The 71,389-nt window shown below is 46.3% G+C and overlaps 2 protein-coding genes across 2 annotated transcripts in view; one reads left to right on the top strand and one right to left on the bottom strand.

The window, feature by feature from the left end:
• Positions 1 to 20,184: 20,184 nt before the first annotated feature.
• TMEM209 (transmembrane protein 209) lies at positions 20,185 to 59,752 on the bottom strand. Its single transcript, XM_062199933.1, has 15 exons — positions 59,672 to 59,752; positions 58,823 to 58,959; positions 58,645 to 58,703; positions 58,044 to 58,175; positions 57,386 to 57,624; positions 48,438 to 48,639; positions 38,410 to 38,585; positions 37,757 to 37,828; positions 35,758 to 35,854; positions 32,258 to 32,383; positions 30,456 to 30,553; positions 29,276 to 29,390; positions 29,085 to 29,182; positions 25,548 to 25,621; positions 20,185 to 21,309 (listed from the first exon to the last, which is right to left on the bottom strand). Exons 1-15 carry the CDS (start codon positions 59,672 to 59,674, stop codon positions 21,255 to 21,257), a joined length of 1,683 nt encoding a protein of 560 aa, XP_062055917.1. The 5' UTR covers positions 59,675 to 59,752; the 3' UTR covers positions 20,185 to 21,254.
• A 4,117-nt stretch (positions 59,753 to 63,869) lies between these two features.
• The window catches only part of SSMEM1 (serine rich single-pass membrane protein 1), an 11,050-nt gene continuing 3,530 nt past the window's right edge, over positions 63,870 to 71,389 (top strand). The window contains exon 1 of the mRNA XM_062198235.1: positions 63,870 to 64,052. Coding sequence (XP_062054219.1) covers positions 63,870 to 64,052 — 183 coding nt within the window. The remainder of the gene's footprint in view (positions 64,053 to 71,389) is intronic.

Here is a 71,389-nt window from a genome sequence, read left to right as displayed (position 1 = left end):
ACCAGGAGAGGCACCTGGCTCCTGGCTTCGGATCAGCACGATGCGCCGGCCGCGGCGGCCATTGGAGGGTGAACCAACGGCAAAAAGGAAGACCTTTCTCTCTCTCTCTCTCTCTCTCTCTCTCTCACTATCCACTCTGCCTGTCAAAAAAAAAAAAAAGTTACAGGAGAGATAGCTTCCATTAACTGGTTCTCTCCTCAAATGGCCACAACAGCCAGAGTTGGGCCAGACTACAGCCAGGAGCTTCTTCTGGGTCTTCCATGTGGGTACAGGGACCCAAGCACTTGGACCATCTTCCACTGCTCTCCCAGGTGTATTAGCAGAGAGCTGGATCAGAAATGGAGCAGGGGCCGGCGCTGTGGCGTGATGGGTTGACGCCCTGGCCTGAAGCGCCAGCATCCCTTGTGGGTGCTGGTTTGAGGCCTGGCTGCTCCACTTCTGTTGTGGCTCTCTGCTGTGGCCTGGGAGAGCAGTGGAGGATGGCCCAAGTCCTTGGGCCCCTGCACCCGCGTGGGAGACCTGGAGGAAGCTCCTGGCTCCTGGCTTCAGATAGGCACAGTTCTGGTTGTTGTGGCCAATTGGGGAGTGAACCAGCAGATGGAAGACACACTCTCTCTCTCTCTCTCTCTCTCCCCTCCTCCTCTCTCTCCCTCTCCTTCTCTCTCTCTGTAGCTCTGATGTTCGAATAAATAAATAAATCTTAAAAAAAAAAAAAAAAAACGAACAAAACAAGGAAGTGGAGCAACTGGGACTTGAACCAGTGCCCGTATGGGATGCCAGTGCGGCATATGGCATCTTAACCCACTGTACCACAGAGTGACCCTAGATAAGATTTTTTTGTTTTGTTTTAAAGACTCTCTAATGTCATAGTACAACAGCCCTACTTTCCTTTTCCTTGAGGTGGGGCCAGTAATAGTCACCCGTCTCTTTCTGCCTTTGATTGTGTGCTTAGAACGCTGTCTGGCAGGAATAGACTGTAGATTGTTGCTGCCCTCCGTAGTTGATGGAACAGGAAACAAAGTGTTCACTCAGTAGTGCAGAGGTAGCCCCTGAAGGAACTGAGCCTGAGGGGGTGTGGGAGGTACACACACAACGTGCACGGGCTGACCCCTGCTCACTGGCAGGAAGGCAGTGCCCAGGGTCTTGGCGTTCATGGGAAATGTGTATTATGAGAGCATAAGGATGGACTTCCAATGTTTATTTTTTTGCACCAAAATAGACTTATCTTCTAATTGCATTTTTCTCGAACTTTTTGAATACCTCATCTATAAAACGCTTCAAAATGAAACAATAGCCAGGTAAGCATATTAATTAGAGATGTGAAGGTAAGCTTCCCTTCCTCCCCATAAAATAAAACAGCTAAAAAGAGTATTTTAAAAAGGCATTGTTGCTATTATGGGATTTTTTCCTAGAGAGGCAGTGCGATTGTGTGTGCATGTTCCCATCCTCTGCTGGTTCACTCCTCAAATGCCTGCAGAGGCAGAAGCCAGGAACTCAATCCAGGCCTCCCGGGGGGGATGACCAGGACCCAGCTACCTTGGCAACCACCTGCCGCCTCCCAGCTCGGGCCCTCCAGTGTGGGATGCAGGCTTCGTTCGCAACCGGAGTCGGCCACCGCTCCAAACAGCTGCGCCCAGCCAAAAGACACTTAGGACTGGGTGGGAAGTGAGAGGACACAGCACGAACTGCTGGTTTCAAGTGTGTTCCTGTTGCGCTGCTTCTCCTGTCTAGAGCAGAATCTTCACCCCTCTGTTTAGTTTAGCTCTTCTTCTTAGATTAAACCAGGCTGTGCCGGTTGGCTGGAGAACTAATATTTTAAGTTCCTCACTGCTCCAGAGGCAGGCCGACGTGTCGGGGAGCCTTTGGTTTAAAAGCCAGTCGTGGCGGCAGGTGTTGGCACGGTAGCTAACCCGCCACTTCACTTAGGATGCACCACATCACGGTTCGCTGGGGTTTGAGTCTGGACTCCACGGGTTCCAGCTCCCTGCTGATGCACACCCTGGGTAGCAGCAAGTGACGGCTCCAGTACTTGGGTCCCTGCCACCCATATGGGAGACCCAGATGGAGTTCTAGCCTCCTGGCTTTGGCCTGGCCCAGCCTCAGCTGTTGTAGTATTTGGGGAGTGAACCAGCAGATGGGGAGATTTTTCTCTCTGCCTCTCTAATTAATTAATTAATTAAAAAATAAAACCCAGCCCCGGATGCTAGTGGGAGGAGAACCTTTTGAAGAGCTTTTTAAAATAAAACCCAGTCTGTCAAGTTTTAAGTGTGGTTTTTATCCTGTTCCTCACCAACCTGTCCATTCATAAAATCAAGCAAGAACATTACTGCAGGGCAGAGGCGTCTGCCATATTTCACAGACAGCTGGGGGGGGTGGGGTGGGGTGGGGTTCCTGAATGACATCTACAGCAGACCCAGCAAATCTACGCATGGGCCTAGCATCTGACCCCACAGTCCTCAATGCAGAAATGAGCCCCTGTGCTCAGGTGCCCCAGCAGCCGGCTCAGCAGAAGGGCCTTGGAGCCCAGGTAGGAAGGAGACGGCCACTCCGGGGCTAGGAAGAGACAGGGCACCTGCAGCTGGGACCCCACACCAGTGCCCAGGGGCTTTAGAGCAGTATGGCAGGTGGCGTCTGTGAGAAGAGAAGGCAGCTGTCCGTCCCTGTCACCCCAGTGGGGAGGCTGTCACCGTGAGTGCTGTACAATGTGCTCTAACTCTGCCCCACCTCATGGGAGGCAGCAGATTTCTTTAGTCTCCCACCCCCAGAGACATAACACCCTGGCCGACAGGCACCTGCTGCTCCCCGGTGCTTAGCTGCTGAACCTCAGCCGGAGCAGGCCAAGGTCAGGTCATGGTTCACATCAACATCTGCTCCTTGGGAACCCTGCGCTGTCCTCAGACATGTGACCAGGAACATGAGGGAGGCCGAAGCTGCCGGGGCACTCCGGGGTCCAGGACCCCAGCCACAGCTTTGTGCCTGATCTAAGCCACCTGCCCTGAGAGCCCGCCTCTGCCCAGCGTGTGCCCGGCTCCCTGGATGGTCCAGACCTGTCCTGGAACAGAAGCCGAGCCGTCTTCCGCCCATGTCACAGAACGGTGGGTCAAGGCAAGCTGAGGTAAGTGCTGGCCAATCACGTTACCCAGACCCTCGAAGCCGGGAAGAGGGGGCTTCCCTAAGGACATTCGGGCTCCCGGCCTTCTGCCCAGAGCCGCCCAGGCGGCCTCTCTGCCTCCCCGTGGCGGGGAGCGCGAGGGGCGCGGGCGAGGGCGCCCGACCCTGGCAGTGGTTCTCGCCCTGGGCGCCCAGCGCGGCGGGGGTGCACCTGCCTTCAGGAAGCTTCCATGGGGGCAGCCGAGGAGCTGAGGGAGAGGAGCCAGGGGCAGGGGACACAGGAGTCGGGGGCGGCCTCGCCAGGGGCCTGCCCATGTGCGCGGGGGCTGGGGTTGGGTCCGTGTCCAGGCCAGATCTCGGCTGCTGGGGTCTTTGGGAAGGGGAGGAGGCCACGTGGCAGGAGCGCGGGAGGCGAGGCCGCGGGAGTGGTCGCCCCAATGTCCCGGGGTCAGAGCAACGCCAGGGGGCTCCTCTGGCTGCTGCAGGGCGCGTGCCCAGGCCCCCTCCACCCCGCACCATCCACGTGCGGGACCCAGGGCAGAGGCCACGGGGCGGCGGGGAGGGGGCCCGGCCAGGTCAGCCTCAGACTCCGCTCAGTCGGCCCCCGGGGCCCACGGCCTCCGCCTGCAGCCCCCACGCCCTCTAGGAGAGGGGAGCCGCTCTCAACCGGAATGATCTGGTTCCGAGCGGGCCGGCTCCCCGCCCCGCGCTCCCTCTCGCTCTGCGACAGGCGGGCTTTTGCCGCAGTCCCCGACCAAGGTAAACAGAGCGAGGAGGGGGCGAGAGGGAGCTCTGTTTCCATGGCAACCCCCAGGGCGGTCGAGGTGGCCATGGGGATGGGGGGCTGAAAGCCCACCCTCCCGGAAAAGCACCAGGGAGGGGGCACCCCGGCCCGGGCGCACGGTGCACCTCGGGGTGGGGGTGGGGGTGGTCGATGACCAGGGGCGGGGGGACACAGGGGCCGCCGTCAACCCCGGGAGCCCAGGCCTGGCGGGCAGCAACAGGGACCCAGGCCAGAGAGGACCCAGCTGGGAGACCCGGCGCTGACACCGCCCTGTGTCCGCGGGTCTGCCTGCCAGTGGACGTGGGGCGCCCGGAGGGCCGTGCCTGGGCTCCCGGGGGACGGTGCCGGCAACGCCCTACTGCAGCCAGGGGCAGAGGGGCCGGGAACCTGCTGCTAAGATTAGGTAGTAGAGCCTCAGAAACGCAGGCCGCTCCTGGGCAGGGGGTGGTCTTCTGTCCCCTGTATACCCAGGACTGGGCGGTGTGGTGTGCTTGTAGGAAGCAGGATGGAGATGCCCTCCAGCCTCAGTTTCCCCACGTGGAATGGTGAGTCCTCTAGGCTCCCTGGCCCCGACCTCACCTCTTTTTTTATTTTTATTTTTTAAGATTTATTTATTTATTTGAAAGGCAGCGGCAAAGAGAGAGAGAAGTCAGTCTTCCATCTGCTGGTTCATCCCCAATTAACTGCAAGGACCGGAGCTGAGCCAATCAGAAGCCAGGAGCCAGGAGCTTCTTCTGGGTCTCCCATGCAGGTGCAGGGCCCAAGGACTTGGGCCATCTTCCACTGCTTTCCCGGGCCATAGCAGAGAGCTGGGACTGGAACCAGCGCCCATATGGGATGCTGGCACCGCAGGGGGTGGGTTTACCTGCTACACCATGGCACCAGCCCTCAGCTTTGCCTCTTAACGTGGGCCCAGGAGCCACGTCCACGACAGAACCGCGTGTTGGCAGAGAAGCCAGAAGAGGACAGGAGCAAGGAGGCCCTGTTTCCCTGGGCCGCACCTGGAAGCGCCCCATTTTCTCGGCCCCTGTGCTCGCTCTGCTCCCTCCCTGAGCCCTCACCTCCATCAGCACCTCTCCCGACCTCTGGATTGCCAGCTGCACACCTCCCTTTCTGGTGCTCCCTCCTCTTCCCGCCACCCGACTTGGGATCCACGTGTTTACTGTCTGATTCCGAGAATGGCGGTGCCAGTGCCGGGAGGACAGGGCTGTCTCCGCCTGACCTTGTCCTGTCCATCCCAAGCTTGGTACGTGACAGGTGCTCAGTAGCTTATGGTCCTCACCTGTGCTCCCCCAAGCAAGCAAGAAGGGGGCTGCTGCCTTGGCAGAGATCACCAAGTAATGTCACACACAGGGATGTCAGGGGTCACTGTGCAAAACTAGCTTTGAACAAAGAACCAAGGCGGCGGCGGCTGCTGCTGCTAACACCAAGCCTGGTAGCACCAGCCCAGCTTTGAGTCCTTCCATGGCATGATGGGAAACCCGGGTCCTGGCCCACTGGGTACAGCAGGGTGGAAGGCAATGACTATGGCCTCCCTGCCCCTACTCCATGCCGAGGGCTCAGGGGGATTGTGCAGGGTGGGTGGGGGCGGGGCAGCTCTCTGTGCTCTGAGCCCATGGTGCCGGGAGCCTGCGGTATCAACAGGGGGTACAGGAATAGGGAGAGGGGAGAAAGAAGAAGGGCTCACTGTCAGCTCTGCTCTTGGCAGGGGGGCCTTGCCGTCCACAACCAGGGCGCCTGCACGCCCGTTGCGTGAGGCTGCTGGATGTAGCCCTGGGCAGCAGGTTCTCACAGCCGAAACCCCTGCTTGCGGAGTGAGTCACCTTCAATTTCCTGCCTGCCTGATGGACCTGATAAATTCCGGACACCTTTTATTGCTTTTGGCAAAAAGAAAAGGGGAAAATAAAAATACCTGCGGTTAAGATTCACGGAGCCAAAAGCTGGTACAATGCAGTCTTCAGAGTAATTTACACACTGAGTTTCCAAAGATGAAAAGTTAGCATTTCAGAGGTAATTTCATAAAAAGATCATCAGATTCATCACTATGCCAATTTAATAGTAGTGTCTGAAATAATTAATTAGCTTCCTTGGAGTCAGCAATGCAAAAAGGGGCTGGAAAAGGAATATACATGGCGAGGTTGGACAGTGAGTGTACGTGTGGGGCAACAGATCTTGAGAGAAGCCTTGCTGGAGACAGCCGGGTGGGATGTCTGGCCTGGGCTCATTGGCAGAGACAAAATCAGAGCGTGCAAAGCTCTTGGGAGAGCGGCGGGAGAGCGGCGGTGGCTTGTCTGGCTTGTCCGTGCCTGCCTGCCGAGCCGAGGCTGGCCTGCCACCTGTTGGATTATTTTGCAGCACCTGGGAAATGTGTCCCGCGGGTGTTGACAGGTGGCTGTGATGGGACCTGCAGGTGTGAGTTGCAGCCTGCGTATGAAATGGCCTGGGAGTGCTCCAACTCGGACTATGAGCAAAGCCACCTGGGCTAGTTACGAACAGTCTTCACAGCTCCACACAACACGGTGCTGCGCCAGCTGCCTGGCGGGGCAAGGCTGACGTGAGTGGGCCTGGTGGATGGAGTGGGTCCCTCTCAGAAGCAGTCCTGACCTGCGGCCCCCCAGGATGTGACTGTTTGGAAGCTGGGTGTCTACAGAGGTCATCTAGTTTAACTGACGCCATTAGGATGGACCCCAAAGCAACATGACTGGTGTCCTTATTAAAAGGGGGATGGGGCTGGTGCTGTTGCATCGCCGGTTAACCTGTGGCACACGGTTTGAGTCCCGGCTGCTCCACTTCCCATCCAGCTCCCTGCTATGGCCTGGGAAAGCAGAAGATGACCCAGGTGCTTGGGCCCCTGCACCCACATAGGAGACCTGGAGGAAGCTCCTGGCTTCAGATCGGTCCAGCTCTGGCCGTTGTTGCCGTTTGGGGAGTGAACCAGTAGATGGAGGATCTCTCTTTCACTTCCTCTCTTTCTAACTCTGCCTCTCAAATAAATACATGCTTTTAAAAGTAGGGGAGTGCATTTGGAGGGAGTCAGTGTTCTGGTGTGGCGGATAGAGCCACCACCTGCCATGCCAGCATGTCTTATGGGTGCCAGTTCACGTACTGACTGCTCCACTTCTGGTCCAGCTCCCTCCTAATGTGCCTGGGAAAGCAGCAGAAGGTGGCTCAACTGCTTGGGCCCCTGCACCCATGTGAGGGGACCTGGATGAAGCTCCTGGCTCCCCGCTCTAACCATGGCAGCCATTTGGGGAGTGAACCAGCAGATGGAAGACTCTCTCTCTTTCTGCCTCTCCTTCTCTGTAACTTTTGAATAAATAGATAAATCTGGTTTTTTGTTTTTTTGGGTTTTTTTTTGGCAGGCAGTTAGAGAGAGAGACAGAGAGAAAGGTTTTCCTTTTTCCGTTGGTTCACCCCCCAAGTAGCCGCTATGGCCGGCATTTTGCGGCCAGTGTGCTGCGCCGATCCAAACCCAGGAGCCAGGTGCTTCCTCCTGGTCTCCCATGGGGTGCAGGGCCCAAGGACCTGGGCCATCCTCCACTGCACTCCCGGGCCACAGCAGAGAGCTGGCCTGGAAGAGGGGCAACCGGGACAGAATCCGGTGCCCCGACCGGGACTAGAACCTGGTGTGCTGTTGCCGCAGGTGGAGGATTAGCCTAGTGAGCCGCGGCGCCAGCCTAAATAAATAAGTCTTTAAAAAATAAATAAATGAAAGGGAAACTTTGGGCACGCACCATGCTCAGGTGCAGTCAGAGACTGGGGGTTGGGTCTGTAAGCCAAGAGCGGCACAGATGGCCCAGTCACCAGAACCTGGTGGGGGGCTGGGACGGGACATGTTTCTCTTCCGTCTCAGATGGAACCAACCCTGCTCACACCTGGGTCTCGGACTGCAGCCTCCAGATCCGTGAATGAATAAATTTCTGTTTACGCTGTCTTTAGCTGTGCTGCTTCGTTGTGATAGCCTTGGGTTTCATCATTCTTAGTGTTCCTGGGTGTCTTCTTCTTTTCTTTTAAAATGCAGGCATTTGGCACAGCCAGAGGTCCCGCCTCCACTGCTATTTCCCGCCTCCTGCTAATGACACTGGCAGGCAGCAGGTGATGGCCCAAGTACTTGAGTCCCTGCCACCGTTTGGGGAGTGAACCAGCAGGTGAAAGATCTCTCTGTCTCTCTCTCTCTCTCTCCCTCTCCCTCTCTCCCTCTCTCTCTCTCTCTCCCTCTCTCCCCTTCTCCCTCTTAGTGTCACTCTGCCATTCAAATGTTTTTTAAAAAATGAAATGAAATGAAAAATGTGCTCTCAAAATATTGTTTCAAGCGCAAGGATAAAAATGAGGAGCTGGCAGTGTGGCCCAGTGAGTTAAGCTGCTGCTTGAGACCCAATAGTGGAGTGCTGGTTCGAGTCCTAGCTGCTCCACTTTTTTTTTTAATTAATTTTTTTTTTTTTTTTTTTTTGGACAGGCAGAGTGGACAGTGAGAGAGAGCGAGACAGAGAGAAAGGTCTTCCTTTGCTGTTGGTTCACCCCCCCCCCCCAGTGGCCACTGCGGCCAGCGCACTGTGCTGATCCGAAGCCAGGAGCCAGGTGCTTCCTCTTGGTCTCCCATGTGGGTGCAGGCCCCAAGCACTTGGGCCATCCTCCACTGCCTTCCTGGGCCACAGCAGAGAGCTGGACAGGAAGAAGAGCAGCCAGGACAGAATCTGGCACCCCTACCGGGACTAGAACCTGGTGTGCCAGCGCCGCAGGTGGAGGATTAGCCTAGTGAGCCGCGGCGCTGGCCACTTTTTTTTTTTTTTTTAAGATTTATTTATTTATTTGAAAATCAGAGTTACACAGAGAGAGGAGAGTCAGAGAGAGAGAAAGAGGTCTTCCATCTGCTGGTTCACTCCCCAATTGGCCGCGATGGCCCAGAGCTCCACCTGGGTCTCCCCCACGGGTAGCAGGGACCCAAGTGCCCGGGCTGTGGTCAGTGGCCGAACCCTGGGTCCTGCTTTCTGGCTGCGTGGACAGAAATGAATGACCCTGTGGGTGGTACCCCCAGCCCCTGTGCTGAACCCTGTGCTGCTCTACTTCGTAGGGCTCTCCTGCCTTCCATGCGGGCCTAGAACCTCTGACCGTAAACTGTAAGTCATGTCCGGTGTTAGAGGACGAGAGAGTGGCTCAGGCCCAGTGACAATGGAAGAAGCTGACCAGGGTGAGATGGAGAAGCGGCAGCAGGGCTGCGATCGCACTCGGGGTTGATTTGGTGTTGCCAGTTTAACCACAGTATTCCCTGCAGGTTCGAGTCCCGGCTGCTCCACTTCTGATCCAGCTCTCTGCTATGGCCTGGGATAGCAGTAGAGGATGGCCCAAGCACTTGGGCCCCTGCACCCACATGGGAGACCTGGAGGAAGCACCTGGCTCCTGGCTTCAGATTGGTGCAGCTCCAGCCATTGTGGCTAATTGGGGAGTGAGCCAGCAGATGGAAGACCTCTCTCTCTCTCTCTCTCTCTGTGCCTCTCCTTTTCTCTCTATGTAACTCTGACTTCCCAATAAATAAATAAAAAATCTTTAAAAAAATCATTTATTGGACGGCGCTGTGGCTCACTAGGCTAATCCTCTGCCTGCAGCACCGGCATCCCAAATGGGCGCCAGGTTCTAGTCCCGATTGCTCCTCTTCCAGTCCAGCTCTCTGCTGTGGCCTGGGAGGGCAGTGGAGGATGGCCCAAGTGCTTGGGCCCCTGCACCCGTGTGGGAGACCAGGAGGAAGCACCTGGCTCCTGGCTTTGGATCGGCATAGTGCACTGGCCATGGCAACCATTTGGGGGGTGAACCAACAGAAGGAAGACCTTTCTCTCTGTCTCTCTCACTGTCTAACTCTGCCTGTCAGAAAAAAAAAAATCATTTATTTGAAATGTCTTGAACAGCCAGGACTGGGCCAGGGCAAAGCTGGAAGCTGGGAACTCCCCTGTGGGTGGCAGAGACACAAGTACTTGAGCCATCACCTTCTGCCTCCAGGCTGTGAATCAGCAGAAAGCTGGAATCGGGCCTGGAGCTAGCCCTGTACGTGGGGATGTGGGCAAGCCCGGCCACGTTCACCATGGGCTGCGTGCTCACCCGGGGCTGTCTGTGATGTTCAGTCCTTTGAGCAGGACGCTGAGACTGGTACACGGTAGTGGAGCGAGCAGGTGAGCACAACGAGGAAAAGCTGAACAGGGTGGGCTGAGGCTGGGGGGCGGGGGTGTCACTTCTGGGTGGCACGAGGTGACATTTGATCAGGGGAGGGCGTTCCAAGTTCATGGTGTTCTGAACATGGGGGTCTCTTCCTCGAGGGTCAGACCTGCGTGCCCAGCCACCTGAGGTCATCTCCCCACAGGTGGGCCAAAGTGATGCCCCTGCTCTCCCAGCCAGCCCTTCCTCCTCCCTCCCTCCCATCCCTCCCCCTCCGTGTCCCACTTCTGTTCCTTGCACCATTCTCTTCCCGGTCCCCTAGATGGACGTCTTGGTGCTGTGACCGTTTTTCTCTCACAAACGCTGGCCTTTTCCGGCGACTCGGGAGCCAGGCTCTGGATCCCCGCAGGAGCCTCCTCCTGGGTCTCCCGGCCTCCAGCTGCCCCACCCCCTGCCACGCCCATCCTCCTGGATCACTCACGTGAAGGTACTCTGTGCTCAGGAAGCTTCCGAAAGCAGCCCGGCATCCAAGGGCACCTGCCCTCCAGCTCGTGCCGGCCCCGTTTCACACTGCGCAGTGGGGTTCTTTGCGGTTTTCCGGAGACCCCATCTTCCTCTCCTGTCTTCGTGCCTGCTTCCTGCCGTCTCCCCTTCCCCCTGAACTTCACAGCCACTTCCTCCCACCACCGGGGTCTCTTCCGTTGTGCCGCACACAACACTGAACTGTACGTCCCCTCCCAACGCCCCGGACCTTTTCAATGATAAAAGCAATCTGACGTGGGAAAGTGCTTCCAGAAAGAGAGAACAGAAAAACAATACCCACAGGCCCACTTGAACAAGCGAGCTCCCATTAGGGTATGCTCATCTGGCCCTGGGCGATACACAGGCATAGTCTACATCATTGTAGACGTACACATCTGATTTGTCTTTCCTTCTACCCAACACTTCCCCCACCCACCTATTCACAGTCTTTTCAAAGTGGGAGGAGTTTTTAAAAGAAATCAAAAAAGTCTGGTAGCATTCCATTGTAGCGTCCCTAGGTGTTATCTCCCTGAATTGATGTACTATACTTTTTTTTTTTTTGACAGGCAGAGTGGATAGTGAGAGAGAGAGACAGAGAGAAAGGTCTTCCTTTTTGCCGTTGGTTCACCCTCCAATGGCCGCTGCAGACGGCGCATCGCGCTGATCCGAAGCCAGGAGCCAGGTGCTTCTCCTGGTCTCCCATGCGGGTGCAGGGCCCAAGCACTTGGGCCATCCTCCACTGCACTCCCGGGCCATAGCAGAGAGCTGGCCTGGAAGAGGGGCAACCGGGACAGAATCCGGCACCCCAACCGGGACTAGAACCCGGTGTGCCGGCGCCGCAAGGCGGAGGATTACCCTGTTAAGCCACGGCGCCGGCCGATGTACTATACTTTATTAAACCATTTTATTATTGGACAGTTATGATTAGGATGTGTTTGTTATTGTTTTAATTCCATGAACATTTTTTTAAAATCAAGTTTATTTATTCATTGTTGCTTATTTGAAACACAGAGCGACAGGGAGAATGTTTTTTTTAATCCCCTGGTTCACTTTCCAAATGCCACAACAGCCGTCATCCTAGTCCTATAGACCAGAAACTGTTTGAAGGAAAGAAAGATGTCTTAGGTGTTTCCTGTATTCCCAGCACCCGGCAAAGTTCTTCAGTCAATAATTATTGGATGGGTGGATGCATGGATAACTGAACAAATGCATACCAGGAACAACTTTACTCAAAGCTTCTTTCTGTTGAATATTTCCCTAAGATAAATGTTCCTAGAATCAATGAGCCAAGGGGTGTTAGGATTTCCTGGCACTGCACCTGACAGATTGTGTTTTCCACCAATGAACATCCCAATATGCGTCCTGTCCCGCCTCCGTGCTGCTGTATGGGCCTCCCTCCACTGAGCGGTGGGGTCAGTGTTCCCTCCCCTTGAAACAGGATGCTTCTTTGTAGCTGCCTTGATTGACAGCGTGCAGGGAAAGAACCGGGTCTCAGGCTGGGATCTTACTACAAGGCGCACTTGCCCTGGGAACTCGGCGGTAAGGAAGCCAAGGTGCAGGTGTTCTCCTGGTACCCCCAGCTGGGTCCCAAGGCAGTGTCATCAGCTGCCAGAGCCGTGTGTGTGCGCAGGCTTTCGGATGCATCGGCCTTCAAGGCACAGCCGCTGTGGAGCAGAGGAGCCATCCCCGCTGCACCTGTCCCAGCTCCTGGCCCGTGCACATCATCACCGCAGGCGGCCCCAGCGGAGTGGGCACTGCACCGCTCACGAGGGCAGGCATTTGTGGGACCGGCCTGCCTGGCTGGACAGGATTAGGCTGAGGCTGTCTTGGTGCCCTCGCCTGAGAAGGCAAACGCAGCGAAGCTCGGAAAACGCGTCCCCTGGTCGGGAGTCTGGTGCAGTGGTTAGGAGAAGGAGCGCCTGGGTTCACGTCTTGGCTCTGCTTCTCATGCAGCTTCCTGCTGATGTGCGCTCTGGGAGGCAGCTGGTGATGGCTCAAATGTGTGGGCCCCTGCCGCCCACCTGTGAGGCCTGGATTGAGTTCCGGGCACCTTGCTGTGGCACAGCCCAGCCCTGGCTGTGCAGTCATTTGGGAAGTAAACCAGCAGATGGAAAAATCTCTGTTTCTCTTTCAAATACATTTTTAAAAGAGATCTGTTTATTTATTTGAAAGGCAGAATTACAGAGGGAGGGAGAGCGAGCGAGCTTCCATCTGCTGGCTTATTCCCCAAATGACTGCAATAGCTGAGGCGTAGCCAGACCAAAGTCTGGAAGCTGGGAGCTTCATCCGGGTCTTCCACATGGGTGGCAGTGGCCCAAGCACTTGGGTCATCTTCTGCTGCTTTCCCAGGCACATTAACAAGGAGCTGGATTGGAAATGGAGTAGCTGGGACTTGAACCAGGTTTTTTTTTTTTTGGTTTTTTTTGTTTTTTTTTTTTTTTTTTAAGATTATTTGAGGGACTGGCACTGTGACATAGTGGGTTAAGCTGCTGCCTGCAATGCCAACATCCTATATGGGTGCCTGTTCGAGACTCCGCTGCTCCATTTCTGATCCAGCTCTCTGCTGTGGCCTGGGAAAGCAGAAGATGGCTCAAATGCTTGGGCCCCTGCACTCACGTGGGAGACCCAGAAGAAGCTCCTGGCTCCTGGCTTTGGATCAGCACAGCTCCAGCCGTTGCGGCCAATTGGGGAGTGAACCAGCAGATGGAAGACCTCTCTCTTGCTCTCCCTATGCCTTTCCTTCTCTCTGTGTGTAACTCTATCCAATAAATAAATCTTAAAAAAAAAAAACTAAAAAAAATGTTATTTGAGAGGCAGTTACAGACAGAAGGAGACAGAGAGTGGTCCTCCATCCATCGGGTCACACCTCACATGGCCACAACAACTGGAGAAGGCTCGATCCAAAGCCAGGAGCCAGGAGCTTCTTCTAGGTCTACCATGTGGGTGCAGGGGCCCAAGCACTTGGGCCATCTTCCAACTACTTTCCCAGGCCATTAGCAGGGAGCTGGATTGGAGCTGGAACAGCCAGAACTTGAACCAGTGCCCATATGGAATGCTCATACCACAGGCAGAGGCGTAACCTACTATGCCATGGCACCGGCCACTGGAACCAGTGTTCTGGTATAGAATGCTGGCATTGCAGGTGGTACTGCTTACCCCACCGTGCCACAATGCCGGCCCCTCCTTGCTCCTTTCCTTCTCTGCCACACTCCCACTCTCCAGCCAGAGAGCTCGCCATAGTCTCCAGCATGAGGCAAACTCACTGGAAACTCCAGTCCAGAGGAGGAAATGATTGCCTACTTGACCCTGTTATTAATGCAACAAATGTTTACTGAGCACTAATACACGCCTGCCCTGAAGACCCCAGGAGCCCCGCCGCCCAGCAGGAGCCCTATCCCTTACAGGAGCTCCATCCACCCAGGGACCTGCAGTTTTCCGTGGGTGTTTGTTCTAGCAGAGCCCCACCACTGCACCTGCCAAGACACGGCAGGAAGGGCAAGGCCATGGCGGCTGCACCTCCCTCACCGACAGACATCCTGGGAGAGGGTGAGTGGGAGGGGTACACGTGGAGAAACACGAGGGCACTTCCAGAAGTCTGTGGAGGGACAGGCCCTGCGCAGTGGGTTGAGCCGCCCCTTGGGACACCTGCACCCCGTATCAGAGGGCCTGGGGCTCAGTCCCACCTCTGCTTCCAACCCGGCTTCCTGCTAACGCGCACACCGGGAGGCAGCAGGTGACGGCTCAGGTACGGAGACTTGGGTGGAGTCCTGGGTTCGGCTTGGTCTAGGCCTGGCTTTTGCAGGCATTTGGGAGAGAGAACCAATGAAGATTCTTTCTCTGCCTCTCTCTCTCTCTCTCTCTTTGTACCTCTGTGTTGCTCTGCCTTTCAAATAAATAAAAATGGATAAATAAACTTAAAGAAAAAAGTTTTAATGGAAAATAAATTAAAAGGTAAGTTTACTTTGGGGCAACATTTTTTGAAATCCATGCATAACTTTTTCTAATATGCATTTTTCATAAACTTAGAGACAGAGATCTCTCACCCACTGGTTCACTCACCAAATGTCTGCAACAGCCAGGGCTGGGCCAGGCCAAAGCCAGGGGTTTGGAACTCAAACTAGGTCTCCGACATGGGTGGCAAGGCCTCAGGTCCTTGCGCCGTCACTTGCTGCCTCCCATGTATGCGTTAGCAGGAAGCTGGATCAGAAGCAGAGGAGCCAGGGCTCACACCAGGCACTCCACTCCGGGATTTTGGTGTCTCCAGCAGTGTGTTAGCTGCTGTTAAAAGCCCACCCCTTTCAGTAACTTTTTGAGGAACTCCTGTCTGTAGGCGTATGGGAAAAAGTAGCAGCTTGCTCAGAAAGATGCAACAGTTAAATGAAAGACAAGCTCTCTGGCATCTTTTTTTTTTTTTTTTTTTTTTTTTGGACAGAGTTACAGACAGTGGGAGGGAGAGACAGAGAGAAAGGTCTTCCATCCAATGGTTCACTCCCCAAACAGCGGGGATGGCCGGAGCTGTGCTGATCCAAAGCCAGGAGCCAGGAGCTTCTTCCTGGTCTCCCACATGGGTGCAGGGGCCCAAGGACTTGGGCCATCTTCTACTGCTTTCCCAGGCCATAGCAGAGAGTTGGATCGGAAGAGGAGTAGCCGGGACTAGAACCGGCGCCCATATGGGATGCTGGCGCTGCAGGGGGAGGATTAACCAAGTGAGCCGTGGCGCCGGACCCCTGGCATCTTCTTAAGAGACATTTTATTGTAGGATGTGGATCTGCTTCCCAGTTTGGTCGTAGTACTTGGCCTAAGTGGAAGTTAACCACTACTTTAAGGCAGCTTATTCCAGGAATTTCCAAGACAGCATTAAAAAAAAAAAAAAAAGGGTTCAAGAACTTGTGCAGAGTTTTTAACTGAAAGCAAGTTTCTTTTTAAGGGTGGTTAAGTAACTAGAGTTGGAACCCACATAGCACCTTCGCGAACCACCAGGGCTGGGGCTGAGCTCAGTTCAGACTTGGGTCTACCACGTGTTTCCCGAGTGAGCTGGGCTCGCGACCCCTGCGCTGTCCAGTGGATGAGCCCCCTCCTCCCCAGAAACACAAGGGGCCTTTCTCTGGATCTCAGCTCAGTAGGCTGGTGCCTGTGTTCTGCGCCAGAAGTATCAGAGCGCTGGCTGGTCCCAGTCTCCACGCAGGAATCCAGCCTGGCTGGGCCCCTGCGAAAACAAGCTTTGCCCCCAGCAGAGCCGATCGCCCCCCTCCGCCTTCCCCCTGCGGGGTGCAGTTCATGAAAGCAGAGCCTGATTCAGGGTTGTTAGTTTTTCCTTCTGGTTTGGGAGTGGGAAGGGAAGGAGACAGTGCTTTCTTAGTATACCAGAGAGCGCAGCCTTCGGGACACAAGGCCAGCACTGTGTCTGACTGGGGGAAGGCCAGGTCTGGGGGGGTGCGGGAGCAGAGAGGGGGCTCCAGGGGGCGAGGCAGCTGGGCCCCGCGGTTGGAGCGGGTGGGTGGGAGTTAAGGCTGCTACGGTCTCCATCTCAGTACAGGCCAAGGATGAGATAGTTGATTTTAAATGCCAGAGAGGCCATTTTCGAATTTTACACTATTTGTTATTCTGAAAGACTTACAAACATTTAAAAAAATTTATTTATTGGGGCCGGTGCTGTGGCATAGCAGGTAAAGGTGCTGCCTGCAGTTCCAGCATCCCATATGGGCACTGGTTTGAGTCCTGGCTTCTCCACTTCTGATCCAGCTTTCTGCTATAGCCTGGGAAAGCAGTAGCAGATGGTCCAAGTCCTTGGGCCCCTGCACCCGCATGGGAGACCCGGAAGCAGCTCCTGGCTTTGGATCAGTGCAGCTCCAGCCATTGTGGCCATCTGAGGAGTGGACCAGTGGATGGAAGACCTCTCTCTCCCTCTGCCTCTGACTTTCAAATAAATAATCTTTTAAACAAATGTATTTATCTGATAGGCAGAGAGGACAGGAAGAGAAAAAAACATTTTTTTTTTTTTTGACAGGCAGAGTGGACAGTGAGAGAGAGAGACAGAGAGAAAGGTCTTCCTTTGCCGTTGGTTCACCCTCCAATGGCCGCTGCGGCCGGCGCACCACGCTGATCCGATGGCAGGAGCCAGGTGCTTCTCCTGGTCTCCCATGGGGTGCAGGGCCCAAGGACTTGGGCCATCCTCCACTGCACTCCCTGGCCACAGCAGAGAGCTGGACTGGAAGAGGAGCAACCGGAACAGAATCAGGCACCCCGACCGGGACTAGAACCCGGTGTGCTGGCACCGCAGGCGGAGGATTAGCCTAGTGAGCCATGGCGCCGGCCCAACATTTTCTAAAAATGTATATCTGATAGGTAGAGAGACAGGGAGGGAAAGAGACAGAGAAACACCCATCTGCTGGTTTACTCCCCAAATGCCTACAATGGCTGCGACTGAGCCAGGGCAAAGCTGGGAGCTGGGAACTCCATCCAGGTCTCCCACATGGGTGGCGAGGACCCAACCACTTAGGCCATCACTGCTGCCTCCCAGGGTGCCCCTCAGCAGGTCCCTGTGGCAAGGAGCTGGAGCAGGACTTGAACTTGGGCACTCTGAGATGGGGCTCAGGCGCCCTCACCTGCAGGGTGAATGCCCATCATGAAAGACTTTGCAGGGACATTCCCGCTTCACTTCCAAGCACCGCCATTCATCATGTTCGCTTTTAGCTTCTCGACTGCCGCTGAGGTGTGAAGAGGCCCTGTGTCTTGGAAGAAGAGCTCACCCGTGAAAGATGAATTACCCCGCCTCCGTTAGAGAGCACCAAGCCCCAGTGCTCTCATGGCCAGAATGGCTTCGCAATTCACTTTGGTTTGGGGGCAGGAAATTTGATTTTTTTTTTTTTTAAAGATTTGTTTTATTTATTTGAAAGAGTTACAGAGAGAGGTAGAGGCAGAGAGAGAGAGGTCTTCCATTCTTTGGTTCACTCCCTGGAAGGCCATGACAGCTAGAGCTGGGCCGATCTGAAGTTAGGAGCCAGGAGCTTCTTCCGGGTCTCCCACGTGGGCGCAGGGGCCCAAGGATCCAGGCCATCTTCTACTGCTTTCCCAGGCCATAGCAGTGAGCTGGATTGGAAGTGGAGCAGAACCAGTGCCCATATGGGATGCCGGCGCTCCAATCCAGGGCTCTAACCCGCTGAGCCACAGCGCCGGCCCCTGACTTTGATCTTAAAGCTTTACCCACAGTGTGCTGGGGACCGTTTGTGGAGAAGTCTCCTGGGGTCACTGCTGTCCTTGGTGGTGCACCAAGGACACATCGACCTGATGTGCTGGGACTCTTCCTTAATCCCTGGTTGAGGGATGCAGATCCCTCCCATGCAGATGATGGTCCAAGGGAACAATAAGAGACGTGGCTCAAGGACAAAGCCTACCGATCTGGTGGGTCCAGCAGAGAGCCCCTGACAGGCTAAGCATCCTGCCTAGTGGTGCAATCCCCTACACCAGGCGGGCACAGCAGGTACCACACCGGTCCCCCCAGAAGCCTTCTGCCAGAGGGGCTGCTTATCCTCAAAGACTTCTGCCCCTACCCACAGTCCAGGGGCAGCTGCGACCGAGGGCACCCTGACCCTGGGGGCGAGTGGGGGCCAGCCAAGCGGCTCCTGCTCCTCACCACAGCCCCCGTATCCTCGGGGACAACGTGTGACTGCGGTGTGGCGGCTTCAGCTCCAGTTCTCTAAGGAAGACTCCCAAGAGCACATGAAATTAGCCCTGTTGTTCTCCTATTCCAGGTCCTTTTTAAGCAGTCTCCTGCCCCAGGCCCAGCCACAACAGGAAATTCAGGGTGTGCATCTGGCTTAAAAGGCGTCTTTCAGAGGGGAGAATGCAAGTTGCTCCCAAAAGGTGGCTTCTGCCAATGACCAGTGTTCCTGCTCAACCCAGTACAAAACTCAGTCCTTGTGTGAGGACGAGACAGGCCGTGACGACGCAGTTGGAGAGGCTGAGAGTCACTTCTGACTCCTTCCTACGGCTGCTGATCGCTAAAGAGGGGCTCAGATTAATCACCGCGGGGGCGCCTGGGCTGCCAGCTGGGGTGGTCAGGCCCAGCTCCAAATAGCAGCTTCCATTACACCAGAGTCCCAGGTGGGAGGGGGTGCAGTGGCCCGGGAAGGGCGTCCCCAGGGTGTGATCAGGGGGAGCGGGAGTGAGCAGGCTGAGAACCCAGCGAGCCGTGAGCAGCCTGCATCAGCTGGAGCCGAGGGTCTGGGTGCACAGGGCCAGGTTAAGGCCAGATTGTGGAGGGCTTTCAATGTCAGGCCAAGGAATTTATCAGGGGAATGAACTGATCAAACAGGTGTTTCAGGGAGATAAATTGGGACAGAATGTGCAGGATGAATCGGAAAATCTGGAAGTGTGGCAGTCAGGAGGCTGTGAGGCTCAGTAGACGCTGCAGTACTGGGTGAGTCGGCAAGGGCGTGAATGAGCACCGTGGTGGCAGCTACGAGACTTTGTTAGGAAAGAACGGATGAGGTTTGCTGCCTGATTGGACTGGGGACCCAGGGAGCCAAAGATGACAGCAGCTTTGGGCGCGGCTGGCTGGTGCAGGGAACGGAGGCCTGGAGAGCAGGGAGCTGGTCTGAGAAGATGGGACCTCAGCTGCGGGCACGGAGCATGTGAGATGGCACTGTGCGTGGCCGCTGGGTCTCACTGTGCTTAGACATCTCTCGGTTTGAGAAATCAAGCAACGTAGCCTTCTTGTGTGTCATGGAAACCAATCCGGCTTAAGCAAAGGCCGAGACTGACCGAGGAGAAAAGGTGGACCTAACCGAGCAATTAGTGGACTCCACGAAGACTCAATCAAGCGCTGGAAAGAAACACGTGTGACGCGCAGCCAAGCACTGACATCCGATTGGCTGTTTACTCATCCTCTCACAAGGGCTCCCTCCCCACCCTCTGTTCTGTTTGCAGTGCACTGTCTTAACTGTTTCTGAAAATGATAATGTAGGGGCCAGCATTGTGGTGCAGGGGGTTAAGCTGCCCCCTGAAATGACGGCCTCCCAAATGGGTGCCAGTTCGAGTCCCGGCTGCTCCACTGCTAATGTCCTGGGAAAGCGGAGGGAGACGGCCCAAGTGCTTGGGCTGCTTCACCTACGTGGGAGGCCTGGATGGAGTTCTAGGCTTCCGGCTTTGGCCTGGCCCAGCCCTGGCCATTGCGGCCATCTGGGGAGTGAACCAGCAGATGGAAGATCTCTGTCTTTTTCTAACTCTGCTTTTCAAATAAATAACACCCAAAAGGTTTTCTTCTATTAAGAAAATGATTATTTAAGTACAGACTGGCTCAAACATCTGTAAAGAAAAGTTAACAAACAAAAAAGCTACCCGGGGTGCAGGAACCCACACTTCACTTTGTATGTAAACGAAAACTTTTCCTTTTTAGTGTGTATGCCAAGTCCTTTCGTACTTCCAGATAGTCAGCTGAAACATTACAGCTTTGCATTTTTGAGCTAAAAGCTACCTTCAGTCCCTTAAAGAAAAAAAGACCTTTTTTACTTGTGTATTTTCTTCTTAATGCTTAATAAAGTACACAGCGTACAGCTTAACAGCACCTCAGCTGCTACTGCAGGACATCTTCCTTAACTCCTGAAATTACAGACTGCGATTTCAACACGTTCTCACACCTAACGTGTTTAATAAATGTTTTTAACATATATCAAAAGCAGTTAAAATACAGGAAGTTACTTTTATTTGGAGATCAGCTTTCAAAATACGGGAGTAACTTATGAAAAAACAATTGACAAATTACACAAAGCGGTACGCGTAGCAATCCTGACGGGTGGTCATTCACGAAGGCCTGGTGTTGGCTGCTTTCAAGTTTCCACGAAACAGTGGAAGCCGTCAGTGCCAATCAGGAACACGCACCTTCTGCCTACTGCAAGTATTTACAGAAAACCCAGACAGGGCAAGGCAACCTTACAAGCCTGGTAACCTCTCCTCTCCAAATAGTCTGAGCACTCTCTCCAGTAAAGTTACGCAGCAGGGGCCTCAGTGTGATCTCACCGAAGGCCGTTCTAGAATAACGCAATGTTACAGAACAACAGAACTGAGCTTCTAAAACCAAACGGGGAGTAGTTTTCCTGACGTCTCAAACTTTTCATTAAAACCCAAGTAGTTTAATTCTACCAGTGACATTTTATCCAAGAGGTGATTTTTAAAAACACAGTACGTCAAACCTCTTTTAGCTGCATTTAAAAAATATCCATGGGCTAATACATTACTTCTAAGTCAATCTCCTTTCTTTGAAGATGGGACTTGGGGGCTGACTTACAACAAAGGAGAGACACAGAGATTCAAAAAGCTGAATTCCTACTTTTCTTTCGAAAACTTGCCCTAACAAACTTTTTGTGGTGTCCTGAAGAGTCAAGTGGATGATTTCATGTGTGGGTAATAATGAAAAAGGGGCTCTATTTAATTAAAGGGGAACTGCATTATTTAGCATCAACAAAAATCCAAAGGGTTGTAGTTTTATAGTCGACTAAACTTCTGAAATGTAATAGAAAGGCAAAGGCAGGGTGTCCGGCTACGGGGTGGACGACACATGGGAGCTGCACAGTGGTGGCAAGTCCGCGACGTGTGTGTGGTATCTTATTTCAGGACAGCGACGCATACAGGCTTAGATTCAGCGTATTCTGTTTCAGTGAAATGAAAGTCCAAATGTTTGGAATTAAACGACTCGCTACTCTCCAAAGATCCACAAAATATTCACACCGGATAGGCCAAGATTAACTCTCCTATAAAGAGAAAGAAAAAGTTTTAGCAGAATTGCTTGCCAAGCATTTAAGGCCTTTTTCTAATAATGAAAACAAGTCTTTATAAGGAAAACGTGTTTAATTGATGACATTTAAGTGATTCTGCAATGAATTATGGTACATAGGGTTTATCAGGTGAATTCTAGTAACAGTAATTATGTTCTGAACTGTGCTTAAAACCCAACTTTAGAATAGATTTATGGAGTGTTGGAAATTAATTTTTCAGTGGACTTCAAGAACTATTACCCCAGATAATAGAAAGTGCTAACAGAATAATTCTAGAAGTGAGATGAAAGTAAAAGTGTCAACTTTACAAAATGGAGCATACAGGCCTCATGAGATTACCTATTTGACCTGAATGATGAATCACTAATTAGGGTTGCTAGAGTGAGTCTGCATCTGTATTTTGTTAACATATCTTAAACTAAACCATATTGCATATAATAAAAAGACAAACCACTCCAGAGGGTGGTATAACCACTCCAAGTACGAAGGGAGAAGAGGGATAAATTCTCATCTAGAGAAATAAGAAGTTAACGGACAGAGCTGCACACCTGTATTACTGGAACTATGAGAGGGACACCAGGAGAAAAAGCTCAAGTTTCGAGTGATTGCCTTAGCCCTGTCACTTCTTACATTATGAGAACACAATAATTCTGATAAAAATTTAAAACATGGCAATGCTGCCAAAAAGTCCTTTCAAAACTGGAAATTTCTGCTAACAATGTTTTCTCATTTTTTCCAACACTCTCATCAACACTGGGAAGGATTAATCTCAATAGAGAAAATGTGTTTCAGCTTTGGCTTGTCCACATCCAGTGTTTTATTAGAGATCTGCAGAGCGCTTTGCTGTGAAAAAGTCTTTTGTGTCTTTCTCATTTGTCTGTATTTTCTTTTCTAGTTGATGCAATTATGTGTTCTTTATATATGACAAATACTAACTTGGGTTTGCTGTATGTATTATAGTATGTTTGGGCTCAGTCTATCAGTCGGCATTAAAGTTTATTTTATGCCTTTTGCTGAATATAACATTTGAATTACTGTGGAGTCTAGATTTTTTTTTTTCTTTTGGAAGTAAGACATTCATCTAAACTCAGTGACTACAAATACCTGGCACTAAACTGGTAATAATCTACAGCTGTATGGTTACGATTCCCAATGGACTATATCTGAGCCACTCAATGCTTTTGTTACGGGACAGGGGTTTTTAACAAAACATTTGTTTTAGAATATGTTAATCAGTCATATTAAGAGGTTAATATTTTCTAAGTTTTTCCCCTGGTTAAAAAAAAAAACAAATAAATAAAACATTAATTTCAGTCTAAAATGTTTCATTTTCCTTGCTAGTTGCTCATTGAGAGAGGAAGAGGGGCGGACCTTCGGCCTGCTGGTTAACATGCCCAGAGTACACTGGAGTGTAGGGTTCGAGTTCCGGCTCTGCTTCTGATTCCAGTTCCCTGCCATCATGCACTCAGGGAGACAGCAGAAGATGATGGCTCCAGGGGCTGGGCCTCTGCCACCCAAGGGGAGATCTAGACTAAGCTCCTGTTGGGTCTGCCACTGCCTCTCAAATAAATGAAAATTAAATTAAGGGAGAGAGAGAGGGGGGGGGGGGAGAGAGAGAGAAAGAGAGGGAGGGAGGGAGGGAGAGAGAGAGAATTCCAAAATTATATAAATTCCTTCTGGCCTCTGATTAAATTACTGCCCCACTAACCACTTTCCAAGTTTTCATTTCAATGTAAATTACAAATTATATATGGCACTCAACATAAACTTCTATCGTGACCAATCATTTCTGCATCAAAATATCAATTTGGACCTATAAAGAAAATATAAAATTTCAAATAAAACTATAAGTTATTTATTTGAAATGTTTCTAAGTTAATTCTTTGCTTCAAAATAGCTGAACACTATAAAGAATAATTACAAACATAATTCCAACACATTCCACCTAATAAATATATATACACATATTCATAATACTCAAAAGTTTTAGAAAAATAACTTCTTTTTGACACAGGAAAATGTCCAACATGTAAAACATTTGGCACAGCAGGTGAGCCCACTGCCTGCAATGCTGGCATCCAGTACTAGTGCTGGTTCAAGTCCCAGTGGTCCCACTTCGATCCAGCTCTCTGCTAACGCACCTGGGAAAGCAGTGAAGAGAACCCAAGCTTGGGCCCCGCCTCACATGTGGGAGATGTGGATAGAGTTCAGGGCTCCTGCTTTGGCCTGGCCCAGCCCCAGCAGTTATGGCTGTTTGAGAAGTGAACTAGTCCTAGTAGATGGAAGATCGCTTTCTCTCCCTGTCACTCTGCCTTTCATGTAAATAAAATCTTTTTTAAATTATTTATTTGAAAGGCAGAGTGACAGAGAGAGAGAGAGGGGGGGGGGGGAGGGAGGGGTCTTCCATCTATTGGTTCCCTCCCCAAATGGCCACAACAACCAGGGCTGGGCCAGGCTGGAGCCAGGAGCCAGGAGCCACTTCCAAGTCACTCACTTGGGTTCAGGGGCCCAAGCACTGTGTCATTTCTGCTGCTTTCCCAGGCACATTAGTAGGGAGCTGGATTGGAAGTGGAGCAGCCAGGATTCGAACTGGTGCCCAAATGGAATGCCAGTGCTGCAGGCAATGGCTTAACCTGCTATACCATATTGCCAACCCCAAATTATCTTAAAAAAAAAAAAAAGAAGAAGAAGATTAAAAATCGGGTCACGGGATGGACAGTGTGGTGCATCGGGTTAAGCCACCACCTGAAATGCCCACACCCGTATCAGAGCACTTGGGATCAAGTCCTGCCTCTGCTTCCAATCCAGCTTCCTGCCAATGCTATGGGAAAGAAGAGATGATGGCCCAGGTACTTAGGTTCCTGCCGTCCACATGGAACACCCACATGCAGTTCTGGTTCCTGGCTTTGGCCTGGCCCAGCCCTGGCTGTTGTAGCCATTTGGAAAGCCAACCGATTGATGGAAGACCTCTCTCTCTTTCACTCTGCCTTTCAAACAAATAAATGAATCTTTAAAAAAATAAGAGGTCAGAAGTAATCAGTAAAGCAAAGTGAAAATCAAAAGAAAGAAGAAAGCAGCCTGGAGACACGAGCCTGAAGCTGTTAACATCGGGTACTACGGGGGAACTGGGAACTAGGCCGACGAAAAGAGAGTTTCCAGTTCACAGCTGATAGACTGCTGTACTACTCAAACATCTTTCTTCCAAGCATGCCTCACTTTTGTAATGAAAAAATAAAAGAGCTATATTAGTTTAAATGTCTTACAAAACTGAGTTTCCTATTTAAAATTTCTTTACATCAAAAAATATGCAATTAAAGACGCTGATAAATGCTTGTGATTCTTTATAAACTTCTGCTCATGTCTCTTTTAACCTTTACATCTAATAAAGGACAGGAGCTTTGCTTGCTCCAGAGCAGTGCTAGACAGAAGATCATCTGAGCTTCCAATGTGAGCCACGTAAGTCATTTCAAATTTCCTGGGGTGGGTACTGGCCTAGCAGGTAAGATGTTAATACACTGGTTACCCATCTTGGAGCACCTGGGTCTGATGCCCACCTCCAGACCCCAACTCTGGCTTCCTTCTAATGCAGACCTAAGGAAGCAGCAATGGTGGCCTAAGTACCTGTATTTCTGACACCCGTACGGGAAACCCGGATTGAGTCCTGGGCTCCCTGCTCTGGCCCAACCCTGGAAGTTGGGAGATGGGAGCACTCTGTTTGCATCACAAAAAAAAAAAAAAAAAAAAAAAAAAGAAAGAAAAAGAAAAAAAAAAGTGGAAAACTCCTTATAGATCCCTTGAAAAGTAAAAATAAATGGGTAAAACTAATTTTAACAATATATTTAGCCCACGGTAACCAAAATGGTATTTCAGTCAAATATATAGCCAGGAGCCAGGTGCTTCTCCTGGTCTCCCATGCGGGCGCAGGGCCCAAGGACTTGGGCCATGCCCCACTGCCTTCCCGGGCCACAGCAGAGAGCTGGCCTGGAAGAGGGGCAACTGGGACAGAATCCGGCGCCCCAACTGGGACTAGAAGTCGGAGTGCCAGCGCCGCAGGCGGAGGATTAGTGAGCCGCGGCGCCGGCCTATACTTACTATTGATCATTCCACGAGTGTTTTCAGTTATAGGATGCTGCCTTCTGCAGAATCTTAACATTGGAAGAGAAAGAGTTAATAAACCAAGAACTTGCGTTGTTAAACATAGCATAAATACCTACCCAAGCATTCCTGACTCTTTGGTCTTTATGATGTAGAGGAACATTAACAACGTGTGAAACATATTATTTCTGCCCTGGAACAAAGACAAGAAAGAAAACAATACTTAAACCAAACCAAAAAGATTCAATCTAGTAGGTAATTACAGATCTTATCAAATCACATCCTACTAACTCAGAATTCCTTCCAATTCAGAATTTCATTAACCAAAGGACCTCAACCTTGTGTAGAAGTGGGAACACTGGTGAATGACAAAGGATCCATGTAATAAAGGAGCTCAGAGCTGGCAGGAAAGGCAGGCAGTCCACCAGGGATTGCAATAGCCTGTGACGAACCTGCTGCGAGGTGTAGGACGCCACGGGAACAGATAAAGCCATCTGGTTTTAAAAAAACATTTACTTGAGAGAGAGAGAGAGAGAGAGACTGAGATTGAGATCTTCCGTCTGCTGGTTCACTCCCCAAATGACTGTAATAGTGGGGGCTGGGCCAGTCCTAAACCAGGAGCCTCTGGGTCTCCCATAGGGCTGCAGGGACCCAGGTACTTGGGCCATCTTCCACTGCTTTCCCAGGCTCACTGGCAAGGAGCTTGATCAGACAGCAGGGACCTGAATGGCACTCCAGCTGGGATGCTGTTGTCACACAGGGTTTTAGTTCACTCTGCCATGATCCTTAAAGCCAACTAATTGTTGTTCTGCCAAAGCAGCTAATTCATATTTTCAATTTGCTGAACGTCTACTGGCTTACTCTGAATAGTGCTATTTCATTTATTTCAGAGGCAGAGGCAGAGAGCTGCGATCCACTGGTTCACTCCCTATGTGCCCCCAACAGCCAGGGCTGGATCAGGACAAAGCGGCAGTTGGGAACTCAACCCAGGTCTCTAAGTGGGTGGCAAGGAAAAAATTACACAAACCATTATCACCTGCTACCCCCCACGGTACACATCAGCAGGATGATAGAATCAGGAGTGGATCACTTCTCGGCCTTTTGGCTAAGATCAAGACTAAGAGCGGAGGCAGGACTCAAAACCCAGGCACTCTGATATGGGACATAGGCATCCTAGCCTCTAGGCCAAACGCCTGCCCCTTGACTTACGGTGTTTTTACTCAAGAATCTAAGGGTTTGTGATTTTTACAAGATAGTATTATTATTTATTTTATTTATTTGAAAGATTTACAGAGAAAGGTAGAGACAGACAGAGTGAGGGGTTCCATCCACTGGTTCACTCCCCAAATGGCCACAAAGGGCGGAGCTGAGCCCATCAGAAGCCAGGAGCCTCTTCCGGGTCTCCCACATGGGTGCAAGAGGCCCAAGGACTTGGGCCATCGTCCACTGCTTTCTCAGGTGCATTAGTAGGAAGCTGAATTAGAAGTGGAGTAGCCAGGACTTGAACTGGTGCCCATATTGGATGCCAGCACTACTAGCTGGGGCTTTAACCTGTTGCACCATAGTGCTGGCCCTGATAGTGTTACTTTAAAAAAAAAGAAAAAAAGAAAGAGTCCCAGCTGCTCCACTTCTGATCCAGCTGTGGTCCTTGGGTCCCTGCATCTTCTTGGTAGACCCAGAAGAAGCTCATGGCTCTTAGCTTTGAATTGGCCCAGCTCCAGCCACTGTGGCCTTTTGGGGGAGTGAACCAATGGATGGAAGACTTCTCTCTCTACTTCTGCCTCTGTGTAACTCTGCCTTTCAAATAAATAAATCTTTAAAATAAAGTACAAGGGGGTGGGCATTATGGTGCCACCACATCAGAGTCCCAGTTCAAGTCCCAGCTACTCTATTTTGGATCTAGATCCCTGCTAACGTACCTGAGGAGCAGCGGATGATGGCTCAAGAACTCGAGTCTCTGCCATCCATGTGGGAGACCCAGATGGGAGTTCCTGGCTCCAGGCTTTAGCCTGGGCTGGGCCATTGGGGGCAGTGAACCAAATGATGAAATCTGTCTCGGTCTTTGTTTCTCCCACGTGGGAGCTTCTTCCAGGTCTCCCACGTTAGTGCAGGGGCCCAGGGACTGGCTTTCCTAGGTGCATCAGCAGGGAGCTGGATTGGAAGTGGAACAGTTGAGACTCGAATGAGCACACATATAGGAAGCCAGCACTGCAGGCTGTGGCTTAACCTGCTGTACCACAGCACCGGCTCCACAGTAAAAATAATATATAGGGGGCTGGCATTGTGGTGTAGTAGGCTATGCCTCTGCCTATGGTGCTGGCATCCCATACGGGCAGCTGGTTCGTGTCCCAGCTGGTCCTCTTCCCATCCAGCTCTCTGCGTATGGCCTGGGAAGACAACGGAAGATGGCCCAAGTGCTTGGGCCCCTGCAACTACATGGGACACCTGGAAGAAGCTCCCAGATCCTGGCTTTGGATAGGTTGGGCTCTGGCCATTGTGGCCATTTAGGGAATCAACCAGTGGATGGAAGACCTTTCTGTCTCTCCCTCTGTCTGTAACTCTACCTCTCAAATAAATAAATACAATAATAAAATAATATATAGGAAACATTTCTCCCAACTTTTTTAAAAAAGATTTTTTTTTTTAATTTGATAGGCAGAATTACAGAGAGAGAGGGATTGAGAGAGAGCAAGCTTTGCTGGTTCACTCCCTAAATGGGCACAACAGCCAGGGCTGGACCAGGATAAAGCCAGGAGCATCCCCTGGGCCCCCAACACGTGGCCCATCCTCTGCTGCTTTCCCAGGCATATTAGCAAGGAGCTCCAGCAGTCAGGACTTGAACTGGAGCCCATTTGGGATGCCAGTGCTGCAGGCAGTGGCTTTATCCACTGTGTCAACATGCTCCCCCCCACCCCAGCAAATCTTAAAAATGATTCATTTATTTGAAAGGCGATCTAACAGAATGAGAGAGTTAGAGAGATATCTTCCATCTGTTCACTCCCCAAATGCCTACAATAGCCAGGGCTGGGCCAGACCAAAGACAGGTGCCAGGAACTCCACCAGGGTCTCCCGTGTGTGTGGCAGGACAGCAGATATGTGGGTACTGCTGCCTCCCAGGTACAGAAGCAGGAAGCTGGATTGGAAGCAGATGTGGGACTCAATCCCCGGCACTCCAATACGAGATGCAGGTGTACAAAGTGGTGGCTTTACCTGCTGTATCAACACTCCTCCTAATTTCCCCTAATTTTAAAAAAATTTACTACCTACTCTACACACAAGAAAGATTCTGATTTTTTTTTTCTTCTAACCTGTGAAGCCGAGAGACATACAAAGAGAGATGAAAGAGAGCAAGCGAACTCCCATCCTCTGGTTTACTACCTAAATTCCTGTAAGAGTCAGGGTTGGGGCTGGCCTTGTGTTGGAGCTGGGAGTCAGACACACAATCCAGGCTCCCCACAAAGCTGCCAGGAACCAACTATTTGAGCCATCACCACTGCCTCCATGGTCTGCTCTGGACCAGGAGCTGCGGCTGGACATCAAACCCAGGGACTCTGATGTGGGATGTGGGCGTCTTGGCTAAGTGCAGGCTCTAAAACCTTCACCAAGGAAAGATATCTGTGAGATTCCCCAAGAGCAACTTGGATAAACAGAAATACCTTTGGAAGATTGTAGACATGGCGCTGGTAGATAAGCTCGTAATGGGGAGGGTTGATAGTACTCTGATAAATGCAAAACACATTCTCATTTGTAACATCTGTAAAGGAAACATGTTACATTAAAAACTAACCCACTAGAGCTGTTTCATGTGAAGATCTCATCCCATTCTTTTAGGAGAGAGCCTTAATACCTGGTTTGTTTGGGGTCTGGACGAAGTGCTGAGAAGTGAATGTTTTCCCATCAGGGTACTTCGGATGTGGAGGCAATCTGGAGTCCAGGTAGGTGCAGAAGACATGCACGATGATCTGAAGATGAGAAACAACTGCTCAAAGTCAGCACAAAAACCCAGCACAAAGTCTTTTCACAAAAGTCTGTATCAAAATGATTCTAACAAAAAAACTTTCTCTAAAAAAGAGAATTAGCAAAAATGCTTTCAAGTGGTCTATTTATAAAATGAAATCTACAAAATAAAAAAGATAAAACATAATTCAGACAACATACCGATTTTAATAAAAAATGTTATATTAACAAATGGAATTCAATAGCAGAATCTCTTTAATCATAAAGGAATTTAGTATGTTTAAGAGGTGAGGCCAGGCTTAATTCAGATAATCCACTGAAAATTATAACAGAATACATTCACTATCAAATCAGTCTGTATTTTGATGAGGTTTTCTTTTCAAATTGAAAAAGTTAAAATACTCCAGCTTACAGAGTTGCCATTATCTGTGTGTGTGTGTGTGTGTGCGTGCGCATGGGTGGCGGGTTAGTTTAAATGCCAGGCTTCTATTCTCTAAATATTTATCCTTCGTTTTTTGTTTCTCATAGCAACCCTAGAAAAACTGTTCATCTGTTAAGTGGATCATTCATACTCATAGAATTAATTAACAGCAAAACCAAGAATACATAAGCATTTAATTCTCAATTTGAGTATCAATATTTAAAACTTTATTTTCACACAATAGTTACTACAAAAAATAAAGAGTATGCTTTTGTAAATAAAAAAATCCCTTCCCTACTATAAATTTAAAACTTTTTAGGCCCAATATAGGAAAATGGTTAAATGACAGTGTATGATAACAATAAAAAAGCCACTTAAATATTGAAAAGTTGAAGATAAAGTAGGATTTTACATGGAGGATAATTACAACTATGATTAAAAAAAAAAAAAAAAACACTGAAAATGACAGCACCTAAATAAAGGAGACAAAAGAAAGTACACAAAAATATTAACAGTGTTTGGGTTAAGTGCTGGTATTATAAACTATCTGTCTTAATGTCTAAATTCTTTTGGTAGTTATTTTTAAAATAGAAAAATAAAAAAATATAAATCAGTAACAAAGCTTGAAGAAAAACGAACACAGACTCACAGCAGAGTCAGTGGGCAGGTCTGTGTCCCACTTGCGTCCTTTGAAGTCTCCACCTCTGTTCCATCGGAACGAGCTCATACAGCCTCCCTGAGAGAGTTCTTGACAACGAAGGTGAAACAGAAACAGCTACGATTACGCCAGGGGGCAGGGGAAGCAGGGGAAGCACGTCATCTAACACCACATCCAAGCACCCAACACAACGAAATACGTGATGGAAAAGCTCACGTTAGACGTCACAATGAAGAATCATTCAAATCCAAAACGTGGGACAAGACTGCAACTACGGATTCTTCAGAGTGATTAGACAAAAGGAAAATCTGAATATGGACTGTATACTGGATGGCATCATCGAACTGCTGTCAGGTGTTAAGGTGTGGATCATTTTCTAGTGCTTACGTGGGAGAATGTTCTTATTTTCTGCAAATGCATACTGAAAAGCAATGCGCCTGCCTGCCACGTGGGAGTACTTCCAAATGGAACAGCAAAAAAGAAAATGTGTGTTTGTGAATACAGGTAGAAAGAGAAACTCAAATTTGGCAACATAATGCTAATTCTTCAATCTCGAATAGTATAGTGTTCACTGTGTTCTTTTAAACATTTTGGTATATTTGATACATAGTCTATACATCTGACATACACATGCTTTTTCTGGATGTACAAATATCCTGCTATCTACGAGGAAATCTTGCCAAAAAAACTGAACTTGAATTTAGACAAAATACCGAGTTGAGTGAAATGACACCATGGGGAAGTGCGGAGTGAAACCCAGACTCTGGGGAACTCTACAGGACAAACAAGTTGTTCAACAAATAAACTGCAAAGAAAAAAAAACGATGTGCAGGATATCTATAGTTTCAAAGAAATTAAATATTCCAAGCAATCACAACAAATGATATTTGAATCCTAATTCAAACAAATAACAAAAATATTTCTAAATTTTATGAGACAAGTTGACATTTGAACACTGGGAATTTTCACAATATAAAGAAAATGCTAAAATGACTAGATATGACTACATACAGTTCTATCAGTTTCATGAAATGCCTTATGTCTTAGAGATACACAGGGAAATACTTACAGATGAACTGACACGGACATGGACACAGGATATGCTTTAAATGAATCAGAAGACATTAAGCAGATGGGGGTACAGATCAGATAGGGCAGGCGCTGCCCAGGGAGTGAGGGATGTCAGGGCTGGGCGATGTGCACAACAGGGCTGTGAGGATTATCTTGCCTAGTTTTATGTGTGTTTGAAAGGTTTTAGAAAGTCATGGAAAACGCTTATTCCTGAACCCCAATCCAAACCTAGGGTCAGGAGGAGGCAGCACCATAGCGCTTGCAATGAAGATCACATCTCCTCCCAAATATTAAGAACCTAACAAATGGAAGGAAGGAACACACTCAATAAGAATTTTAAAAGTTAAAAGGAATAAGGATCATGAAAGCATGCTGAATTATAAAGAATGTCAAAGTGGTACCCATTTTTGGTGTTGTAAGAGGAGAAAAAGAGTGAAATACTCACACGAGCCTGTTTAGCTCATATTTAGGATTCCTATACAAAATATAATTATTAACATATTCAAGGATAACTGTTATCTTAACATTTCTTAGCACGTAAAATCCAAAAGTTGTTCAAGTATAAGCTTTAGTGAAGCCATAATTAAATATGTATTTATAAAATATAAGATCACAGTTATAATTTTAATTTTAAAACAAGGTTTGTTCTTTGTTGTCCTGTATTTATAAATCCCAGTACAGTGAAAAAGCTCCCAGATTTTCCTCTTCAAATCAACAGTTACCTTTGATCCTTTCAAATAAGTACTCCTGGTTTGGTGTAAGGTCTAGATACTGCACAATCGTGTTCAAAGTAGGCATGAGAGGGGCTTTGACCAGGGCAGCTTGCTTCAAGCTGGTAATACTAGCCTCTGTTAAAAACAGACACACAGAGAACACGCGTCAGTCCTCGGGAGGGTTTCTAAGAAATCAGGCAATGCTGCTCCTCACTGGGCCAACAGCTGTTTCCTTGGGCCTTCAGTCTTCTCACAGGTCAGGGAGGCCTTCCCTGGCCACTCCACCTCAAATGTCAACCCTGCTCCCCGAACACTGAAAACCCCACCCTCCCGCGGCTTCCTCTCTCCTTGGCACTAACCCTCTGAAGGTACTTTGTCTTGTTTCTTGTCTGTCTTATCTACTAGGAAGAAAACAAGGGCAGGCACTTTGGTCATTCTGTTCACTGCTGTATTCAAAATACCTAGAACATTACTTGGCACAGAGTAGTCACTAGATATTAAAGGAATAAATGAAAACAGCAATAATTTATGTTAATTTACATGATCTGTTTTACCTACAATGGATCATTTCAGGTACAGTAGCCAGATTTTTTTTTTTTTTTTTTTTAAGATTTATTTGAAAGGCAGAGTGACAGCAAGGGACACAGGGAGGTCTTCCATCGGCTGGCTCACTCTCCAAATGGCCACAATGAACAGGGCTCTGCCAGGTCAAGTCAGGAACCAGGAGCTCCATCTGGGTTATCCACGTGGGTGGCGAGGCCCAAGCAGTTGGGCCATCTTCTGACGCCTTCACAGGCACATCAGCAGGGAGATGGACTGGAAGGAGAGCAGCCGGGACTTGGGCCGGCCTGCACCGTGGCACAACGCCAGCACCACAGAGTGGCCAGATTTACACTTGCATATATTCACATCTAAAGAACCAGAAAAATGAGCTGGAAAAAAAAAGTTAAGCCCAGGTTCAAGTAACATCACAAAGACTTAGAAAGTGCCCAGTGTGGCCTCGGAGCCACAGCTCTGCCATCAAATCACTGCACTGGGCAGACTACTTAACCTCTCTAAGTCTCAGTACCTTCATCCATAAAATGGGGCTTTAACAGCTAGCTTCCAAAGTTAATGTGTTTACCCTAATTACATATGATACATCTGAATACTCAAAAAATAGGTACTTTAGGGATGCATGTATTCATTCTGTCTGTTGCCCATTTATCCAGGAGAGAGAGAGAGAGAGATGGAGATGGAGATGCAAGCATGCATGAGCTTCCATCCACTGGCTCACTCCCTAAATTTTCATAATGGCTAGGACTGGGCCAGGCTGAAGATGGAAGCTGGGAACTCAACATAAGTCTCCCATGTGGGTGGCAAAGACCCAACCACTAGGGCTATCATCACTGCTTCCCAGGGTTCTCGTTAGCGGGAAGTTGGGAGTCAGGAGCCAGAGCTGGGAACTGAACCCAGGCATTCCAATGTGAGACATGGACATCTTACCCAGTGACTTAACCTCTACATCAAACATCCATCCCCACATTCTATTCTTCATCCATAGAATAAAGGTTAATTAAAAGATACCCAAGGTAGAGGCTGGTGTTGTGGCACAGTAGGTTAAGCCACTGCCTGCAATGCCAGCATCCCATATGAGTGCCAGCTTGAATCCTGGCTGTTCCACTTCTGATCCTGTTCCTTGCTAACGCACTTGGGAAAGCAGTGGAATATGACCCAAGTGCTTGGGTCCCGGCCATCCACAGGGAATATCCAGATGGAGCTCCTGGCTCCTGGCTTTGGCCTGGCAGAGCCTTGTCTGTTGCAGCCATTTGGGGAGTGAACCAGCAGAAGGAAAATCTGTCTCCTGCTCTCTGCAACTCTTTCAAATAAACAAACAAAACTTAAAAGAAAAAGGAAAAAATATACCCAAGATAAATGGAAAGTGCTGATGTGCAATCCAAAGCACTTAACATATATGAAGGAGAAATTTACCCTCTAGAAGAAGCCAGTTGACTAAAATATTCCTTTTTAATTTTGAAATCTAATTACTTGACACTAAATAAGTTTTGGCATATATATTTTAGGCAGTTTATAGGGTACCTCAGGAGTTTTAATTTTCAGCAGATAAGAGAGCTGAAAATAGGTCAATTTGGGGCCAGCGTTGTGGTACAGTGGGTTAAGCTGCCAACTGCAATGCTGGCATCCCAAATGGGCACCAGTTTGATTCCTGGCTGCTCCACTTCCGATCCAGGTCCTTGTTAATGTGCCTGGGAAAGTAGCAGAAGATGGCCCAAACACTTGGGCCCCTGCACCCACATGGGATACCTGGATGATGGTTTTGGCCTGGCCCAGCCCTGTCCGCTGTGGCCATTGGGGGAGTGAACCAGCAGATGGAAGATCTTTCTCTGTCTTTCCCTTTCTCTCTGTAACTCTGCCTTTCAAATAAATAAGTTTTTTTTTTTTTTAAATAGGTGAATTAAATTCACTATTGTTACAAAATGTTTATGCTTCATACAAGCTTGTAATTAATATCTGATAAGAGTCTTGTGTATAGAATATATAAAAAAAACCTACAACTCAACAATAAAAAGACAATCCAATTTAGAAATCATAAAGGACCTGAAGACATTTATCCTAAGATATACAATAAACATATGAAAAAAAGATGTTCACCATCAAGAAAACGTAAGTTCAAAAAAACCAGTGAGACACATTTCATACCCACTACTAGGAATCCTCTAAGGCACACGGTAACGAGTGTTGGTGAAGATGTGAAGCTAGAACCTTTGTTTACCAGAATGGAAAATGGCACAACTGCTCTAGGAAACAATCTGGCAGCTCCTCAAAAGGCTAGGCGCAGGGCTACCATATCATGTAGCAATTCTGCCCTACCCTGGAGAAATTAAAGCAAATGTCCACCAACACTTGTTCACGACTGTTCATGGCAGCATCAAAGACAGTAGGAACCAAATGCAAATCAACTGATGAACTGGATAAACGAAATATGCTAGATTAATTTTGAATATTATTCAGCAATAAGAATAAATGAAGTACTGATAAATGCTACAACATGGATGAAATTTGAAAACATTATGTTAAGTAAAAGAAGTCAGTCACAAAGGAACACATATCAAATTATTCTATTTATAAGAAATATTTAGAATAGGCCCATCTATAGAGGCAGAAAATAGACTGATGTTTGTACAGGGCTGGCGTGGGTGTTGGATGGAAGTGACTGTTAAGGGTTTGGGGTTTCTTTTTTTGGGTGACAGATTGTTTTAAAATTGATTGTGGTGACATCTGTACAACCCAACCATTGGACTGAACACTTAGAGCGGGAGAATTGTACGGTACATGAATTCTATCTCAATACAGATGTTACGTTAAAAAAAAAATGATTGTAAGCATGTAGGTTTTCCCTTCAGCTCAAGACAACAAAAGTTGTTAAACAGGCCCTCCCTGAGCTCAGTGTCTCTGTGGCAGAGTTATTATGGACAGTAAACCAAAAGCACTGGACTCTCTCCACATACCTCCTATTTGTAGCTCTGGACAACCCATTCTTCTCATCTGGGTGCTGACAGACTCAATCTCTTGCACAAGTGGCACTAATATGGTTTCATTGATCCACTAGAAAGAAACAAGGTATAGATTTTGCACACATAATTCCAAAATACTTATCAAATCACTATTTTCATCTTTTTTACAAGCAACTCTAAGAGCTTTTTTATGATCTTATTCTTGAATATTAGCAGAATCATACAGTATAGTGAAAGAACAGAAGTTGCACCTATCTGAAGTCTAGAAAGAGTTAAGTAAATATGCTCTTGGGTATAATTTATATTCTTTTTTCTTAAAACTTATTTATTCGAGACAGAAACAACCATTGGTCTACCCAGCCAATAACCCGTAACGGGCAGGGATGGGTCAGAGTCAGGGAGTTGAGAATCTCATCCAGGCCTTCCATGCGAATGGCAGGGAAACACCTACTCGAGCTCTCACTGCTGCCTACCACTGTGCACACCAGCCGGAACTTAGAAATGGGAACAGAGCTGGGACTCAAGCCCAGATACTTCAGTGTGGGACGTGGGTGTCCCAGTGAGTGGCTTAACCACTAGGTCAAATGCCTGCTCTCAAACACCACTTTTCATGGTTAATATCAAGTTAATTTCAGGATATGAAAAAACCATCCAAGAAGCTCCCCATCTGTCTGTGTGTTGTTTTATGAGCAACCTCACCCATCACTTGTTTCCACGCTTTTATTTTACCATAAAATGAAAGATTAAAAACTGTTTCAAGTGAAATAAGTCCACACTTCCTTATAAATAATTTTGAACTCAAAAGCCTCTGAAAACTGAAAAGTACTTGTATAATCCCTGCTGCAAGCAACAATTTGATACATTTGCAAGAGCTGAAATGAATTCACATGATGCTACTCACACAGACTTTTTCTCACCCAGGTTGGCTAGTCACATGATTCATGTGGCTCATTATTGGATGTTGGCCAGACTCTGCCAGTGGTTTTACCAAATACACAGTACATACATACTGCTTCTAAAAAGTCTATGAGACTCTTAGCTTCAGAACCCTGTGGCCTAAGGAATTCAAATGAGGAACCGTAATATTTCACATTTTTGACTAGCTTATAACAGGAAACATAACAGAGTCAAGTTCTAGGACATCATTTCACTCTTTCATTCTTCCACCATTTACTACATGCAACCTACTTGCCAGCCAGTCTCTGGCTGCAACAAAATTATCTAAGTGCTCAGAAAAGGGATCTAGGCCTCACCCTCTGAAATTGTAAATCCAGCAGTTCAGGAATTTTATTTTTAGAATGCTGTCCACATTTCTGGTTCAAGTAAGTAGGCTACCATTTTCTATCCCTTCCTCTTGATACTCTATTTAAATTATAGTGAAAGGATAAAAAATGAGTCCAAGTGATTTCAATATGGTTCTAGAAGGTGCACAGTGAAGGAGGAGTGTTTAAGGATGAAACAGCAGAAGTAGCTTCTACAGCACCAACGTGGAGCCACCTGTAGGGAAGAGGGACCCAACCTGCCCGACAGAACCACAGGTGCACAGGGAGTGGGAGGAAGAGCTGGGTTGAACACAAGGGATCTGAATCTGAGTATGAAAGAACTGACCTCCAGGTCAAAGACTAGAGGGTTCTCCCCTAGCAAAGCTGAAGAAACTGTGTTTCCTCTTAAGTAGCATCAAGCATATTCTACCTTCTCTCTCTTTTTGGAGTGCAAGAACTGCACTGTTGTTTCCCTCACAATTCTAGACTCTGACAGAGAAGTTCTTATCATCAAAATACACTGGTTTACAAAATGAGGGGGAACAAAATCCAATGGAAACAAGAACCTCAAGGTAAATGCCACATTTATCATTATATATGTACCATTCGCATTATACTTTTAATAACAGCTAATTCTAATATTCTAATTAATAACAACTCTGATACTCTAGTAACATACTCTGCATATTAACACGAACTAACATTGTCCACTGAATGATATTAGAACTTACATTTCTAAACTTCGCTGTCCAAGAATCCATATGATCAAGAAGTTGTCTATTCATTGTCACTCTTGCCCAAACCTATTAAAAATATGTTTAAAATGAAGTCAGTAAGAAAAAATTTCATCAGAGGTCATTTCTCCCACCCATAAAAATCTATGAAAAAAATTCAAACATTAATATTCATCTCATTTTCTTATTACCCATTTATGGTTGCTGTTCAAGCAGAGATATATCTTTGAAAGTTCTTACACTGGTATGCTTGAAGAATTTCTTGTTTTTAAGAACAAAATCAAAATCCCGTATTTGGCATTACACTGATCAAACTACAGCCTGACATTTGTATTTTAAAAGCAAGAGTTCTGTATATTGAAAACATTTTTATAATGAATGCAGAAAAATGTTTTAGGCAGAGCACTAATTTCAACTATATGTCATAAAGAGTAAAGTGTATAATATAATTCAGTTTTAGGTACACAGAGTGAGACAAGAGAATTTCCACTGTTTAATGCATGCCAGATTTGTATTAGTATCCACTCAAACTGGAGATTACAGAAAGAAGAAAAAGAAAGAAAGAAAAAAAAAAGCTCCAGAAGCAGAAGGGAAGACTTTTTGGAAATCTGTAAGTCATAAATATTAAGCAATTTTTATTTTCCACTGACCTCCTCTGCAGCTTGTTTAGAACTGAGATCCGCTTCATCTTTGTTAGCACTGGGGGCCTGAGACCGACAGGCAAGCTGGTACTGAAACTTCTTTAAAGTCTGTGCATAATCCCCCACAGAACGACTGTAGTTCCAGAACGTAGGACTGGAGGAAGGAGAGGTGGAATCCGGGCTCCCTACAATCATTAATTGACATAGTTTCAGTTTGTGGTAGTAACTTTACATCTAGAGTTCACACAGGAATACTGGGCATCTAAATATACAGGCAACAGAAGTCCAGAAATCGGAAGACAACCTTCAAAGAGCTTTTCTTCAACTATCTCTCTTTAGGGAACTTGGACTACTTGTGTTAAAAATTAAAAAGATGGGACCAGCGCTGTGGCAAATGGGTTAAAGCCCTGGCCTGCAGTGCTGGCATCCCATATGGGTGCTGGTTCAAGACCTGGCTGCTCCACTTCTAGTCCAGCTCTCTGCTATGGCCTGGGAAAGCTGTAGAAGATGGCCTAAGTCCTTGGGCCTCTGCACTTGTGTGGGAGACTCGGAAGCAGCTCCTGGCTTCAGATTGGACCAGCTCCAGCCGTTGCGGCCATTTGGGCAGTGGATGGAAGATCTCTCTGCAACTCTGCCTTTCAAACAAACAAATGTATAAATAAATGTTTTAAAATATTTTCTGAGTAGTTTAAACTTCAGAGCCATAGGACTCACAAGAGGTAAAAGTGTTTTTGTAGTAAAATTAAGCTTGTTAAAATGAGTTAGTTAGAAACAAAACACAAATTTCCTCAGGAAATAAACGGGTGGAGCAAGTTCCTTGCTTGAGTTTTCAGAAACCCATCCTGAGAGGGATAACCACAGTCCCCCACTAACACCACCTCTGGGCTACAGGTAAATTTACCTATCCTCTCACCACACTGTGCTTTGTTTCAGTTTATAGTAATCTTCATGCTACATGAAAAGACTATCTTCTTCTTTTTTTTTTGACAGGCAGAGTTAGACAGTGAGATAGATAGATAGATAGAGAGAGCGAGCGAGCGAGCTGGACTGGAAGAGGAGCAATGGGGAGAGAATTTGGTGCCCCGACCGGGACTGGAACCCAGGGTGCCAGCGCCGCAGGTGGAGGATTAGCCTAGTGAGACGCGGCGCCGGCCCAAATCTTCTGATTATATTACTAAATCTATAAATTTATAGTTAGGAAATGTCTAAAAGTTACATTTAGGAATCTATTCCCACAGAGGCCTCTACAGAGAATTAACCACACTTCAGGATTACAGTTTACTTTCTCACATAGAATTTGTACTCCTTGGGGCATAGAGTATTTTTTCCCCTAGTATTTTAATTAATAAGCAAATGTTCAATGACAATTATAAGATGCTTATGAAGGACTTTTTTTTTCAGGGTTTAAGCAATTTAAAAAATAAAAACTGGACCTATCATATAATCCAGCCATCCTATTCCTGGGAATTTACCCGAACCAAAAGAAATCAGCAAATGAAAGAGTTATCTGTACCCCCATGTTTACTGCAGCACAATTCACAACAGCAAAGATATGGAATCTACCCAGATGTCCATCAACTGAAGAGTGGATAAAGAAATTATGGTATATACACATTATGGAGTACTACTCATCTGTAAAAAAGAAATGAAATCCCGTCTTTTGCAACAAAATGGATGCAACTGGAAACCATCACACGTAGTGAAATAAGCCAGGCCCCACAAGACAGATACCATGTGTTTTCCCTGATCAGGGTAACTAACAGAGTACCTAAAATGTAATGTACTGGAGTGAAATAGACATTTTGAGATTCGTTGACTATTTACAGCTCCTGTCTTTTTTGTTGAAGAACAGTGTTTTTTTTGTTTGTTTGTTTTGTTAGTTCATACTATTTGTTGGACTTTTTCACTTAGTGTAAGGTTAACCTTATGATCATTAAGTAAACCGAAAGTAGGACTCTGTAAAAATTAAGAGTAGGAATGGGAAAAGGAGGAAGAACAAGGGTTGGAGCATGGGTGGGAAGTATCACTATATTCCTAAATCTGTACATATGAAATACATGAAACCTGTATAACTTAAATAAAATAATTGGTCTTTTATGCTCACATGCAAAAAATTACTAATAGAAATCAGTTATTTCCTTTTTTTAAATCTTAGCAGAATTTCTAAAAGGAGTGACTATCAAATACGAACATTTGCTTTTTTTTGATGTTTATAGGCACAAAGGATGAAAAATCATAAAATGGATACGTGGCAACATCTCAGTTCACCAAAATCTTTAAAGTCTGTGCTAGTTGTTTTGGTGAATGCAGTATGTTTTTCATGCTGGCACAAAAACAAATAGTTACATGCAGTAAAGAAATACCAGGCTTAAGTGTGAAGTTAAATTTCCAAGTAGCACTTCTGACAAAACTGAGGGCTAAGAATGAATTAATATCAAGAAAAAACTTATAAGCCAACACAAATGATTTAATAAATAGAGACCAGAACAGGAATATATGAAACATGCTTACGGTAGAGCAAAAAATTAGCCTATTTTGATCAATCATTTTGACTATTGGCTTGAAGAAAGATCATCAAGCTTTCTATGAAGAAATTTGAACTTGAGAAACATTCCAATGCAGATTGGTTTTAGATAAATGAATAGAAACAGGACGTTTTAACACCTGTGGTGCATTAGCCAAAATAAGTAAATAACTAGATAGACAGACAGACAGACAGACAGATAGGGCGGGCAGGCATTTGACCTGGTGGTGAAGATGCCAGATGAAGATTCCGTATCAGAGCGCCTGGCCTCAAGTCAGAGCTCTGCTCCCAATTCCAGCTTCCTGCTACGGTGCACACTAGAAGGCAGCAGGTGATGGCTCAACCGGCTGGGTTCCTGCCACTCGAGCAGAAGACCTGGATTAAGTTTCTGGCTCCCAGCTTTGTTGTGGGCATTTGGGAGAATGAACCAGAGCATAGGACCTCTGTCTCTCTCTGTCTCTAATAAATAAAAATATATGTATAGCAAGCAGTAACAAAACAGAAATTCTCCGTAACAGGCACTACTACTACTGACAACAAAACAGTGCAAGACCTATAGCTGGACAACCTCAAAGACCTAAGAATCAAAGACCACAGAGATTTAGAAATCTAGCCACAAAGCAAACTAGATAACCTAAAATATCTCCCACTACAATTATCAAAAAGCATTTACTGGGGACGGAGTTGTGGCACAGTGGCTTAAGCTGCTGCTTAGGACAGAAGCATCCCATATCTAGGTGCCATGGTCCCTACTTCTCTGCTTCTGATGCAGCTCCCGGCTAATGCACCAGGGAAGGCAGTAGCAGATGGCCCAAGCGCCTGGGCCCCTGCCACCCATGTGAGAGACCTGGATGAAGCTCCTCACTCGTGGCTTCTGCCTGGCCCATCATTGGCCATTGTGGGTATTTGGAAGATGGATCTCTCTCTTTCTAATTCTCACTGCCTCTGATGTTCTGCCTTTCAAATAAATGAACGAAAATAAATAAACTAAGTAAAACATCATTTAGATGAATAGAGCTTTCAAAAAAGGGTATGAACAGTCAGTGGCTAAAAATGAAGAGGGAAGTCAAATCTAGGGAGTCTGTGAGGCGATGCTTCGGCTGCTGGGAGAGAATTTTGAAGGTTCTGAGAAACCTAGCAGCTTAGCTTTCAGTGTTGGAGTGAGAACTGGAGATAGGGATCTGGACGCAGGGAAGGCAGAAATTTGGATTGAGACCTTTCTTCTATCCCGATTCCCAGCTCCCAGCCTAGGGCCAGGAATTTCAAAGGGCATTCTCTCAGTGGGTAAGAAAAAAGAAAAATGGCCAAGGGCACCAGGAGGTAAAGGTAGCTTGTCTGTACTAGCTTGTTGGGAGACTGAATGAAAATCTCTTTAAGATTTTAAAATTACAGACTCACTCTCACATGGGGTACCGTACTCATTTATAGCACCTGTAAGGTCCAGGAATCTGCAAGTCTAGAAATTATTTACATCAGCTTAAAGTCAATTATATTTTGTAGGTACTTCACAGAGGCAAACACAAACCAACTGTAAAGAGGAAAGTTGTCTTTTCCAGCCTGTCCCCGGATGGACAAAGCACTTCTATAGATCAGCTTGCCAAAACCAAAAATGACACAAATTAGAATACCAACACCAAAAATGACACAAAATAAACAAGTCTCCAAAGCATAAAAGCCAATGTGACAAGGCTGGCGCCGTGGCTCAACAGGCTAATCCTCCGCCTTGCGGCACCGGCACACCAGGTTCTAGTCCCGGTTGGGGCGCCAGATTCTGTCCCGGTTGCCCTTCTTCCAGGCCAGCTCTCTGCTGTGGCCAGGGAGTGTAGTGGAGGATGGCCCAAGTGCTTGGGCCCTGTACCCCATGGGAGACCAGGAGAAGCACCTGGCTCCTGGCTTTGGATCAGCGCGGTGTGCTGGTCACAGTGCGCCGGCAGCGGCGGCCATTGGAGAGTGAACCAACGGAAAAGGAAGACCTTTCTCTCTGTCTCTCTCTCTCACTGTCCACTCTGCCTGTCAAAAAAAAAAAAAAAAAAAAAAAAGCCAATGTGACAAAAATGTCAGTTATTTAATTCCCAAGAATTTTAGATTATTGAACTGCTGGATGAAGACTTTTTTTTTAATGTTTATTTATTTGACAGGTAGGGTTACAGACAGTGAGAGAGACAGAGAGAAAAGGTCTTCCTTTTGTTGGTTCACCCCCCCCCAAATGGCCGCTATGGCTGGAGCTACGCTGATCTGAAGCCAGGAGCCAGGTGCTTCCTCCTGGTCTCCCATGCGGGTGCAGGGACCCAAGCACCTGGGCTATCCTCCGCTGCCCTCCCGGGCCACAGCAGAGAGCTCGACTGGAAGAGGGGCAACTGGGACAGAATCCAGTGCCCATATGGGATGCTGGCTCCGCAGGCAGAGGAAGGCAGTGGAGGATGGCTCAAGTGCTTAGGCCCCTGCACCCGCATGGGAGACCAGGAAGAGGCACCTGGCTCCTGGCTTTGGATTGGCACAGCGCTGGCCGTAGCGTCCATTTGGGGAGTGGGCCAACGGAAGGAAGACCTTTCTCTCTGTCTATAACTACCTGTCAAATAAATAAATAAAAAGAAAAAGAAATAATGACTGAAATATGAAAATTTGATTAGTTAGCGAAACAAGTTTATAAATAATGCTAAAGAAAGAGCTGCCCACGAGTCCAAAGTGATTAAAGCAAAAAAGTGGGAGGAGGGGAAGAAGATAATGCCACATTACCAAGAACAGGACAAAACAGTAAGTATCCTGTAGCTCCTGATGTCACACTGAGAGGAACACCCCGGCACCTAACTTCTATTCTTGCCAGGAAAAAAACATTTAATCTGAATCTAATAATGAGAAAACGATCAGGCAAATCTGAATTTGCAAAGCAGCAGCCTGACCTCTTCAAAACAGAAATGTCATAAAGGCCCAAAAGACAAAAACACAAACATTTTAAAGATAAAAGTAGCATGACAACTAAATGCAATACATCCGGATCCTGCATCCTAAGACAAACAGAGCTACAAAGGTCATTATTAGGTTAACTGGGGGAATGTGAGTATGAACAGTAGTACCTCAAGTATGACACTTACAATCATAAAGGAAGTGCTCTTGGTCTTGGGAGATGTACATGAAATGGCCAGGGATGAAATGGCTTTATGTCTACAACCAACTTTTAAAGGGTTCAGCAAAAAAAAAAATGCATGTGTATGTGTGTGCATGCATGTGTGAGAGAGACAAAGCCAGAGAGAAAACAGAGTATGAACGCCTGGCTTCTCAGCACGGAGAAAGGAGTTAAGTTACGGAAAGGGGAAGGCTAGCATAAACACCAGGCAGCCGGACTGCAACTGGAGGTGTGAACATGAACTATTCCCTATGTGCGTTCAGAGGCTCTACAGCGACGATCCCTCAGTAAAATGGCACATCCAGTACCCAGATACGAATTTCTAAATATCCTTCTCCACTAAAAGGAATCAGAGCTTATAGAGTGACTCCAGAACCAGCCAGGGAAGTGCAAGGTGAGACTGGCATTGGTTTTTTTTCAAGATCTATTTATTTATTTTTGACAGACAGAGTTACACAGAGAGAGGAGAGGCAGAGAGAGAGGAGAGAGGTCTTCCATCCACTGGTTCACTCCCCAAATAGCTGCAAGAGCTGGAGCTGCACCGATCCAAAGCCAGGAGCCAGGAGCTTCCTCCCGGTCTCCCATGCACGTGCAGGAGCCCAAGGACTTGGGCCATCCTCCACTGCCTTCCCAAGTCACAGCAGAGAGCTGGATTGGAAGCAGAGCAGCCGGGACTCGAACCAGCGCCCATATGGGATGCCAGCACTGCAGGCTGTGGCTTCACCTGCCATGCCACAGTGCTGGCCCCAAGACTAGGATATTTTGTGATATTAGGGTGAAAAAAAAAAAAAAAAAAAAAAAAAACTCAGAGAATGATGATGTCATGTGAAAAGAGCACAGAAGTGGGCTGAAAGAGGTCCCAGTAGCCAAATCTGGGATAATTTAAGCATCAAAGTAAATGACAGATTGGGGAGAAGAAAAAGCTTTATCTTAAAATTGTATACCAACAAACTAACGTGAAATGTTGCTGTACTCACTGAATGTACTCAGTATCACTGAATTACAGACCTAAAAACCATGAAACGGTAAATCTTATCTATATTTTACCACAGTAAAAAAAAGGGGGGGGGGTAAATATCGAAGGAATGATAAAATAAAATCCCCCTAACAGCGAACATTGCAATAATGTTCTGAAAATCTTAGCTGGGGGAGGTTGTGACAAAATAGGTTAAACTGCCATTTGGAATACCCACATCCCATTTGACATTTCCTGGGATCAATTCCCAACTCTGCTCCCAAGCCAGCCTTCTGTTAATATGCACATTGGGAGGCAGCAGATGATGGCTTAAGGACTTGGGTCCCTGCCACCCACGGGGGAGACACGGATGGAGATCCTTGTTCCTGGCTTCGGCCCAGCCCAACCCTGGTTGTTGCGTGCCATCTCTCTCTCTGTCCCTCTGCCTTAAAAAATAAAGCAAAGATATATTTTTATTTGAAAGGCAGAGGGATTAAGAGAGAGGGAAAGACAGAGAGAGTGAGATCTTCCATTCGCTGGTTCACTCCCCAAACGGCCCTAACAGCTGGAGCTGGGCGGATCTGAAACTAAGAGCCAGGAGCTTCATCTGGGTATCCCACCTGAGTGCAGGGGCCCAAGCACTTAGGCCTTCTGCTGCTGCTTTCCCAGGCACATTAGCAGGGAGCTGGATTGGAAGTGGAGCAGCCGGGACTTGAACAGGTGGCCATATGGGGTGCCAATACTGCAGAGGCTTAACTCATTGCGCCAGAGCACCAGCCCTGAAAAGAATCTTAAAAGGATGTTAAAACTAGTAAGGCAATTTTTAAAAATTAATTAATTTATTTGAAAGTCAGAGTTACACAGAGAGAGAAGGAAAGGCAGAGACAGAGAGGTCTTCCATCTGCTGGTGCACTCCCCAAATGGCCGCAACTGCTGGAGCTGTGCCTATCTGAAGACAGGAGCCAGGAACTTCTTCCAGGTCTCCCACATGGGTGCAGGGGCCCAAGGACTTGGGCCATCTTCCACTGCTTTCCCAGGCCATAACAAAGAGCTGGATTGGAAGTGGAGCAGCCGGAACTCAAACGGGCGCCCATAAGGGATGTTGGCACTGCAGGCAGCAGCTTTACCCGTTATGCCACAGTGCCAGCCCCAAGGCAATGTTTTATAAGGCATAGGATATTTATATTGTCTGAGAGTAGCTCCCTACAAAATACTTACTACTTATGAATTAGATACTTAATCACTTAATAAAACCTAAGGGCACTGAAGAGTTAAAAGTATAGCACTAGACATAGATGCACCAGGCCATCCTAACCCAAAGGAAATTAGTATAGCTGTGAAAATGTCAGATGAAATAAGGAAAACGCCCAAGAGATAAAGGGCATGATTTGCCAGAATGATATAAACAATTCGGAACTTACATACATTGATTATAATCTCATATGTGTGTAGCAAATTGGAGAGAATTATGAATAACATGGAATGGGAAGCAGTCATTGAGAGCTTCAGATGCGCTGTCTTAATAACTGGTAGGTCAAACAAATAAAAGAGAACAACTGAGGAACACCCTCAAGGATCCTGCTCAATAAATAAACATGCAGTCCCAAATTTAGAGGTTATACATTCTTGCAAATACATTTTGGGTAAAAACTGTTAAAAAAAAAAAAAAACTGAACATTAACACAAAGCCTGAAAGCAAGTGTCAAAAAAAACAAAACGGGCTGATGCTGTGGTATAGTGGGCCGAGCCTCCGCCTGTGGTGCCCGAGTCCCAGCTGTTCCTCTTCTGATTCAGCTCTCTGCTACGGCCTGGGAAGGCAGCGGAAGATGGCCTGAGTCCTTGGGCCCCTGCACCCAAGTGGGAGACCCTGGGAAGGCTCCTGGCTCCTGATCGGCTTAGCTCCGGCCATTGCAACCACCTGGGGAGTTAACCAGCGGATCGAGGACCTTCTGTCTCTCCCTCTCTCTGTGACTCTGCCTCTCAGATTCATAAATATTTAAAAAGCAAAGCAAAGCAAAACAAAAAACCCTCAAAATTTTCAAGTTCAGATCAGAATCTCTAACCATAGTGTAATTTGGGTAGAAAACAAGCTATCTAGCCTCTTCAGGCATGGAAATTAAAACCAACACCAATTAACACTTCCAAACAACAATACTTTCAAGTAATTCTTACAGGTCAAAGAAATAAAAAATGAAGTCAGAAAATATCTGGATATCACAAAGATGTGTAGAGAGTATACACACTGCTCTTCGTATAATACTCTATATAATTTTCAGCACACTTAAAATATTTCAAAAAAGAAATAGACATGTTTAAAAAACAACAAGAGAATACTGATCTGTCTCTGACATTTGTGGCACACTGCATTCCTGGGGAGGCTTCAAGCGACACAAGAGCCATGGTCCAGTAAGTGGCTTCCTCACTCCGGCCAGGCTTTAGCACCTTATGTGCTTCCTGTCAAAGCTCCTGAGGGGGAAAATCATTATTCAGCTCAATAACTTAACTTGGTTTCAAATAACTGACTTGGTAACAATCCAATTCACCCCAAACAGATTACGATTTGTTAACATTTTTTCCTGAAGGTAAACGACACGTTTTAAGTAAATGCTAAAAGGCGAACACAAATGCTCTGAAGACAGTGGCACTTTTAGAGTAGATAATGCTTTCTCATGCCGCCTTGCCACACTGGCCTTCCCAAGGACAACCTGAGAAAAGGCACTTACCATCGGAATACACTTTGCAAGGTACTGCTTCCCAAACGTTATTTTATAGATTCAACTTCAAACAGAAACTGTAACTTACATTATGTGTAAAGGCTTTCAATCTTATTGTAGATGAACGGTTCACGATTTCTCAGTTCAGCTACATTTTACTTCTTAAATTGGGTGAATTCTTTTTTTTTTTTTTTTGACAGGCAGAGTGGACAGTGAGAGAGAGAGACAGAGAGAAAGGTCTTCCTTTTCCGTTGGTTCACCCTCCAATGGCCGCCGCGGTTGGCGCGCTGCGGCTGGCGCACCGCACTGATCCGATGGCAGGAGCCAGGTGCTTCTCCTGGTCTCCCATGGGGTGCAGGGCCCAAGCACTTGGGCCATCCTCCACTGCACTCCCGGGCCACAGCAGAGAGCTGGCCTGGAAGAGGGGCAACCGGGACAGGATCGGTGCCCCGACCAGGACTAGAACCCGGTGTGCCGGCGCCACAAGGCGGAGGATTAGCCTAGTGAGCCGTGGCGCCGGCTAAATTGGGTGAATTCTAACTGTGTAAAATTGTATTACAGATAAAGAGGAACAGAATATGTTTCTCTTCTAAGCTACACAGATATATTAGTAAAAGAGACATAAAAACTTACATTCAGGTATCAACGCAATGAGTACACGGAGGATTATGTAATGTGACAGAGAATAGGTATATTAAATATACACAAAAATACATGTACCCAGCTTAACTCTATGCTGTTTCTCTTCTTCGCTTCTAAGGAAACTGTCCAGAGTCCGCAGGTCTGTCATGTAGTCCTCCTTGTCAGCAGGAGAGTTATAGACGGTGGGTGACGAACGGTAGCGAGACCTCAGCCCGCTGCTCTCCACTGGCCCAACAGTGGTAGGGTACGAGGAAGAAGGAGAGGGGCTGAAACTCGCCAACTGTACAAAATTAAAAAAAAACCTTGTTTTATTTTTAATTGAAGATAATAAATGCTGGAGGTTGTGGTACAGGATCTCTCATTGCTGGTGGGATGCAAAATGGGACAGCCACTTCAGAAGATAGTCGGGCAGCTTTTCCCACAGCTAGACATGCTCTTACCATAAGGACTTAGCAGTCATGCTCCATTTACCCAAAGGAGCTGGAAACTGAGGTCTACACAAAAATCCACAAGTGCATGTTTATAACAGCTTCATTCACAACTGCCAGAAGTCGAGAGCAACCAAGATGTCCTTCAGTAGGTGAATGGGTAAATAAATGCTACTTTTTTTGTTGTTGTTAGCATTTTATTTATTTTTAAATCTTTAAAATATACATAGCTATGCCACTCTATTTTTGTTTTTATAAAACTGAAACGATACTGGTTGACTTTACATCTTCTTTCTTTTTTAAGTTAACTAAGCTTTTTCTACTAAAATCCTTTATAAATATTTTCATGCTGGCTGTATATTTCAAAAATGCAAACATATCATAATTTACTTTTACATTTTCTTCTTCTGGACATTTTGATTGTAATTTTTGGCTATTGTAAATAATGTCATGATAAACACAGCTGCACTTAAATCTTTGCTTGAATTTCTGATGATAGATTCCTAAAACTGAAATTATGTGGTCAAACCATGTAAACATTTTTAAATACCTATTCCTATCCCTTAAATGAAAATGTTACATGAAGTTATACTCCTAGCAAAAGTGGATAGGAGCACTTAATTTGGTATACATTCACCAACATTACAACTTTAAAATATGTATCTGCTATACAAGAATTTTTGAAAGCATATTTAATTTGCGTTTCCTTTAATTTATGAAGTTAAGTATTTTTTAAAAAAACAACTGCTGATTTTTTAAAAAGGATTTATTTATTTGAAAGGCAGAGTGAGGGAGAGGGAGGGAAAGACCGAGAAAGACCTTTCATCCACTGGTTCATTCCTCAAATGGCCATAAGGGCCAGGCCAAAGGCAGGAACCAGAAACTCCATCATGGTCCCCACATGGGCCATCATCTGCTGCCTTCCCAGGTACATTAGTAGGGAGCTGGATTTGAAAAGGAACACTGGGACTCAAACCAGTGTCCAATATGGAACCCCAGCTTCTCATGTGGCAGTTTAACCCACTGCACCTCAGTGTCATCCCTTAATATTTTAATTTTTTTAAAGATTTTATTTACTTGAGAGGTAGAGTTACAATGAGAGGGAGAGACAGAGAGAAAGGTCTTCCGCCCACTGGTTTATTCCCCCAGGTTGGCCGCAACAGCTGGAGCTGTGCTAATCTGAAGCCAGGAGGTAGGATCTTCTTCAGTCTCCTACATGTGTGCAGGGGCCCAAGGACCTGGGCCATCTTCCACTGCTTTCCCAGGCCATAGCAGAGAGCTGGATTGGAAGAGGGGCAGCTGGGACTAGAACCAGCACCCATATGGGATGTCGGCGCTGCAGGCGGATGATTAACCCACTGCACCACAGCGCCGGCCCCTTAATATTTTAATTATTAACATCTAAGTCTTACTCAAGATTTTCTTGGCTCTTTTCATCAGTATTAACTTTAAAAAAAATCAATGAGTAATACTTCATAAACCTACCAAAAAACTGGTAGGTTAGGACTGAAGAAATTGTGTGAGCCTTAGACATTAATGTGGAAAAAAAAGCTTAGCTTTTTAAAAAAAAAAATTTATTCGTTTGAAAGGCAGAGTTAGAGGGCGAGGAAAAAAAGAGAGACAGAGGGAGAGAGAGAAAGAGAATTTCTATCTGCTGGTTCACTCCCAAATGGCCTCAACAGCCAAGGCTGGGCCAGGACAAAACTAGGAGCCTGGAACTCCATCCAGGTCTCCCACATGGGTGCAGGGGCCCAAGCTCTTGGGCCATCTTCTGTTGCTTTCCCAGGCACATTAGCTAGGGAGCTGGATCAGAAATGGAGCAGCCAGGACTTGAACTGGTACAAATATGGGATGCTGGCATTTGTGCCACAACATGGACCTCAGGAAGAAAATCTTTGTAACAGTATCTTTATCCAAGTAAATGTTTTTTCTTCTTAGAAATTTCTTGCTAATATTTATATATTTTTTCATATACTACCTATTTCTAAAGCTTAATTTTGGAGCCTTGTGTTTTTTTTTGACAGGCAGAGTGGACAGTGAGAGAGAGAGAGAGAGAGAGAGAGAGAGAGAGAGAAAGGTCTTCCTTTGCTGCTGGTTCACCCTCCAATGGCTGCAGCGGCCGGCGCGCTGCGGCCGGCGCACCGCGCTGATCTGATGGCAGGAGCCAGGTGCTTCTCCTGGTCTCCCATGGGGTGCAGGGCCCAAGCACTTGGGTCATCCTCCACTGCAATCCCGGGCCATAGCAGAGAGCTGGCCTGGAAGAGGGGCAACCGGGACAGAATCCGGCGCCCTGACTGGGACTAGAATCCAGTGTGCCAGTGCCGCTAGGCGGAGGATTAGCCTATGGAGCCGTGGCGCTGGCCTATGTTTTTTAATCAATTATGAAAGGACTTATGAAATCCTTATTAGATCTAAATGAATACTACTAATATATGACTGACTATAAGCTATTGATTCAGAGTGTCTCTCTTGTATGAGTCACATAAGCAAAGCTTTTACTATTAAAATGGGTTAAAGAAATAGCTTTTTATAAATTTAGCTTTTAATGAACTTTTGAATAAATATATTATTGTACCACTGGGATAAACATTACTTGGTCATCAATTAACATTTAAAAGTAACTTTGGGGCTGGTGCCATGGTGTAGTGGATTAGCCCACTGCCTGAAGTGCCAGCATCCCCTATGGATGCTGGTTCGCAACCAGGCTGCTCTACTTCCAATCCAGCTCTCTGCTATGGCCTGGGAAAGCAGAAGATGATGGCCCAAGTCCTTGAGCCCCTGCACCCGCGTGGGAGGCCTGGAAGAGGCTCCTGGCTCCTGGCTCCGGACTGGCTCAGCTCCAGCTGTTGCGGCCATTTGGGGAGTGAACCAGTGGATGGAAGACCCCTCTCTCTGCCTCTCTGTAGCTCTGCCTTTCAAATAACAAAGAAATAAATCCTTTTTTTTTTTTAAAGTTACTTTGGGGGTGCTGTTATAGCACAGTGGGACAAACTGACCATTAAGACCCCTACATCTGGTGCCAGCACTGTGGCATAGGTTAAGCCTGTGCCTGCAGTGCTGGTATCCCATAAGGGCACTGGTTAAGAGTCCGGCTGCTCTACTTCCGATCCAGCTCCTTGCTAATGCTCCTGGGAGAGAAGTGGAAGATGGCCAAGTGCTTGGTCCCCTGTACCCAAGTGGGAGACCTAGAAGCGGCTCCTGGCTGCTGGCTTCGGTGTGGCCCAGTCCCAGTTGCTGCAGTCATTTGGAGAGTAAACTCTGCCTTTCAAATGGATATTTAACAAAAAATAAAAGTTATCAGGGGCGTGGCAGACATTTGGCGAAGCAGTTAAGATACTACTTGGGATGCCTGCATTCATTATCAGGATGCCCGAGTCTGAGTACTTGTTCCAATTCAAGCTCCTTGCTAGCATGCACACTGTGAGGCAGCGTGCAATGGCTCACGTAGCTGTTTCCGGCACTTGGGAGACCTTGAGATCCAGGCTCTGGCTTCGGCCTAGTCCTGCCCTGACTGCTGTGGGTATTTGAGTGAATCAGTGGACGGACAGTATCTCTCCCTAGTTCTCTGCCCTTCCAGAAAAAAAAAGGCCATAAGATTTACTTATGAAGTAAATGTCATATCGGAAAAAATTAGTGATAAAAATTTCTGTGAATTCAAAGGATTATTTAACTTACAACTTTCCTAAGACTATCCTACTGTCTTTAAAGAATGTTTACTCATTCGAAATGCAGACACACACACACACACAGAGCAAAATGACCAATATCCTATCTACTAGCTCGCTCCCCAGATGCTCGTAAAGGCTGGCACTGTCCTAGGCCACAGCCAGGAGCCAGGAACTCAATGCAGGTCCCCCCAATGGGTGTCAAGAACTCAAATTTCTGAGACATCACTTTGTGTCCAAGGTCTGCATTAGCATGAAGCTAGAGTGCACATGGAGATGGGCATTGAATCCAGGCAGATGTGGGCATCTTAATCACGAGGTCAATTATCTGTCCCTTTTGTGTTTTCTTAAGCTTTTTTAAAAATTTTTTTGACAGGTAGAGTTATAGACAGCGAGAGAGAGAGAGAGAGAGAGAGAGAGAGAGAGATAGGTCTTCCTTCCGTTGGTTCACTCCCCAAATGGCTGCTACAGTTGGCATGCTGCGCCGATCTGAAGCCAGGAGCCAGGTGCCTCCTCCTGGTCTCCTATGTGGGTGCAGGGACCCAAACACTTGGGCCATCCTCCACTGCCTTCCTGGGCCACAGCAGAGAGCTGGACTGGAAGAGGAGCAACCGAGACTAGAACCTGGCGCCCATATGGGATGCCGGTGCTGCAGGTGGAGGATTAACCAAGTGAGCCACGGCGCCAGCCCCAGCTTTTTATTTTATTTAAGATTTATTTTATTTATTTGAAAGACAGAGTTAGAGAGGTAGAGCCAGAGTGAGAGAGAGGTCTTCCATTCTGCTGGTTCACTCCCCAAATGAATGCAATGGCCAGAGCTGAGCTGATCCAGAACCAGGAGCCAGGAGCTTCCTCCATATCTCCCACATGGGTGCAGGGGCCCAAGCACTTGGCCCATCTTCTACTGCTTTCCCAGGCCATAGCAGAGAGTTGGATCGGAAAAGGAGCAACCGGGATTTGAACCGGTGCTCATAAGGGATGTCGGCACTGCAGGCTGGGGCTTTAGCCTGCTGCGTCACATTGCTGACCCCCATTTTTTAAAAAAAGATTTTTTATTTAATTAGCATGTTGTTTTATTAGATCATAATAGCTGTTCATGCATTAGCAAAATGCCAGCTTGGAAGATATGTAATAGATATGCTGGAGTTTGTTACGCTAGTCTCTTCACTTCTGTGGCTATGAAAATTTCCAAAATAAAGATTATAAAGTAACTTTCTTGAAAATTTCAGAGAACTCAATGGTAAAACTTCAGGGCCCTAAAGGCCTTCTGTAGATTATTTGATGGTATTTGATGAATAATCCTTCAATTTTCTTTCTTGATTTACTCAGATTTCATAGCTCTTAAGTAAATCTTGGCATTTTTTCCAGAAAAAAAAAAAAATACTCATTTCATTACTTTGGCTCAATAAACATGTATGCAGCACTGCATTCTATATACCATGGTAAGGAAACAAACATGTAAATCTGTGCTGGAGGGGGTTACAGTCCAGTAGGGAAAGACATCTAAGTGATGTAATGAACCGGAGGCTTGTGTCCCCCCTAAAACTAGACTTGCTGAAGCCTTAACACCCAGAGTGGCGGTATTTGAAATAACGAAGTAACGAAGTTAAGTGAAGCCTTGATCCAGAGGATTAGTGTAGTTCTAAGATACCCCACAAAGGTCCCGTGTCCTAACCTTCAGAACTTGAGAAAGAAAATAAAATTTCGGTTGTTTCAGTCATCCAGCCTGTGGTATTCTGTTATGGGAGTACAAGCAGATTAATATAATTATTTTAAAATATCATGCTAAAATGGGAAGACAAAATGGTACAATGCCTACGAAACACAATATGGTGTTTCCCTACAAAGTTAAACGGAGAGGCAGGCACTGTGGCCCAGCAGGTTGTGCTACCACTTGCCATGCCTGCATCCTGTATCAGAGTGCCAGTCTGAGTCCCCACCACTCTGCTTCCAATCCCGCTTCCTGCTAGCGCATCCTGGGAGGCAGCAGATGATACCTCCAATGCTTGGGTTCTTGGCACTCTTGTGGGTGATCCAGATGGGTTTCTGGACTCCTGCTTCAGCCTGGCCCAGCTCTGGCTATTGTTGGCATTTGGGAAGTGAAACAGTGTGGAAGAACTCTCTGTCCCTCTTTCAAGTAGATGAAAATGAACATTTTCCTTGGAGATTATTTTGAAATTTTAAAATTGATCTTGTGATATGTTTAAAAAAATACGAATGTTTCCAATAATAAGTTTTCCAGATTTTTTTTCTTGTAGCCTAGACAGTGTTAACTTATTTTCTAATCCAGTAAACTTTTATTGGATCTTTCCACAGGTTAGGATGTTGCCCTAATAGGCTTGAAAAGTATTGAATTTTCAATGTCTAGAAAAATTACTCTCAGAAACCAACTAGCAAATATATCTTAATTCTCATGTACAAAGTAGCTAAAAATAATTGGGGATTCTTAGATAACTTTATCTCTTATCAGAGATTTCCATATATATAAGGAGAAGAAATACAAAAGCTGTATCCATAAACTAAAAAGAAAAAATTGAAAGAGGAATGTGGAAACAAAGTAATAACAGTAGAAAGATGTACTTTTCTTGCCTCTAATATTCACTGGTGATGGTTCAAACATCTTTGTAAACCAGGTATAGATTTTAAAGTCAGACTGGAAAAAAACATATCGAAAAAAAATTTTTTTCTTTTGAAAATTCTTTCACTACAACTAATTTTATCTTACTCTGGAGCCCTGCTCCTGCTCAGCAGGACAAAAGGTAGGCCAATTCAATAATTATTTCCAGCCAAGTTCAAAATCTTTTAATTGCATTCCTGTTTTAAGAAACATTTTCAGGCTTCGTCCTCAGCCTTTCTCTGGGTTTTTCAGTGGTGATGTCTACTCAGCCAAGGGGGAAACACATCTGCATATTTTCTAGATGCCTCTGCTGGCGCCCTGGGATTTGGTCTTTCAGCACAGACAGCAGCTGAAAATGACTCTACCGTCCGGCATGTGTGTTTCCCATAGATGCCTCTCACCTCCCGTGTGGCTTCCCAATATCCACTGTCCTACAGAGATTTCCCCTATGCTAGGGATTGATCAAACATGGCCAATTGGGGCCGGCACCGTGGCTCACTTGGTTAATCCTCCACCTGAGACACCGGCATCCCATATGGGCGCCAGGTTCTAGTCCTGGTTGGTCCTCTTCCAGTCCAGCTCTCTGCTATGGCCCAGAAGGGCAGTGGAGGATGGCCCAGGTGCTTGGGTCCTGCACCCGCATGGGAAACCAGGAAGAAGCTCCTGGCTTCAGATCTGCCAGCACCATCCGTGGTAGCCATTTGGGGAGTGAACTAACGGGATAAAGACCTTTCTCTCTCTCTCTCTCTCACTGTCTGTAACTCTACCTGTCCAAAAAAAAAAAAAAAAAAAAAAAAAAGCAAAAAAACAAAAACCATGGCTGATAGCCTGAGAAAATAAAAATCTTTTTTTAAAAATAATCGTGTGATGAAATGAACACTCATATATCTCTGTGACAATGTAGATTGGTACAATTCTTTTGGATAGCCACCCCAAACTTTTCAAGAGCTTTTACACACAGAGCTACTCAGTGCAATTAAGAATAGTTTTTGTAAAATGAAAACAATTTGAATATTTATCAATAAACTATGGTGTGCCACAAGAGGAGTGTTAAATAACCATTAAACAGATTATTTGCTAGCAATAGGACTATGAGAAATTTTCCTTCTATTTTATTTGTCTGATTTTCTGTAATGATCATAGTTCTTTTCTTGTAGGAACAACTTATTTTACATTTTATTTTATTTATTTGAAAGAGAGACAGAGAGGTCTCCCATTCACTGGCTCACTCCCCAAATGTCCACAACAGCTGGGATTGGGCCAGGCCAAAGCCTAGAGCTGCGAACTCATTCCAAGGTTCCCACGTGGGTAGCAGGGACTCATGTCATTGTGTCAACACCTGCTGCCTCCCATGACTACAATGAGCAGGAAGCTAGAATCGAGAGCAGAACCAGGACTCAAAACCAGGTGCTCCAATATGGAATGCAGGTGTCACAAGTGGCATTTTAACTGCTAAGCCAATGTCTACCCCCAAAATGGTTTTTTAAAGTCATATTTATCTACAGGTCATGAGTTATCATCATATACCCACTTTTTGATGATACCTAGTTTGCATACAATTTTCTAAATTCTATTACCTGCCCACATTAATACTGGGTTATCAACAGTATGGAGTTTTATTACCAAGAAATACTACACAAAAAGGGTAAGGGCAGTGTTTTGGTTTCTCCAGATGTTCCTATTCCAACCAGCAGCTGTAAAATTTTGGCCAACACAACAGTGAGGGTGTCTGAAATACCCCTCCTTCACGCTTAGGATTCAGGGAAGAGTCAAAATTTCAATCTGACAACTTTACTCCTAAAAAGCCTAAATATTAGAGCAAAAGCCCACATTAGTGTGGGAGCTGGAATGAGATTTCTATTCATCCCATGGAAATGGAAATGCTCCGTACTCAGCCACATCACACACAGTCTGTTTTTAGCTAGGATTCTCCAACATGATAAAGAACATAACATTTAGAAGGATATATGGAGGCTTTACACAAAGAAGCAAAGAAAGGAAAAGCAAAAGGGAGGAAACCAACCTAAAAAATTATCCTAGTTTCAACTTGTTTTTTAAAGACTATGAAAAATCCTAGATGGTGAACCTCATACCTCCTCACCTTTGCAAATGCTTTTTCTCTTGAAGATGATGTGTAAAAAATTTCTAACTAGGTGTCAAGAAACCTGGGTTCTATTCTTGGCTCTTAAATGAGTGCTTTGGGCAAGTCAATTACCCACTGGTCTTCACTTTTCTCACTGACTTTTTAAAGATGATTTTCAATGTACCCCCCCAATTTTAAACTAATGTGCGTGGCCAAGAGAAAAGAGTCATTACCTTGCTGTAACCACTGACAGGCGAGTAGGTCACTCCAGGGCTGTAAGAGCCACTGCCACCAGAGGACAGACCTTGCAGTTGAGGGCTGTACCCAGTCATACAGCTGGTGAACTTGGGGCTCGTGCTGGGTGACCGAGATGGGCTATAACTCAATACACTCTGACCCTGAATTGAAGGAGAAGACGGAGAAGGAGGGATTGGTGTTGCTGTCAGATCATGTGGAGGAGTAGTCTGTACAACTAGAAGGAAAGGGGGGAAAAAAAATACATATGTGTGTGTATGCATGAAATCAGGTTAAAGAAACTAAGGCCTCAGTAAAACAGAAAGTACCATAAAATACTATTTCCAAAGGACACACATTAGTTGTTTGCCGTTTCCATTGAGTTCAAAATAAGAAACTGACTTCAGTGCACCAAGTTAGTCGTTTAACTTTAATTAACAATGGAACAAACTTCAATGAGGTTGCTGAATGCTGGGTCCATCTGATTTACACAAATAGAAATGATAATCAATTTATTATAGACCTGCTTAATGCAGTCGAACCAGATGGCCTTAGAAGTCCCTTCTAGCTCTGAGTCTATGAAAAGGGAAAATTAAATTGAGAACGATTTACTGCCAACCTTTGCCTCCTCCTTGGCAAGGGATATGAAATACTTACCAGCTGTTTTCAGCCCTAAAAGTGTTTGCTGCCCAGGACTAACAACCAGACTTGTTGGTGCCACGGTATATTTGAAATATCTCCAAAAATCAAATAAGGCATTAAGGCTGAAGAGAGATGCGAGGGCTAGTTCTGGAAGAGAACGACAATTAACTTTTTAAAGAGGGGGACACTTACTGGGGGGAAAAAAGCCTCCCATACGTTAGGAAATTCACAACAAAATTGAAAAGTATTCTCCTACTCCTCATGACCGGCTGCCACTCATGAATGTTTATTACATGCAGGACTTCACACACAAGGACTACGAACGAGTAGGCAGAGAAGAGCAAAGAATGGAGAGAATGAGGAAGGCATCAGTGCAGTAGACATGCTGGCTGGCTTGAGGGTGAACACAGAGATGTCGAGAGCTGAAATTCCAGGTGAGTGAAAACATACGAATCTCACCACCTCCAGAATGCTTTTCTTTACAGCACTCATGTACCCCGAACTGCACTGGTTATTAATTTGGAGGTTTCCTCCACCAGAAGCTTCCTTCCAAAGGGGTTTTACCCTGTTGCTTTTCATTGGAAGTAAATCTAAATTACAGCGAAAAATCACTTACCAATATACCAAAGGGGCCAGTACGTCACATTATAATATGAACTAATCAATTTTCCAGTCCTGAAAAAATCAGGAAGAATTTTCAATAACTCAAAGAAAAAAAGGGAGGAAAAAACTAAAAATCAAAACAACGAGCCACCGGCTCCTTAGTTTTCAGCTCGTGGGGCGGATTAACTTACATTTCGGTATATATCATCCCGGCCACAGACACATTCAGCAGTCCCCAGGCTAAAACCACCTTCCTAGCTTCCGCTTCTTTCCTCATCTTGATGGTTCTGTCAATGAGAGAAGCGCTAGGGTTCGGCTCCCCCTGCATCTATTCAGAAACAAAAGGCAGAGGAAATTAACCAGAAGCAAACCGACTTCTCCACCTAGGAAGCCACCCTGCTGTGCCCTTCCTACAGCTGCACGTTGGGTTCATCTTTAGAATCTTAAGCATAGGAAAAGGGGACTTTTCGTCGGAAAAGGGGACTCCACTCCTTCTCCGTACCGCGGTACGGAGCTGGCTGCTGACTTCAGAGGGAAATTTAGGGCCGCCCGGGAGTACAGTGTCCCAGCTCCTAACCGAGGGGCTGGTGACGGCGTGTGCTAGCCCTCTGCACGCCGCGGCACGTGTCCCACGGGGCAGCCCAGCGTGGGCTCGCCGGACACCCGGCGTGAAGGCGGGCAACACGCGTCCTCCGCTCGGGCCCACGCTGGGATCTGTGTGTGTCTTCTGCTTTGTTAGACTCATCCCTCGCGGACACGCGGGGCACTTCTAACAGCTACAGGGATCCGTGGCCCGGACCAGAGAGCTGTACCCTCCCCCGGCCACCACTGCTCCCCAAGCCGGAGAGCTTCCCGCCCTGGCTCCCCCGGCACAAAGTTTAGCAGCTTTATTGCTTCTTTCTTCCTTTCCACGCTGAGTGACAGGAGGCCTGGCCACCTCCTCCCACGGCTGAACCCCGAGTAGCTCAGCTGGCGTGGGACGCCCACAGCCCGCGTGGACGCTACATCCAGCAAGCACGACAACCACCCCAAAAACGCACCATGCTCTTCGGCCGGAAGCCGCCGGCTCGCGCCTCACCCTATTGCACATGCGCGAAGTCCGGCTCGAAGGCGGAGGAGGCCGGTGGGCGGAACTGCAGTTACCGGAAACACGGGGCCGTCTCATCTCGCGAGAACGAAGGGAGGCGGAGCGCGCGCGAGGCGCCCTAGCTGCGTTACCAGGGAAACAGCGCTCCGCTTTGGGGCTCTCCTCAGCTGCCGGGACCGATGTGAGGAGTAAAACCGAGACCAGAGTCTGAACGCGCGCGAAACGTAATGACTACAACACGACGGATTTTGTACATATTAATATAATTTTCCTTTCCTTCGGGCCTTTAGCGACCCGCATTTTTAAGCGGACTTAAGCAGGATTTCTAATGGTAGGATACGGAGTGCGTGCGATTGTGTACGTACGCAGTCAGCAATGACAAAGCATTCTTTTTCCTGCATTAAAATAGGTTTATTTCAGGTATTCTGACCGGGTGTGCCTCCCACAGATCCGTGTGAAAGGGCTGTAGCATTCACAAGAAAAATTCGTTTCATTGAAATTGCTGGTGCCTTTCGGGTTAAGACACTTTAGTTTCTCCGCGTGTTGTTTGGAAGAACTTTGAGTCCTGAGGAGGAGGTTAGGGTTCCTCGGAGACTGGAGTTGGGTTTTATTTAAGAAATAAGATGCCTGCTGTGAGCCCCGGAGCCGGGTGTGGGTGTGGAAAGGAAGAGATCCTGGTTCCGGCCCCGGGGACGGGCCGTGTCAGGCCAGCAGGTGCAGGTGAGGCGACCAGAGTGCACCCAGGGAGGCAGGTCCAGCCCAGCCCCAGCTCTGGGGAGCTTGGAGGTGGTGACATGGGCTGAGGCTGATGCCACAGCTGGACACTCAGGGCCTCTGGGGGCTCTGTGTGTGGGAAAATGGGCCCCGTAATAAAAAATCAAGCTGTCTCAGAATAAGCTAATGAAGTTACGTCATGTATGCCCAATGACCAAAAAATTCCTGAAATAATCCTACTAGAAGAAAATGAACTTTCCTTATGGCGTTGCTCACATATTAATGAGAATCTAAAGATATGCTAGCCTCTTTATCTCACTTTTAAAATATTTTTTAATTTTTTTTTAAAAGATTTATTTATTTGGAAGGCAGAGTTAGAGAGGCAGAGAGAGAGAGGGGTCTTCCATCCGCTGCTTCACTCCCCAAATGGCTGCAATGGCTGAGTCTGAGCCAGTCAGAAGCCAGGAGCCAGGAGGTTCTTCTTGGTCTCTCACGTGGGTGCAGGGGCCCAAGTGCTTGGGGGCATTTTCCACTGCTATTCCAGGCCATAGCAGAGAGCTGGATCGGAAGTGGAACAGGCAGGACTTGAACTGGTGCCCATAGGGGATGCGGGCTCTGCAGGTGGTGGCTTTACCTGCTGCACCATAGCACCGGCCCCAAGATTTTATCATTTTTAGATTGCCTTAGCAGTAATGTTGTTTTGCTCTAGTTTTTGATTTAGAGTTGTACTAACTTGAAAAATGTTTAACATTGATGTCATTTTAAGAAAAGCATTCAATGCAACATTTGGGAGAGATATTGGCATATAACTGCAGTTATGGGTACATTTTAGCATTTTATCCAATTACAGGTTATAACCATTGTGTTATGTGTACTGGATATATAATTGAACAGTTTTTAACAATTCTTTAAGACATTCTAGTAACTTAATCTTTCTGTCCTGTTGAGGGTAACTGGAGTTTGTATCATTTTATGGTATCAGCGAGTTAAAACAGACATCTTGGGAGAAATTTGGCAGTGTGACATCAAAGGAGAGTATAAGAACAGGGTGTAACTGAGCGCTAGAAGTTGGATTCCAATGGCTATAGTCTTTTCCAGCAGTTAGTACTCTTTTCTAAATCCATGTAGCTGCTTATCACAATTCTGAGACCTGTGAATTGATAGGGAGAAATTGTAAATTGAAAGAATGTGAAATAAGAGCATACTTGAGGGGCATTTAAGTGATTCACAGCCTCCCTCTTATCATCTATTTAAGCTGAAGAGGCAGACTGGTCTCTCCTTCCTGGTGCTTCCCAAGTAGTTAAGAATAAATAAGTTCCAAAGGAATCTGCGGCTACCAACTCTGCGTGGCTGGCTGAGTCGTCTGCCGTGCCCTTAGCTGTGCTCTCTGCTACCTTATGAACTCACCGCAGGCTTCTGGAGTGGTTTTGCTTCACATTTGGTTAATTTCTCCTCCGGATGCATGCCATGTATTCTCAACAGAGTGTATTCCCAGCAATCAGTAAATGGACACACATCCTCTTCCCCTTCCCCCCCACAAAAAAAGGGAAAAAAGAAAAATCCTCAAAGTAAAGGGGTCAGGTCAATGTACAGTCAAAATTATACCAGTGGCCCACCTCTCCCATGGCTGATTCTTCCCTGAAAAGAAATTGTATACATTTACTATAATCCTTTGCAAGCACATCTGTACTTTCCCCTCGTACTGTAAACAAGACGTTTTTGTGCATTTATTTGAGGCTTAAAAAAGAGCGCTACTGACCAAATTTGGTAGACAGTTGGCATTATATATTAGGACTGCTGCAAGGAAGTTATCACAGGGTGGTGTAAACAGCAATTTATTTTTTCAAGTTTGGAGGTTGGAAGTTCAAGATGAAGGTGTCAGCAGAACCGGATTCTCTCTAGACTTGTCTCCTCGCGCACTGGCTACCTGCTCTTGGGTCCTTACCTGGCTTTTTCCCTTCTGTGCTCAGAAACTCTGGTGTCTCTCCCCCTTCTTTCTTTCTTTCTTTTTATATTTTTAAGGTGTAATATTATTAGGCAGAGTGACAGAGAATGAGAGATATCCTCCAACTGCCAGTTCACTCCCCAAATGCCTACAATAGCCAGGGCTATCGGCCAGGCCAAAGCCAGGAGCCAAGAACTCCATCCTGGTCTCCCACATGGGTGGCAGGGGCTCAGGTATTTGGGCTATTTTCTGCTTCATTCCCAGGTGCTTTAGCAGGAAGCTGGATTGGAAGTAGAACAGTCAGGACTCAAACTAGCTCTCATATGGGATGCTAGGGTTGCAAGCAACAACATATCCACTCTACCACAACCCTAGCCTCTCTTCCTCTTCTTTAAAGGACTCCACAGTTCCACCCTTATAACTTTATTTAACTTTAATTACCTTTTTAAAAGGTGCTATCTCCAAATAAAAGCAAATTGGGGGTGAGGTTATCAACATACGAATTTTGGGGATTATAGCTCTGTCCATAATATGTTAGAATTGAAGACTGAAAAAAAATGATACATTACACACTTAAAGACTTTGAAAATGTATTTATTTGTTTTGAAAGGTAGAGCGATCTGCTGGTTTACTCCTCAAATGCCTTCCACAGCTGAGACTGTGCCAGGAGCCAGGAATTCAATCCAGGTCTCCACCTGGGTAGCAAGGACCAACTATGTGAGCCGTGCCTGCTGCCACCCAGGGTGCTCATTGGTAGGAAGCTGGAATCAGGGAGCGGAGCCAGGCATTGAGCCCAGGCACTCTGACATGAGTCATGGGCATCTTAAGCGGCTTCTTAACTGCTGTACACAAGTCCTTACACCACATACTTAAGATAAAGATAAAAAAAAAAAAAAACCAAACAAACTACAGTCTGCTCTCTGTATCTGTGGATTCAACCAACCACAGATCAAAACTCATTTTGAAAAAACTGTGTCTGTACTGAACGTGTGCACTTTTTTCCTTGTCATTATTCTCCAAATAATACAATATAAAATATTTACATAGCACTTAGATTGTTTCAGGTATCATAAGTCATCCAGAGACTTAACGGGTATGGGAGGAGGCTGATAGGTTGTATGCCAGTACGACTGCCATTTTATTGACAACTCCAGAGCATCTGTGGATTTGGGTGTCTGCAGAGGTCCTGGAGCCATTCCCCTCAGACACCGAGGGATGATGTATGTAGTTTTCAGAGGAGAAAAAAAAAGAGTATAATAGATCACACCATATTGAGATATGGAGGAAATTACCATAAACTTCCATAGAAATCATTGGGATCAATCTCCCAAAGCCTTAGAAGTTCAAGAAGTGTTTGTCAGTTCCTGTAATGGTTGCTTAAGTAGATGTCACAATAGGTCGCCAAGGAAGTTGTCACGCAGCATGGAATGAGCCAGTTCCCAGTCATCTTCATCCCTTTGAGCATGTTTTATTTTCTAAGCAAGGAGCCATCATGGGAGACCTCTTTTCCTTATTTTGGGAGGTAGATCCTCCCCCCATACCTTTAAGTCTTACCATTCCAAACCAGGATGCTGAGTGCCGGAAGGATGACTCTTGTGGGACGATAGGGAGCTTCCTGCTTTGGTATTTTGTTGTTATCTTGGTCCTGATGCTCTGCTCACGGGCTTCTATCTGGGTAGGATATCCTTTTTCTTTTTAAATAGTATCTTTACCAGAGGATTTTTCATAAATTGACTTTACTTTGATGAAACTACTTTTTGAAAATCTGTGGTTTTTAGTTTGAAAAATAATGTAGGCTCATTCTAGAAATTCCAAGAATATAGAAAAGGAAGAAGCAGAAAATTTAAAACTACTATAATCCTATTTCCCAGAGATAATCGCTGTTACCATTTTGGAGTATGTATTTTTAGGGTTGTTTGTTTTGTTTTGTTGTATTGTTTCTTTTTCTCTATCCCAGTATCTCTCCATCTCTCTTTGCTCTTACAGGGTTGGCATTGTATTGGGTATATTTTCATATCCTTTAAAAAGATTTTTTTTTTCTATTTGAGAGGTAGAATCACGGAGACAGATAGAGAGAATGTCACATAGAGATACATACATATGGAGAGAGACCTGTTCATGTCCCAGATGCGCATGATGGCCAGGAGCCATCTCAGTCCAGGCCTCCCTGACATGGTGGCAGGGGCCCTGTGACTTGGGCCATCACAGCTCCCTCCCAAGGTCTGCATTAACAGGAGGCTGGAATCCTAGCTGGGTATTGAACGGGTGGGATGTGGGCATCTTAACTAGGAAATTAAATATATATATATATATATATATATATATAATTTATTTATTTAAAAGGCAGAGTCATGGAGAGAGACAGGGGAAGAGATGAATCTTCCATCCACTGGTTCACTTTCAAAATGCCTGCAGCAGCCAGGGCTGGACCAGGCACAAATCAGGAAGACTTGTTAGCAGGAAGCTGGTTTGGAAGCCTAAAGTAGCAGGAGTTCTAATATGGTATGTGGGTGTCCCAAGCAGTGGCTTAACCTGCCCACCCTTCCAGCAGGCTACTAGGCTAAAACCCACCCTATATCTAGCTCTTTAAAAACTTAATAAGGTATTGTAAATACTTTCCCAAATTACTTGCACTCAGCATTACTTTTAATGATTGCATAATTTTCTGCCTATGGTTGTACTATAAAAATCTGTAGTGTTAAGTAGGTTGTTTTCAATTTGTCCATATCCATAAGCTGTGTACTGTAAACTTCCCTACTGGTTTATGACTCCCAAATTCCTTTTGTAGTCATGTAATTCTTTCTTTAAATATTTATTTATTTGAAAGGCAGAGTGACAGGGGGTGGGGGGAGGGGGAAAGAAAGAGAGAGAGATTGATTTTGCATCCCCAATGGCTGCAATGCTAGGTCTCTGGTAGGCTGAAGCTAGGATCCAGGAACTCTGTCCTGGTTTCCTATGTGGACTATCTTCCACTGCTTTCCCAGGTGTATTAGCAGGAAGCTGAATCAGAAGCTGAGCAAGTGGGACTCAAACTGGTGCTCCAATATGGGATGCTGTTGTCACAAGTGACACAACTCACTGTACCACATTGCTGGCCCATATAGTAGTGTAATTCTAACCAAAGATACAAAAGTTGTTATATTGATAGGAGACGTGTAAATAAAGCAATGCACTTTTCACCTAGAGTAAGATGCAGAATTAAAGTCATTTCTTACTACCCAATGACAAAAGAAAATAGCATCCCTTTAGGAGGAAAACAGCCCACTTTAACAGGACTGTGATGCCTCAACATATTATGAATAACCAAGTTTTTAAGAACTGCTGACGTGGGATCCTTGCTGGCCTTCCCAGGCTGATGGTTAAGCAAACCACCATCATTTAGCATTACAGCCTGAGCTCTGCACTGGCAACAGCCAGCTAGACTGAGTTTTCTCTCAGCTCTGTATAGAGAAAAGAAAGTTGGTTATGCGTGTGCCAGCTGGATTCCATTATAATAATCAAAGACTCTTCCCACCAGCTCCCAGCCAAGAAGTTTCATCTGAAGTCTAAATGCTTCTTAAATACTTTGCCAAAAAGAAGATTTAGAATAATGATAACTCAGATGTGTCTTAGACTCCCTAGTTAAGTATATTGAATTTGTCTGGCTGGCAAGAAAAGCTACTTTAGAAAATTAACAAAAAATTAAAATTGATCATGGCAATTTCATCACTAAGATGGCTGAAGAGGTCTGAGCTGTTCCCCTGCCCCTTTGCTTGCATCAGCTCTTTGGAGTCACAGAAGCCCGAGCTTCCAGGACCTCAAGCAGGCCTGTGGTCCAGGTCAATAGGACCTCCTTACCCACTCTCCTTATTACAGATAATGCCCAAGGAAATTAGGTGACGTGTCCAGTGTCACACAAGTGGTCAGTGACAGAGGGGGCGCAGCCATGGATTTCCTGCTACAGTATTTGTTTGCTTCAGAGCATAGTTTGTAGTGTTGAATTAAACCTTTTCAGGATTGATTAAAACCCTCATTATCTTCGAGGTTTCGTCTTTCGCTTTGCAGCCTTGTGGCAGTTCCAATTGGCTAGACCGCTTCTTCTGAAGGGTCCCAGATTTGCAATCTGAGAACCATATGAGGAGGTTGGAATTTTCCCTTCACTTTGAACTTCTTCATTGTCTCTGCTGAACCATGAGCCTATTTGCAAACCTCGAGGTAATGGGAAAAGCATGATGGAAATGTGGTGGTGATTACCTCCAGTATGAAGCGCTCTGATCTCTGGATTTGCCACTTTTTTCGATGCAGTTACCCTCTTGATTTCAGAGACCATTAATACTATAATTCGCTGATGTATCTGTTTAGTGTGTATTCAAATCGCTAGTGCTGGTGTTTTCTGGACAGGACTAGGCCAAGCTCCCGATTTTGCCTGTGGAGACTGAGCTTGAAAGGAGTTGGTAGGCAGCTTGATGAGCTCACAGAATTGGTGAGTGGCAGAGAGACAGCACAGCCGAGATTTTCTCCCCTGCCCCTCAGGGATCTGCTGCCTCGCTCGCTCGCTCAGTCACACGCGAGGACAGCTCATAGAGTGCTTTCTGTCACTAAGTGTAGTTCATGTGATTCCACTTAACTTCATGCAAATCTTTCTTTTTATTTTGTGCTTACATGTTGATTTGACATCAAATGTGGAATCTTTCTTTGGAAATGATATAAATCTAGTGAGTGTTTTAAACACCTTCCTCCCTCATTATAAGTGTGTAAATTATAGAAAATGTAGAAATTTTATAGATAAAATACAAATTATTCAGATTATATATAGAAATAACCAATTGCTATTAACTTTTAGTCATATAAACTTCTAATCTTTTAATTATCTTTTGTATATATAGTATATTTAAAATACTTAAGGCTCTCCCCAAAGCATTTTTTTTTTAAAGAGATACATTAAAAGAGAGCTCTGTTCTAAAGGTTTCCAGAGAATAGTTTGTGTAACACAAAAAGCAAAGAGGTAGGTCACTGGAAATACTTGCCTGCCATCAGATCAGATCAGATATTACAGATATTACAGAAGGAATAGGCCAAGGATTTTACATTGTAGTTACAAATACCCAAGTATGGCACTGTTGAAATCAAAGGATGTCTGATTTTCTACATAAATTCATTTTTTTCTAACTATAGACAATTTTTTTTTAAACTTTTATTTAATGAATATAAATTTCCAGTATACAGCTTATGGATTACAATGGCTTCCCCTTCCCATAATTTCCCTCCCACCCGCAACCCTCCCCTCTCCCGCTCCCTCTCCCCTTCCATTCACATTAAGATTCATTTTCAATTCTCTTTATATACAGAAGATCAATTTAGTATACATTAAGTAAAGATTTCAACAGTTTGCACCCACATAGAAACACAAAGTGAAACATACTGTTTGAGTACTAGTTATAGCATTAAATCAAAATGTACAGTACATTAAGGACAGAGATCCCACATCAGGAGCAAGCGCACAGTGGCTCCTGTTGTTGACGCAACAAATTGACACTCTAGTTTATGGCGCCAGTAACCACCCTAGGCTGTCGTCATGAGTTGCCAAGGCTATGGAAGCCTTCCAAGTTCCCCGACTCTGATCATATTTAGACAAGGTCATAAAAGACAGGGTGAGGATAGTAACCAATGATCCTAAGAGTGGCATTTACCAGGTCTGAACAATTATACAGCATTAAGTGGGGAAGAGGACCATCAGTACACACAGGTTGGGAGTAGAGCCATTGGTGGTAGAGTAGAGGTTATGATTACAAAGGAATGAGGCCCAAGTGCACTAGACAGGGTCTAGAACAAAGGACAGAGTCATTATTAGAGGAGCTAAGAAAGGTGCTGTCTAAGCTACAATTAAGTTTTCTGATTGAGAGGCAAATAGAACCTGATAGAAGGGGCTTGATAATAATCTGTTGGGCTTTAGGCCTTGTAAGTTAAGAGGCCCAGACCTATCTATCTCTTCACATGGGGTATATCCTAAGGGAGGTGTGAACCTCCTAGGGGAAGGCACTCTGTTGACTTTCATTACTTGGCTGGCCTGGGAGGAGAGCTGGCCAGGTAAAGGCAGGTGGCATCTCTAACAAGAAATTTACAGTTCTGCCTGTAATGTTGCTGACCCTACTTGACCATACCCTCAGCTGCAGTGGTCACTTTGGAAGATGGGCTGAGTGAAGGGCTTTTCAGCTTGGAGCCAATAAGATCTGTGGCTCTGACATGGGCATCCTTCGACTCCAGGGCAGGTCCATTTCCAGTGACCCAACTCTTGGCAGAGCTGCCAGGGCTCTTCACAAGCTGACTTCTGCTGAAGCCCAGACTTACCACATTGAAAGCCACTGCAGTGGACTGGCCTGTTGGGTCTCCTTGAGGGCAGATCACCGTACAGATCAGCCATTAATAGGCCTGCCACCCATTGCTTCTGATGCCTAGCTTTCTTTTCCTCCTGGTTTGTGTTAAAGCAGACCAGACGGCCGGCGCCGTGGCTCAACAGGCTAATCCTCCGCCTTGCGGCGCCGGCACACCGGGTTCTAGTCCCGGTCGGGGCACCGATCCTGTCCCGGTTGCCCCTCTTCCAGGCCAGCTCTCTGCTGTGGCCAGGGAGTGCAGTGGAGGATGGCCCAAGTCCTTGGGCTCTGCACCCCATGGGAGACCAGGAGAAGCGCCTGGCTCCTGCCATCGGAACAGCGCGGTGCGCCGGCCGTGGCGCGCTACCGCGGCGGCCATTGGAGGGTGAACCAACGGCAAAAGGAAGACCTTTCTCTCTGTCTCTCTCTCACTGTCCACTCTGCCTGTCAAAAAAAAAAAAAAAAAAAAAAAAAAGCAGACCAGAGGATGCAAGTCAAGGGAGTGCCCATGTCCCATCTCTAATCTTTGGTGGCCTGAACTACAAGTCTATAGTCACAGGCATGTTCTGTAGTAGTTTTTCTAAGGTAGACAATGCCCATGAGGAAAATTATATTCTCACTTTAAAACTTTCTTTCCCTTTGGTCTGAAAGGGAGGTTTTTTTTTTTTCTACTTACTGTATACTTCGCTGATGGCGATGTGAATCTAGCTATGAGATTATTATTTAAGCTCTTATTTTGGCTATGCTATTACAGAAAAATGTTAGCCATCTCTTTTATAAGGTCTAAAGATTAAATTGTGCGTCCTACAGATTCCTTCATAATAGAATTAGTTCCCTACCTTGAAGAGAATAGAGAAATGAAAGAACAAGTTGGGCTTAGAATAGAGAAATGAGGGAGCAAGTCCTAGATCACTTGCTGACAATAGCAATATTACATGAATACTTAGCAAACCGTTTCAACCCTTAGATAAGAACTTAATAAAACATTTACCAGAAGGTCCAATGCCTTCTATAAATTTTAAGAATCATGTATTTGAAAACTATAGACAATTTTTAAAAATCAAAGGAAAAAATCGATTTCACCACTTAAACTTTAAAAAGTTTCAATTTCATTTTCTTCAAAAGAGATAGACAGAGGGACACAGGGATCTTTTATCTGCTGGTCACTCCCCAAAATGCCCACAACCATTGAGCCTGGGCCAGGCTGAAGCCAGGAGCCAGTAACTCAATATAGGTCACCCACGTGGGTAGGAGGGACCCAAGCTGTTGAGTATCACATGCTGCTTCCTAAGGTATGCATTGGCAGGAAGCTAAAGTTGAGTAGAGTTGAGACTTGAGTGTAGGCACTTCTATATGGGATATGGGCAATACAAATGGAGTCAAACCCATGCCCTAAGGGATAGAATTAGTTTCACTTGGAACTATTCAATGAAATTCATTTCTCTGGTTGCCATATTCACAGATAATAAGTATATTATGGTTGCATTTTGGATAACACTTTCTGAAGGATTAGAGAGATATTGAATCCAGGTAAAGGACTTTGTGAATATAGATGTCTTGATCAGACATTGTAATTTAAAAAAAATCATTTATTTTTGTTTTATTTGAAGGGCAGAAAGAGAGAGAGAGAGAGAGAGATTTCTATCCACTGGTCCACTCCCCACGTGCCCCAAGCAGCCAGGACTGGGACAGGTTGAAGCCAGGAGCCTCACACTCAATCCAGGGCTCCTATGTGTATGACAGAGCCATTACCTCTTGCCTCCAAGGAAATGTACTATTTGGAAGCTGGATTGGAAGGCAGGGAGCTGGGACTTGAACCAGGCCTTCTGATACAGGATATGGAAAATTCCAAGCAGCATCTTAACTGCTGCACCAAACACCAGTCCCTAGACATTTTTTTTTTTTTTTGACAGGCAGAGTTAGACAGTGAGAGAGAGAGAGACAAAGAGAAAGGTCTTCCTTTTCTGTTGGTTCATCCCCAAAAAAGCCGCTATGGTCAGTGTGCTGCGCCAATCCAAAACTAGGGGCCAGGCGCTTCCTCCTGGTCTCCCATGCAGGTGCAGGGCCCAAGTACCTGGGCCATCCTCCACTGCCTTCCCGGGCCACAGCAGAGAGCTGGACTGGAAGAGGAGCAGCCGGGACTAGAACCCGGGGTGCCAGCGCTGCAGGTGGAGGATTAGCCAAGTGAGCTGCGGTGCTGGCCCTAGACATCTTTTTAAAGAACTATCAGTAAAGATCAAGTCTCCTTTTAGAAACTAGGCTAATCTGAGTACTGTCAAATCTGTTTTTAAGTAATATTTTTCTGCAATGTAAATGGGCACAGGGAAACTTTATATCAGTATTATTGTCTCTCCCGTCTGCCATTTTGCATGATTCAAAGCATTTTGGCAGATTCTGTTATCAAAGCATGGTCTCTCTCTCTTTTTTTTTTTTTTTTTTTGTAAAGGAAAGAGTTTATTGGGGGAAACACGGCAGACTGGAGGAAAGGGGCGAAGAGAAGGAGAGTGTAAGAGAGAACAAGACAGAGAGAGAGAGACAGAGGTCCGGAGACAGAGAGGAAGAGAGAGAGCCACGTGTTCAGGAACAAGTCCTTTTTTTTTTTTTTTTTTTAAATTTATCTGACAGGTAGAGTTATAGACAGTGAGAGAGAGAGAGAGAGAGA

This window comes from Lepus europaeus, chromosome 1, assembly GCF_033115175.1.
Source record: "Lepus europaeus isolate LE1 chromosome 1, mLepTim1.pri, whole genome shotgun sequence".
Taxonomy (NCBI): Eukaryota; Metazoa; Chordata; class Mammalia; order Lagomorpha; family Leporidae; genus Lepus; species Lepus europaeus.
The sequence above is the reverse complement of the archived record's forward strand: the minus strand, read 5'-3'. Positions and strand labels throughout refer to the sequence as shown.

Coding starts and splice junctions, on each gene's coding strand:
- TMEM209 (XM_062199933.1), bottom strand. Junction 58,176..58,644: donor CTGGCCCCTTTGGTATATTG/GTAAGTGATTTT, acceptor GTTCTCTTCCAG/AACTAGCCCTCGCATCTCTC. Junction 32,384..35,757: donor TCCAGAGCTACAAATAGGAG/GTATGTGGAGAG, acceptor TGTTTTTAACAG/AGGCTAGTATTACCAGCTTG.